Source organism: Muscardinus avellanarius (assembly GCF_963383645.1).
Source record: "Muscardinus avellanarius genome assembly, chromosome: 16".
Taxonomy (NCBI): Eukaryota; Metazoa; Chordata; class Mammalia; order Rodentia; family Gliridae; genus Muscardinus; species Muscardinus avellanarius.
In genome coordinates, this window is record NC_137802.1 from 3,165,847 (window position 1) to 3,237,205 (window position 71,359).

Here is a 71,359-nt window from a genome sequence, read left to right on the forward strand (position 1 = left end):
GAGCTAAAGTGAAAGATGAAAACATCCATTGGTTTGTTTCTCTTGGAGGAAGAAGTAGGTTTGTGTTTTTGGCTCCGGTAGGAGAACACAGGATGCTGAATTGCACGCGGGTGTTGTGCACGGTGGAGCACAGGGGCCGGGGCCAGACCTGCCGGAAGAGTCCTAGGGCTGAGACCTGGTTCTGGCCACATCCCTCTGTCTTTTCTTTCTTTCTTTCTTTCTTTCCTTCTTTCTATCCTTTCTTTCCTTCTTTCCTTCCTTTCTTTCTTGGTACCAGAGATGGAACCCAGGGGCCTTCTATCTCCGAGATACACCCGCAGCCCTACTTTTTATTCTTTATTTTGAAACCGGGTCTCACTGAGTTGCCGAGGGCCTCACTAAGTAGCTGAGGCTGTCCGCGAACCCAGATCCTCCGGTCTCAGCCTCCCGAATGATGGGATGACGAGCGCGCCCACCACGCCCGGCTGACTCTATTCTCTTAGTTGTTGGGTCTGGGCTGGACACCGGGGATTATGCTGGTTTATGCCCTCAGAGCCGCACGCCCCGCCTGTGCCGAGCCTCAGCCCCACGGACGCCCACACTGGAGATGGGCTGATGGGCGTGGCTGGGAGACGCTCCGCCCACTGGGCGGGGCCTCCGGGTGAGAAACAGCCCGAGGGCTCCCCTGGCACAGGGACCTGCCGGAGGTGGAGCCGGAGCCCCAGCCATCAAACCGGCTCCTTTTTTAGACTTTCATGCTACCTCCACCCCCGGAGGTGTTTTCCAGCAGGAAATAATGACAACTACGCGCAAAAATGTTGGCGAATCCCGCGAATTCCAAACATAGTTCTCATAGTTGGGAAGCTGCGGGCTGGAGGAACCCACACCCGAGCCTCGCCGGGGAGGAAGGGCAGGAACCCGGCCGGGTCGAAAACCCGCTTTCTTCTGGAACCCAGGGGCATTCGACCTCCGAGCTACACCCCCAGCCTTATTTTTTATTCTTTATTTTGAAACAGGGTCTCACTGAGTTGCAGAGGGCCTCACTAAGGCGCTGAGGCTGGCCGCGAACCCAGATCCTCCGGTCTCAGCCTCCCGAATCCTGGGATTACAGGCAGTGCGCCACCAAACCCAGCCTTATTTTTAATTTTGAAACCGGATCTTGGTAAGTTGCTAAAGGCCTCGCAACGTTGCTAAAGGCTGGCTGGGAACCTGCAATCCTCCTGTGGCTGAGATTACAGACTTGGGCCACCGTGCCCTTTTTTTATTTTTTTAATTTTGAAACAGGGTGTTGAGCCAGGCGTGGTGGCACGTGGTTGTAATCCCAGCATTCAGGAGGCTGAGACAGGAGGATCGCAGACAGCCTCAGCTACTTAGTGAGGCCCTCTGCAACTCAAAGAGACCCTGTTTAAGCCGGGCGTGGTGGCACACGCTTGTAATTCCCGAGTTTGGGAGGCGGAGACAGGAGGATGGCGCGGGGTTTGAAACCAGCCTCACTGGCTTAAGAGACCCTGTTTCCAAATAAAAAGTATAAAATAGGTCTGGGAGAGTAGCCAGAGGTAGAAGGGCTTCCAGGAACCCCAGTACCACCAAAACAAAACAAAACAACAACAACAAAAAAAAAACAAAGTAAAGACTAAAAAGGAAAGAAGGAAAGAAAGAAAGAAAGAGAGAAAGAGGGAGAGAAAAAGAAAAAAGGAAAGCGTATCTAGCTAGGTTGCCGAAGTCTTGCTGAGTGGCAGAGGCTGGCCTCGAACCTGGGATCGTCCTGCCCCGGCCTCCCAGTGGCAGTTGCTTGGCTCCACATTTCCAGGTGTGTGTTTGGGGTAGCGGGCCCTGCAGGGTGCTGGGCACCGTCCGGGGTCTCCACCCACTCCACAGACAGGAGGAACCACCACTAATGTCCCAGACGTGGCCCGGGGTTCCCTGGGGACGGGATCACCCGGGTTAGTCAGCTCTCCATCGGGAGCCTGCCCGCGGTGCCACGCTTTCTGCTGAGTCTTGCTTGTTAGGGAAACGGCAGAGCGAGGGTTTCTCCTGTGGTCGGCTCTCACGCTGAGTCAGGGGCGGCTCCTCCCCAGCTGTCTGCAGCAGCCGGGCGGGCGCAGGGCACCTCTCCACCTCTCCCCAGCCCGGGGAGCGTCCTGGCAGCCTACAGAGCACCCATCACCCGGCTCCGTGACCCTCAGCCTTGCAAGCCCCCAGCTGGGGCATCGCAGCGGCCACACCGCAGAGGCCACACGGCAGGGCGTGTTGGGTAGATGTCAGGGTCACCGCCATGACCTTGCATAACCCCCTGCAGGGTGGCACTGGGAGAAGTCACATGGCAGGGGCCCTGTAAGAAAGGGGGACTGAGCCGGCGTGGTGGCACACGCTTGTACCCCCCAGCATTTTGGAGGCTGAGACTGGAGGATCGCTGTTCACAGCCAGCCTTGGCTACTTAGGCCCTTTGCAACTCAGTGATACCCCGTTTCAAAATAAAGAATAAAAAAACGGGCTAGGGGTGTAGCTCAAATGTAGAATGTCCCTGGGTTCCATCCCCTACCCCCCCCCCCACACACACAGAATAAACCCAGGCATGGTGGCACACGCTTGTAATCCCAGCATTTGGGAGGCTGAGACTGGAGGATCTGCGTTTGGAGCTAGCCTCCGCTACTTAGTGAGGCCCTTTGCAATTCAGTGAGACCCTGTTTCAAAATAAAGAATAAAAAAGACAGCCGAGTGTGGTGGCGCACGCTTGTAGTCCCAGCACTCCGGAGGCTGAGACCGGAGGATCGCGGTTCGCGGACAGCCTCAGCTACTTAGTGAGGCCCTCGGCAACTCAGTGAGACCCTGTTTCCAAATAAAGAATAAAAAAATAGGGCTGGGGGTGTAGCTCTGAGGTCGAATGGCCCTGGGTCCCATCCCCAGTCCCCCAAAAAAGCATTTCCCGGTGATTTCTGAATCTGTGGCTGGTGCTTCCGGCTTCAGGGAGACCCCGGCTCAGCACCCTGCAGGGATCGCGCCGGGCAGAGCCAGTTCCAGGCGGCCAGCGTGCAAGGGAGTCAGCCTCACCCAAGGGGGCCATGGCCTGCGCCTCCACGTCCCGGAGAGAACCAAGAGCACCCAAGGCGCCCTCTTCTCCCCAGAAGGCCTCCGGGACCCCGAGCTTTGCAGCCGGACCGCCTGGGAGCTCCCGCAGCCCCACAAGGTGGCGGGATCGTGTCCCCGAAGACTTGATGGAGAAGCGGGGCGGGGTGGTGGCGCGCATGCGCGCGGGTCATCCCTGGCCTCGCAGGTTCGCGGCCAGCCTCAGCCGGGAGCGAGCCTCTCGGCAACTTAGCGCGACCCTGTTTTCAAGATAAAGAATCAAAAACAGGGCTTGGGGGTGTGTGGTTCAGAGATAGAATGAATGGATGAATGAATAAATAAATAAGTGCGATGAAGAAAAAAAAAATCCCTAACAACCAAAACCTCTAGCCAGATCCTGCAGGGGGCCGGCGGGGCGCCAGCGCTCTCTCCCGGCCCAGGCCGGCTGCCCAGAGCACACAGTGTTCAGAAACAAGAGAGACCGGCGCAGTGTTTACAGAAGACAAGATTCAGACCCAAACAAAGCCTCGCGGCAGCTTGGAAGAATTGCTGGAGGCAGTTTCAGCTCCTTTGGCCTGGCCGGCCTCCTGGGGGACCCTGGCCCAGACCCCCGCGTAGGGGTGGGGCTTCCTAGCCCGGGCAATTTGGGGTCGCAGCGTTATGTGGCAGGTGCCTGTGTAGGATTTTTGCTTTGTTTTGGTGCTGGGATTGAATCCAGAGGCATTCTACCTCTGAGCTACTCCCCCAGCCCTATTTAATTTATTATTTATTTATTTATTTATTTATTTTTGTGGTGCTGGAGGTGGAACCCAGGTGATTCTACCTCCGAGCTACACTCCCAGCCCTGTTTTTATTCTGTATTTTGAAGCAGGGTCTCACTGAGTTGCAGAGGCTGGACTCAAACCTGCCCTCCTCCTGTCTCAGCCTCCCAAGCACTGAGATCACCAGCATGCGCCTTTACACCTAGCAAAAAAAAAAAAAAAAAGCGTTTCTGCTTCTTCCCCACAATTCCCTTCGGTGAGCCTTAGGTGGGCGGATCTCTGCCCGGGGTTGACTCTGCACCAGGGGATACTGGCTGATACCTGGGGACACCTGCGGCTGTCATAACTGGGGGGAGATCCCGGCTGGCGGGAGCAGGTGGAGGCCAGGACACCTGCAGCAGAGAATGTCTGAGCCCCTCCTTGGAATCCCAGCATTCAGGAGGCAGAGACTGGAGGATCATGGTTTGTGGACAGCCTCAGCTACCTATCAAGGCCCTTTGCAGCTCAGTGAGACCCTGGTTGTTTTTTTTTGTTTTGTTTTGTTTTGTTTTGGTGGTACTGGGGTCCTGGAACCCTTCTCGGGCTCACTCCCAGACCTGTATGTATATGTATATATGTGTATGTATGTATATATATATATATATATATATATATATATATATACACATATATATATTTGTGTATGTGTATATGTGTATATATATGTGTATATGTGTATATATTTGTGTATATGTGTATATATATATGTATATATATGTATATTTTAACTTGGAAACAGGGTCTCTTAAGCCAGAGAGGCTGGCTTCGAACCTGCGTCATCCTCCTGTCTCTACCTCCTAAGCACTGGGATTACAAACTTGCGCCACCACGCCCGCCCGGCTCAGTGAGACCCTGTTTTAAAAATAAAAGGATTTAGCCGGGCGTGGTGGCGCACGCTTGTCATCCCCGCGCTTGGGAGGCGGAGACAGGAGGATCGCGCAGGTTCGAAGCCAGCCGCGTGCGCTGGCTTAGGAGACCCTGTTTCCAAAAATGAAAATGTAAAAATAGGTCTGGGAGTGTAGCCGGGAGGTAGAAGGGCTTCCAGGAACCCCAGTATCACCAAAATAAATAAATAAATAAATAAATAAATAAATAAATAAATAAATAAATATAAAATAAAAGGATTTAGCCAGACATGGTGGCGCATGCTTGTAATCTAATCCCAGCCTTCGGGAGGCTGAGACAGGAGGATCGCGGTTCGCGGACAGCCTCAGCGACTTAGTGAGGCCCTCTGCAACTCAGTGAGACGCGGTTTCAAAATAAAGAATAAAAAATAGGGTGGGGGTGTGACTCGGAGGTCGAATGACCCTGGGGTCCATCCCCAGACCCCGAAAAAATAAAATAAAATAAAAAGATAAAAAACAGTGCTGGGGTGTAGCTCGGAGGTAGAATGCCCCTGGGGTCCATCTTCAGGGGACTCAGGCAGCGGGCCCCCACCCCGTGTCCGGGCCGGGTGGGGTCCTCTGCCTGCGGCTCCCCAGGGCCCCAGCTCCGGGCTGGGGTGGGGGGCGTGCAGGGGACTTGGTGGAGGGCAGGGCGTCATCACACTTGTACTGGACACCCTTTCCAAAGGAAGACTGTGTCCGCAGCTACAAAACAGAGTCCCGTGACTCCGGGCAGCGAGGTCCCTTTGTTTGCAGGCTAAATATTCCCCGGGCGTCTATAATTAGAAGTGAAGGGAGAGAGAGGGATGAATGAACTTCCCACGAGAGGGCGGAAAATTGGCCCTCGAGGCAGGGCCCGCCAAGGCCTCGGGTTCTGAGCCCGGAGCCCCGAGGATGAGCCAGCGATGACCGAGGGTGACGCGGGGGGCAGCTGATGGGCTCGTTGCCATGGTGACGGGAGCGGCGGACAGGGCCGCCGTCTGTCCGGGGACCGGCGGGGGCGGCCTTCGCCCCCACTTGGCTGGGCAGGCCCGGGGGCGTGACCGCCATCATGTGAGCGCTGGTAAGCGCCGGCACAGGGGTCCTGGTCACCATGCAGAGTCCCGTGGCTCACTCCTGTTTTGAGTTTCCCAGCACTAAGGAAATGCTGTCACCCTGGCTGGGTGCCAGGGACGGGTGCCAGGGACCTGGGCGCGGCTGCCGAGCCCAGGGCGCAGGGCTGGGAGGGAGCAGACCTCGGCATGGGCGAACTTCTATGCATGCGACAAAGCCCCTTGAGTCTCGTGCCCTCTGAGCAGCTCCTGATTACAGCCACAAGGCAAAAGAGGCTGCATTGAGGTTGGAGGATGGCCTCAGCTACTTAGGAAGACTCTTTTTCAAAATATTTTTTTTCTTTTTTTCTTTTTCTTTTTTTTTTTTTTTTTTTGCAGTACTGGGGATCGGACTTTCTACCTCCAAGCTACACCCCCAGCCCTATTTTTTTTTTTTTTTTTGTATGTGTGTGGTACTGGGCATGAAACCCAGGGGCATTCTACCTCTGGGCTACACCCAGCCCTATTTTTTATTTTTTGGTGGTACCGGGGGATGGAACCTAGGGGCTTTCTACCTCCGGGCTCTACTCCCAGACCTTTTTATATTTTATTTGGAAACAGGGTCTCACTAAGTTGCTGAGAGCCTCACTAAGTAGCTGAGGCTGGCTTCGAACCTGTGCGATCCTCCTGTCTCAGCCTCCCAAGAAAAGGCTACTGATTAGCCAGGTGTGGTGGTGCACGCTTTGAAACAGGGTCTCACTGAGTTTGCAAAGGGCCTCACTAAGTAGGGTTCTTAGCCTCTAGGTTCCACCCCTAGTACTGTAAAAAAGAAAAAGAAAGAAAGAAAGGAAGGAAGGAAAGAAAGAAAAAAAGAGAGAGAGAAAGAAAGAATAAATCAGGGTCTCACTAGGTTGCCGAGAGTTTGCTGCCGAGACTGGCCTCGAACCTGCGATCCTCCTGTCTCAGCCTCCTGGGTGCTGGGCTGACAGGCGTGTGCTGAGCCCAGCCGCTTTTGAAACAGGGCCTCCTTAGCCCAACCTCTTGCCAGTGCCCTCGCTGCTGGGCGGGAGAGCGGCCCTGGGAGATGCTGTTGGCCGGCGCGTGTCCCGAGGCCCCGCGGCAGGTGCAGCGGGGAGATCTAATCCCCAGGCAGGTGGCCACGCGGCCCGCGGCTCTGGCCGCACGGGGCTGACGCCGGAGCCTGGCTGTGATGGCTCCTCTCGGCCCCAGAGGGCCTGCGGGGGCAGCTCCGGACCCCGCGCCTGCTGCACGCCCTCCGCCCGCAACTGGACACTGGACACTGGCCTCCTGGTCAGGAAAATAGGGGGTAGAAGAGGGAGGGGCAAAGCCATTCTGCTTAGAAACCGCAAAAGGAACGGTCGGCAGGTGTTGTGAGGTTGAACACAGAGGCATTCTAGCTCCAAGCTTCGTCCCCACCCCTTTTTATATTTTATTTTCAAACAGGGTCTCACTAGGAGTCTCGCTAAGTAGCTAAGACTGGCCTCGAACCTGGGCTTCTCCTGTCTCAGCCTCCCAAGAACTGGTATTAAGGTGACCTTTTTTTTTTTTTTTAACTCAGGGGCATTCTACCTCTGAGCTATACTCCAGTCCTATTTATTTTATTTATTTATATTTTTTTGTGGTACTGGGGATTAAACCCAGGGGCATTCTACCTCCGAGCTCCACCCCCAGCCCTATTTTTATTCTTTATTTGGAAACAGGGTCTCACTGAGTTGCGGACGGCCTCACTAAGCAGCTGAGGCTGTCTGCGGACTGCGATCCTCCTGCCTCAGCCTCCTGAATGCTGGGATGACAAGCGTCACCACGCCTGCTTTTTTTTTTTTTTAATTCTTTATATTGAAACAAGGTCTTACTAAGAGGCGGAGGGCCTCACTGAGCAGCTGAGACTGTCCTCGAATCACGATCCTCCTGTCTCAGCCTCCCAAGTACTGGGATGAACGGCTCGGCTTCAAAGTGACTTTTTTTTTGGTGGTACTGGGGTTCCTGGAAGCCCTTCTACCTCCGGGCTACACTCCCAGACCTATTTTTACATTTTATATTTGGAAACAGGGTCTCCTAAGCCAGCGCGCAGGGCTGGCTTTGAACCTGCGCGATCCTCCTGTCTCTGCCTCCCAAGCGCGGGGATGACAAGCGTGCGCCACCACGCCCGGCTTCAAAGTGACTTTTTTAATGGATCCGTGAGGAGGTGGAGGCAGAGGCAGGAGTGAAATAGCCAGAAGCCAAGGATGTCAAGGGTCCCTGGGGCCCCGAGGTCACGGGGAGCGTGGACCTTGCGCCTGCCCCTGCCGGGCCCAGGTGGAGAGGCCCGGAAATGAACAGAGAGTCCTTGATCCAGGGCAAAGCCCCCAAGCCCAAATCAGCCCTCCTGCCACTGCCACCGCAGCAGGGACGCACACCAGTCCCCAAACCATCAAGGGGTCACGAGGACCTTAAGCAACGCTTTCAGACAAGCCGGGGCGAAGAAGTCGCTGCAGGAAGTAAAATACTAAGAAAAGGAAACCAGAACCCAACTGACAGGATGCAGAGCCAACCAGAAGGCCTTCATCCCCAGCCGACGAGGACCCCCGACCTCCCGGGGACCAGAGAGAGACGGTATAGGGAGCCGGGAGCCGGCAGACCTAGGGAGATTAAGAGCGCCCATCATCCCAGGGCTTGGGAGACCGGGACGGGAGGATCGGAGGTTTGAGGCCAGCCTCGGCAACTTGGTAAGACCCTCAACAATTGAGCAGGACCCGGTTTCCAAATCAAAATGAAAAATAAAACCAGAGCCCAGGCAGGGTGGCGCACACTTGTCATCCCAGGACTTGGGAGGCTGAGACAGGAGGATCGCAGTTCGCGGACAGCCTCAGCTACTTAGCGAGGCCCCTTGCAACTCAGTGAGACCCTGTTTCAAAATAAAGACAAAACGCCAGGGTGTGGTGGCGCACGCTTGTCATCCCAGCATTCAGGAGGCTGAGACAGGAGGATCGCGGTTCGCGGACAGCCTCAGCTACTTAGCGAGGCCCTCTGCAACTCAGTGAGACCCGGTTTCAAAATAAAGAATAAAAAACAGGGCAGGGGGTGTAGCTCGGAGGTCAAATGCCCCCGGGTTCCATCCCCGGACCCGCAAAGTAAATAAATAAATAAATAAAGATGAATAAGTAGGGTTGGGGATGGAGTTCGGAGATAGAATGACCCTGGGTTCCATCCCCAGTACCACGAAAAAAAAAATAACAGGACTGGGGTGTAGAGGAGGAGGAGGAGGAGGAGGAGTCATTTTGCCAATAACTAAAGTCAGAAAGCAAACGGGGGCCAGAGAGTGCCAGGAACTGTGGCCCCCCACAAATTAGCCAATGAGTACGAAGTCGACACATCCCTAGAAGCACACGGATTGCCCAGTCAGATGTGGTTTAGATTCGACTCGCTCTGACCTCCGTCCGGCCCGCGCTGGGCACGTGGACGTTTCACAGCCAGCGAGCGTCCCGGGCGCCCGGCGTGGCCCTGCCGGGTGGAGGAATCGTCCTGCGGCGGGAGATGCCAGGCCCAGCTGGCACAGGCCGGCCTGGGACCCCGACCCGGCCCCCGGCTCCCGGCCCAGGGAACTTCGCAGGATGAGTCCATCTCCCGGGGTCACTGTGGCTTGGGGGGTGCTGGTCAGTGGTTAGCGCTCGCCTAGCATGGCCGAAGCTCTGGGGTACCTGCCCCCCCCAAAAAAAAACGAGTAAAAGAGAGCCCGAATTCATGCTCAAAGATGAAACGCAACTCACCTTTAGCTGCTCTGTATTTTGTTTCTGTTTTGTTTTGTTGGTGGTACTGGGATTGGAACCTAGAGGCATTCTACCTCCGAGCTACACTCCCAGCCTGATTTTTTATCCTTCCTTCCTCCTTCCTTCCTTCCTTCCTTCCTTTCTTTTTGCATTACTGAAGAAACCAGTAACTGCAACGCAGGTGATTCTAGGGGAACCCAGGTGCATTCTACGTCCGAGCTCCAGGTAGAATGCCCTGGGTTCCATCCCCAATACCGCAAGAAAGAAAGAGAGAAAGAAAGAAAGAAAGAAAGAGAGAAAGAAAGAAAGAAAGAAAGAGAAAGGAAAAGATTAAAAAAAAAAAAAGGTTGCCGGGCGTGGTGGCGCACGCTTGTAATCCCCGCGCTTGGGAGGCGGAGACAGGAGGATCACGCAGGTTCGAAGCCAGCCTCGCTGGCGTAAGAGACCCTGTTTCCAAATAAAAAAATATAAAATAGGTCTGGTAGTGTAGCCCGGAGGTAGAAGGGCTTCCAGGAACCCCAGTACCACCAAAAAAAAAAAAAAAAAAAAAAAGACCGGGGTGTAGCTTGGAGGTAGAATGACCCTGGGTTCCATCCCCAGTACCACACACACACACACACACACACACATAATAAATATATACATACATATATAAACAGAAAAGCAACTGGTTTTCTTTGGCAGAGGGGCGAGAAAAAGGGCACGGTTTCTGTCTTAGAACTTGTATTATTCCATCTGGGAGCCCAGGGCTCCCGACCCCTGCTCGGAGCCTGCAACATCAGACGCACCCGTAGAAGCAAAACTAAATTCTCAGGAACTGAGGGCGCACGTGTGATTTCTAGGTGGTTTTCCACATCTCTGCCTCTGCTCTTATGAGAGCCACGTGCAGGGGCAAGAGGAGAGGTGGAAAATGTAAGCCAGGAGCAAACCCATTAACCTCAGGTGGAGGTCTGGGAGGTCCGCGGCCGGCCCCGAGGTCAACAGGAAAGAGTGGAGAAGCCGGAGACCCGCCTACGCCGCTGCTGGTCTCCTGAGGTCGAAATCTTTGTTTCTTTCCTTTTTTTGGTACTGGGGATGGAACCCAGGGGCATCCTACTTCCATGCTACAGCCCCAGCCCTATTTTTTATTCTTTATTTTGAAACAGGGTCTCACTGAGTTGCTGAGGGGCTCACTAAGTAGCTGAGGCTGGCCGCGAACCGCCATCCTCCGGTCTCAGCCTCCCAAGCGCTGGGATGATAAGCATGCGTGCGCCACCACGCCCGGCTCAGCCCAGTTTTAAAGCTTCCTTTCATCTGCCAGCGGCTGCGAGGCTGGTGGCCCTGTGAGGTCCCCCGAGGCCCCTGCTCCGGCCCGGTCCAGCCCGGCTTCCTGCCCCGCTCCAGGCCGGCCAAGCTCACGTGGCCCAGGCTGCTGCCCTCTGGCCCCGAGGTCCCCTGTGGTCTCTGCGCCCGGCCCAGCCTCTCTTCCTTCAAAACATTTGCTACTCCACAAACCAACAGGGTTTTTTTCCATCTACACCAAGGGCGGCCGCGTGGCCGCTGTCCTGGGCAGGAAGGAGCGTCCTCCGCAGCCGCTCAGATCCCGGCTGCCCTCCGAGATGCCAGCGGCCCGCCCCGGCTTCCTGGGAGGCTGCAGTGTAGGAGGGGCTGAGATTTCAACATACATTTTTTTATTTTTTTCAGTACCAGGGATGGGACCCAGGGGCATTCTCCCTCCAAGATCCACCCCCAGACCTATTTTTTTATTCTTTATTTGGAAACAGGGTCTCACTGAGTTGCAAAGGGCCTCTCTAAGTAGCTGAGACTGTCCACGAACCCTGATCCTCCGGTCTCAGCCTCCCAAATGCTGGGATTACAAGCGTGCGCCATCACGCCGGGCTCCCCAACCCTATTTCTTTCTTTTTGTGTGTGGTGCTGGAGATGAAAACCAGGGGCATTCTACCTCCAAGCTACACTCCCAGCCTTTTTTTTTTTTTTTTTTTTGGTGGTACTGGGGTTCCTGGAAGCCCTTCTACCTCCAGGCTACACTCCCACACCTATTTTATATATATTTTTTTAATTTGGAAACAGGGTCTCTTAAACCAGTGCAGCTGGCTCCGAACCAGTGGGATCCTCCTGTCTCCACCTCCCAAACCCAGGGATTACAAGCCTGCGCCACCACGCCCGGCCCCAGCCCTATTTTTTTACAAGCATGCGCCATCACACCCAGCTCTCTATTTTTAATATTTATTTATTTATTTGTTTGTTTGTTTTTGGTACTGGGGATGAAACCCAAGGGCATTCTACCTCTGAGCTACACCCCAACCTTATACTTCTTTTTTTTTCTTTTCTTTTCTTTTTGGTGGTACTGGGGGTGGAACCCAGGGGCTTTTCTACCTCCAGGCCATACTCCCAGACCAATTTTATACTTTTTTTGTGGAAACAGGGTCTCACTAAGTTGCTGAGAACCTCACTCAGTAGCTGAGGATGGCCACGAACCTGTGCGATCCTCCTGTCTCAGCCTCCCAAGCGCAGGGATTACAAGTGTGCACCACCACGCCGGGCTTCCAACCTTCTATTTCTAAAAAAAAAAAAAAAAAAGCCGGGCATGGTAATGCACGCTTGTAATTCTGGCATTCTACCTCTGAGCTACACCCTCAGCCTGATTTTCAATTCTTTATTTTGAAACCGGGTCTCACTGAGTTGCAAAGGGGCCTCGCCAAGTAGCTGAGGCTGTCCCAGATCCGTGATCCTCCTGTCTCAGCCTCCTGAATGCTGGGATGACAAGCATGCGCCACCACGCCCGGCTTATTTTTTATTTTAATTCTTATTTTTTTGGCTATCGTTCTGGAGCCATCCGGAAAGCTTTTGCTGGGAAATGAGCGAAGCCGGAGAGGAGCCGCGGCCTCTGGCCGTGCACGCACATTTGCTGGCTAACGTGCTGCTGGGGACCTGGGTGCCGACGTGCCGGCCCGCACCCTGGGTGCTGATCGCCAGGGATCCCGGCCCAGCCTCCGGCAAGGCTGCACGAGCTGCCGGGAAATCCACGGGGGAGGGGGCACAGCAGCTGCAGATCCTCACACATCTGGAAGCCCGAGCGGGGGACCTGGATTCGGTCGTAAATTCACTCCGCACCAGCCAGTGGCTTCAGAGTCACCCGGGTGGGGGGACCAGGTTCTCCCAGGCTGGGTGGATAGGCCCTTGGACACCCGGTCCTCCTTTTTTTTTTTTTTTTTGGTACTGGGGATGGAACCCAGGGGCATTCTCCCCCTGAGCTACACCCCCACCTCTTTATTATTTTTATTTATTATTATTATTTTTTCTTTTTGTTTTGGTGGTACTGGGGTTCCTGGAAGCCCTTCTACCTCCGGGCGATCCTCCTGTCTCTGCCTCCCAAGCGCGGGGATGACAAGCGTGCGCCACCATGCCCGGCTCTTTATTATCTTTATTTTTATTTTGCAACAAGGTCTTGCTAGTTTGCTGAAAGTCTATTTATCTTTTTTTTAATTTTTAAAATTTAAAATTATTTATTTATTTATTTATTTATTTTGGTGGTACTGGGGTGCCTGGAAACCCTTCTATCTCCGGGCTACACTCCCAGACACCTATTTTTTATATTTTTATTTGGAAACAGGGTCTCTTAAGCCAGCGCGGCTGGCTTCGAACCTGCGCGATCCTCCTGCCTCCGCCTCCCAAGCGCGGGGATGACAAGCGTGCGCCACCGCGCCCGGCTGCCCTTTTTCTTTCTTTTCTTTTAAATTTTGCCACAGAGTTCTGCCAAGTTGCTGAGACTGGCCTGCAACCTGCGATCCTCTGGTTTCAGCCTCCCAGCACTGTGATGACAGCGGTGGGGTCACCACCTCCTGCTTGGAAAAGCACCTCCCTGCTGTGCTCGTGAGCGCTGTGGACATTTGGGGCATCTTGGGTGCTGCAGCTTGCAGACCCGCATCTCTGGCCTCTACCAGCTCCTGCCTGGATCTCCCCAGGCCGAGCACGGAGGGGTCCCCTGAGTCTAGGAGTGGACATCCTACATTAGAAGATTCCGAGCCGGACGTGGGGGCGTGCGCTCATCATCCCAGCATTCGGGAGGCTGAGACCAGAGGATCGGGGTTCCCGGACAGCCTCAGCTACTTAGGCCCTCGGCAACTCAGTGAGACCCGGTTTCAAAGTAAAGAATAGCCGGGCGAGGTGGGGCACGCTTGTCATCCCCGCGCTTGGGAGGCTGAGACAGGAGGATCGCGCAGGTTCGAAGCCAGCCTCAGCTACTGAGTGAGGCTCTCAGCAACTCAGTGAGACCCTGTTTCCAAATAAAATAGAAAATAGGTCTGGGAGTATAGCCCGGATGTAGAAAGCCTCTGGGTTCTACCCCCAGTACCACCACCCCCCAAAAAAAAACCAAAGTAAAGAATAAAAATAGGGAAGGGGGTATAGCTCGGAGGTAGAATGCCCCTGGGTTCCATCCCTGCTCCATCCCTAGTAACACACACACACACACACACACACACACACACACACACACACACTTCCAACGCACAGGCTGGGAAGAGACAGAGCAGGGCCGGGACCCTGGTCTCCTGCTCCCCTGAGGATCTAGACCTCAGCCCGACCCCTACATGGACGAGCGCTGGCCTGGCCCCAAGCGGCTGCCTGTGGCTGGTTCGAGCCCCGCACCTGCAGCCTGCAGCGCCGGCTCCCGCGGTCACCGCGTCCCGAGCTCGGGCCGACCCGGCGGCCTCGGCTGCAGCAGGGCGAGGTCACCGCGGGGCCGCAGGGGGCGCCCGCCAGCCCGGGCTCCGGCCTCCGAGCGAGCCTTGGGTGAGCCAGGGGAATTGCGGGGACAGATGGACAGATGGACAGATGGCGCCCAGGGCCGCAGCTCCGCCTGCAGGCTGCTCTCCCCGGGACACCGAGGGCCAAGTGCGGAGGAGCCTGCAGAGAATCAATTGTGTGTGTGTGTGTGTGTGTGTGTGTGTGTGTGTCTGTCTGTCTGTCTGTCTGTCCTGGGGCCCCTGCGACCAGGCACCACTAACAGGGCGGGGGTGGGGAGGCCGTGGAAATCAGATTCCCTCTGTCCCAGACTTAGAGGCTGGAACTGGAGGCTGGAATCTGGAGGCTGGAACTGGAGGCTGGAATCTGGAGGTGTGTGGACCAACGACCAAGGCTCCAGAGAGGCTCCCACTATCTCTCCCAGCTCCTGGGGGTTCCCAGGGATCCCCTGGTTTGTGTCCTTTTCCGGCACCCAAGTGGACTCTGCTGGGACTTTATTTTTATTATTTTTATTATTTTTGGTACCTATTTTCTAATATTTATTTATTTATTTATTTATTTATTATTGTGGTCAGGGATGGAACCCAGGGGCATTTATTTGACTTCCAAGCTACACCCCAGCCCTATTTTCTTTTTCTTTCTTTCTTTCTTTCTTTCTTTCTTTCTTTCTTTCTTTCTTTCATTTATTTATTAATTTTTGGTGGTACTGGGGTTCCTGGAAGCCCTTCTACCTCCGGGCTACACTCCCAGACCTATTTTTACATTTTTTTGAAACAGGGTCTCTTACGCCAGCGCGGCTGGCTTCGAACCTGCGCCATCCTCCTGTCTCCGCCTCCCAAGCGCGGGGATGACAAGTGTGCGCCACCGCGCCCGGCTTCCTAGCCCTATTTTTTATTCTTTACTTTGAAACAGGGTCTCACTGAGTTGCAAAGAGCCTCACTAAGTAGCTGAGGCTGTCCGTAAACCGCAATCCTCCTGTCTCAGCCTCCCAAATACTAGGATTACAAGTGTGCGCTTAATCCTAAAGACTTAATTTTTATTTTTTATTATTTTTCTCATTAATTACTTAATTAATTTTGTGGTCAAGGATTGAACCCAGAGGCATTCTAGCTCTGAGCTACACCCCCAGCCTTATATTTTAGTCTTTATTTTGAAACAGAGTCACACTAAGTCCCAGAGGGCTTCACTAAGTGGCTGAGGCTTAGCCTGGCATGGGGGCGCACGCTTGTAATCCCCGCGCTTGGGAGGCTGAGACAGGAGGATCGCACGGGTTCGAAGCCAGCCTCAGCTACTTAGTGAGGCTCTCAGCAACTCAGGGAGACCCTGTTTCCAAATAAAATATAAAATAGGTCTGGGAGTATAGCCCGGAGGTAGAAAGCCCCTGGGTTTCCTCCCCAGTATTGTTAAAAAAAAAAAAAAAGTATCTGAGGCTGGCCAGGAGCCTGCGGTCCTCCAGTCTCAGCCTCCCAAGTACTGGGATTACAAGCGTGCGCCGCCACGCCAGGCTGACTTCTGAGTTTTGATAAATGTTCTGTGCTTCAGGGACGCCGGGCTGCAGGTCTGAGAGGACTCTCTGTACTTGTTTTTGCACGTCGGTAAGTCATAAATTATCTCAAAATCTTAAAAATGAACTGTTAAAAGTGGACATAAACCACAGAAAGGATTATAAATGACCATCGTGAAAAATTTCACACTCTCTAGTAATAATTTAAAAAACAGTAAAGAGAAAAAAAAAACACCTTGTCGTACTGGTGCTCGCTTACTATCCCAGGACTCGGGAGGCTGAGACAGGAGGCTCGCAGGTTTGCAGCCAGCCTCAGCTACTTAGTGAGACCTGTTTCGTTTTGGTTTATTTTTTTTATTTCATTGGTACTGGGGATAGAACCCAGGGGCATTCTACCTTCAACCTATACCCCTAGCCCTATTTTGATTTATATTTGGGTTTCACTAAGTTGCAGAGGGCCTCGCTCAGGTGCTAAGGCTGGTCCTGAAATTGCGACCCTCCTGTCTCAGCCTCCCAAATGCTGGGATGACAAGCGTGCGCCACCACATCCAGCTCTATTTTTATTCTAAAACAGGGTCTCGCTGGGCGTGGTGGCGCACGCTTGTCATCCCCGCGCTTGGGAGGCAGAGACAGGAGGATCGCGCGGGTTCGAAGCCAGCCGCGTGCGCTGGCTTAGGAGACCCTGTTTCTAAATAAAAATATAAAATAGGCCTGGGAGTGTAGTCCGGAGGTAGAAGGGCTTCCAGGAACCCCAGTACCACCAAAAAACAAACAAACAAAAAAAAAAAAAAAACAGGGTCTCACGGAATTGCAAAGGGACTCATTAAGTAACTGAGGCCCTCTGTGAACCACACGCGATCCTCCTGTCTCAGCCTCCCAAACACCGGGATAACAGGCATGTGCCACCCCGCCCAACTCGGCTTGTTTTTAATTTCTGCCGAAAGAAAGGAAGAAAGAAAGAAAGAAAGGAAGAAAGAAAGAAAACAACTTTGTGTTTTGAAATAATTATAGGTGCATAGGAACTTTCAAAAACAAAACAGAACAAAACAGAATCCATACAGGAAGCCCTGGAGCGCGCTTCAGGTAACAGGTTGCATAATTATGGTTAATATCATAACCACTGTGTTCGTCGGCTGGCGCTGCCATTGCAAAATAACACGGATGGCGGCGCGTAAACAGGGGCACGCACTGCTCACGATTCCGGAGGCTGCGTCTCCCCGAGTTGCAGAGGGCCTCACTAAGTAGCTGAGGCTGTCTGCCAACGCCGTCCTCCTGTCTCAGCCTCCCGACTGCCGAGATTACAAGCGTGCGCAGCCACGCCCAGCTCTGATTTTTTTTTTTTTTTGGAAACAAAGTCGTGCCAGATTTGCCGAGGCTGCTAAACTTGGCCTGTGGACAAGGCCACCTTCTCCTGCTGTCTTGACATGGTCTCTGGACTCTGTCTCTGTCTCTGTCTCTTCTCTTTTTTGGTACTGAACCTGGAGGCCTTCTACCTCTGAGCTATACCCGCAGCCCTATTTTATTTTTATTTTGAAACAGAGTCTCGCTAGGTTAATGACAGTCTTGCTGAGGCGGTCCTCGAACCTGCGATCCTCCTGTCTCAGGCTCCCAAGTACTGGGACTCCAGGGATGCGCCCCCCCCCCACGCCCGGTCTTTCTTTCTTTCTTTCTTTCTTTCTTTCTTTCTTTCTTGGTGGTACTGGGGGTGGAACCCAGGGGCTTTTCTTTTTTACCTCCCTGCTATGTACTCCCAGACCTATTTTATACTTTATTTGGAAACAGGGTCTCACTAGGTTGCTGAGAGCCTCACTAAGTAGCTGGGGCTGGCTTCGAACCTGTGAGACCCTCCCGTCTCAGCCTCCCAAGCGCAGAGATTACAAGCCTGTGCCACCATTCCGGCTCCAGCTTATATTTCAAAACAGGATCAAAGTGGCTGAGGCTGGCCACTGATCCTCAGGTCTCAGCCTCCCAAATACTGGGCTTCCAGGTATGCCCCGCCCCCCGACCGGCCCCGCCTCTTTATATGCAAATATGGCTTCGTGCTGGGCGGGGCCTGAGGTTTCCTTGGGTTTCTGGACCTGGCGGCCCCTGCACAGGTGCGGGGCACCCGCCTGCCCTGAAGGGTCCTGGGAGAGCGGCCTTGTGTGTTATCAGGGAGAGAGCGGAGTCCTCCTGCTCCTGGGGGACGAGCTCAGCATCTGATTAGAAAATCCCAACAGAGATAAGCGGCTTCTGCAGAGGATCAGGTAGTAAACAGGCCGCCTGAAGCACGTCAGAGCTCTGTTTTTCCTTTAAGTCAACAGTAGAAGATTGCAGACAGCCCCGAGGGGCGGCCAAAGGTCAGGTCCCTGGGCTGGGAACAGCCGGACCTGGAGCTCCCGCAGCCACTCTCTGGGCCACTTTCCCAAGTCTGGGGCCGTATTTCTTCCCTCTGGTCCTCTGACCTGCCCTGCAGCTGCCTCCTGTTGCGTCTCTGCTCCGTCCCGGCCGGCGGGGGCTGCCCTGCTTGCAGAACTCAGGGTCCCCAGACCCGAGACCCTCGGGCACCCCAGGGACCACCGGGTTGCTGAGGACACCGGCTTCTTTCTTCCCGGTTGGGTCCCTGCCGTCTCCGGGCTGCCCAAGTCGGGGGTCCCCTGTGGACACCGGGACCTCCGGCACATTATGTCCATGGTCATTTTTTAATTTTTTTGGTGGTACTGGGGTTCCTGGAAACCCTTCTACCTCCGGGCTATACCCTCAGACCTATTTTTATATTTTTTTAAATTGGGAAACAGGGTCTCTTAAGCCAGTGAGGCTGGGTTCGAACCTGCTTGATCCTCCTGTCTCCGCCTCTCAAGCGCGGGGATGACAAACTTACAAGCTTGCCCACGCCCGGCCTCCACGGTCATTTTTATCTTTGCAATACTGAGGATGGAACCCACAGACCTTTCTTTCTTTCTTTCTTTTTTGCATTACTGGGGATGGAACCCAGGGGCATTCTACCTCTGAGCTACATCCCCAACCCTATTTTTTATTCTTTACTTTGAAACAGGGTCTCACTGAGTTGCAAAGGGCCTCACTAAGTAGCTGAGGCTGGCGGGGAACCCCTAGGTTCAATCCCCAGTCACTCACACACACACACACACACACACACACACACACACACACACACACACCAGCTATTATAAGATCAAACCAACCTCTCCCCCCCAAAAAAAAAACCCCTAGAAAACCACAAGTATTGGTGAAGATGTGGAGAAATGGAAACCCAATGGGTACTACTGGTGAGAAGGTTGGATGGCTCGGCCTCTATGGAAAATAATTGAAAGCTTCCTCAAAAAAACCAGACCCGGATTTTTTTGTTTTGTTTCGTTTTTACTTGACGATCCAGAAATCCCACTTCTGGGTTCACACCCAAAGGAACTGAAAGGAAGAGTCTGACGAGACGCTTACACACCCTCGTGCCCGGGAGCGTGGTTACAACGACCCAGAGGCAGAAACAGCATGGGCCGGCACTGATGGGTGGGCAGAGACGCATTATGTTTCATCCCAGGATGGAATATTACTCAGCCTAGAAGAAGAAAGAAAATCCTAACACCAGCTGTCATGTGGATGGAGGCCGAGGTCATGATGCTTGGTGACATAACCCACATGTAGCAGGATTCCCCTTCCAGGATGTCTCTAGAGTCCTCAGATCACAGAGTCAGGGAGCCGCATGATGGGCGCCAGGGGCCGGGGAGGGGATGGAGTCGGTGTTGAATGGGGACAGAGTTTCAGTTCGGGGAGATGAGAAAGTTCTGGAGGTGGACAGTGGGGATGGCAGCACAGTCACGTGAACGTGCTTCGTGCCTCTGGGCTGGGCACGATTAAACGGTTGGTTTTAGGTGACATATTTTACCACAATAAAAAACAATTTGATGAGCCAGGCGTGGCAGTGTATGCTTGCAATCCCAGTACTTGGGAGGCTGAGACAGGAGGATGGAGGGTGGAGGCCAGCCTCAGCAACTTAGTGAGACCCGCATTAACTTGGTGAGACTCTGTTTCAAAATAAAAGGTAAAATAGAGCTGGGGGTGTAGCTCGGAGGTAGAATATCCCTGGGTTTCATCTCTGGTATGGCAAAAAAAGTTATATGTCTTTTTTTAAAAAAGACTGGGACCGCCAGTCTTTCTTGTTGAAAAGAAAACACGACACCCCACTGTGGGGAGACCCACAAGACACCTCGGGCTGGGTGCGTGTACACGGCAAGGGAGGAGTGTGACCTGGAACGTCCTCCTGGTCTCACCAAAGTGCCACGGGACCAGAGTTAAGAAATCCGGTACCAGCAACGTAACGCGTGGCCACAGGACTGGCCGCCAGAAACCACCCCGGCCGTCCAGGATTCCCCCGGCGAAAGTCCAGCTTCCTAATTCCTGCCGGACACTCACTTAACATCAAAGATTTAGCCAGCGTGGTGGCGCCCACCTGTAATCCCAGCACTTGGGAGGCTGAGACAGGAGGGCTGCAGGTTAGAGGGCAGCCTCAGCGAGTAGAGAGACTCTCGTCAACCTTTAAAAAAAAATTTCTTTTTTTTTTGGAAACAGGGTCTCACTAGGTTGCCGAGGGTCTCTCTAAGTTGCAGAGGCTGGCCCAGATCCTGCGATCCTCTCGTCTCAGCCTCCCAAGTACTGTGATGACAGACGTGTGCCTCAGCGCCTGGCTGCCAGCCCGGCCGTCTTACTTCTGTAACAATTTTTTTTCCTTAACGGAAAGAAATTGAAACTGATCTAACTCCCTGCGCACGTCAAGCTGGAAAGTGTCTAGAATCTCTCCTAAAATGGAAAGTTCCGTTCCTAGCACACACTTCCACCGCGGGCCAGGGAGCAGGCGCTGGCGCAGCAGGGTCCCCGAGGAGGGCGGCGGTGGGTCGGCTGCAGACGGCGAATGGAGGGGCTGGGCACTGCCTGGGGGGGCACGGCCGGGCGGCCTCCGGGGCCCTGGCTGGCCACGCTCCTGCAGCCCCCGCGGCCAGCTGCCCACCCTGACTGACCTCGGCGCTCTGGCTTCCTGAACACGCTCTGGAAGATGGGCCCGGGGCTCAGAGCACACCCGCCATGGCCACCCCCACGGCTTGGCCAGCGAGTGAGGGGTGCCCGAGGAAGACCGCCGGACACCGACTGGGCCACGCCACTGAGGAGCCCGGTGCCCACACCCAGGCCTGGCGGTGGCGCCCGGGTGGGGAACCGTGGGCAGCCGACGGCAGTGATGGCCCAGGCTGGACAGGCGGCTCCTGCCCCGGAGCCCAGGGGACGGCCGGACCCTGGGGGCGAGGGGGTGACTGGGGTCCCCGGCTTTACCTGGGCCAGCTGTTCCCTGCCGCAGGCATCCAGGGCACTGCAGCTGCTGAGCGTCCCCGGCCGCCACTGCTCCCCTGATTGTGAAGCCACACAAGTCCCCAGACCTCGGCCGGGATCCTGGGGCCAGAATCAACCCCACGGAGGACCCCGAGTCAGAGGAGCTCATGGACCCCAAGACCCTGCATCCATCCCCTGGTGGTCTGCTTCTGAGGTCCCAGGACATGGCCCACATTGCGGCCCACAGGCGGAGCCAGGAGGGGGCCCAGCCCGGCATCTCCGTACTCAGGAGGCCGAGACAGGAGGATCGCAGTTGGAGGCCAGCCTCAGCAGCGTAGTGAGACCCTCAGAAATCTAGAGAAAACCTGTTTTAAAGTAAGAACCAGCCCAGTGTGGTAACACGCGCTTTGTAATCCCAGTACTTGGGAGGCTGAGACAGGACGATCACAGGTTCTAGGCCAACCTCAGCTACTTTGTAGGAAGCTGTTTCAAAATAAGAGAATAAAGCCCAGTGTGGGTGGCGCGCGCTCGTCATCCCAGCATTCGGGAGGCTGAGACCGGAGGATCGCGGTTCGCGGACGGCCTCCGCTACTTAGTGAGGCCCCCCCGCAACTCAGTGAGACCCGGTTTCAAAATAAAAGAATAAAAATTAGGGTGGGGGTGTAGCTCAGAGGTCGAATGCCCCTGGGTTCCATCCCCAGACTGGGGGTATAGCTCAGAGGATAATGCCCTTGGGTTCCATCCCCAGTACCACAAAAGTAAAATAAAATAAAATAGGGCTGGGGGTGTATCTTGGAGATAGAACACCCCTAGGTTCAGCCCCCAGGACCACAGAAACAAAACCTCCGCCTCTATTTCGTGTGGGCCTCCCTTGCCCTGGCCCCCTTAACTCCAGAAACACCTGGTCTGACCGAAAACATCTTGTGATGACTTGAAACCCACCTGAGGCCGCAGAAACCTTCTTATCGCCAACAAGGCCCTGGCTGCCCCGTTCTGAGATGACAATCAACCGGACCACAGTCCCGGGACTGACTGCTCCTGCAGTCAATCCTGGAAAGGCAGTTCAGGGCCCCCCAAGTCTCGGCTGGAAACCCTGACCTCACCCCTCTCCTGCTTTCACTGTCAGGGCGCTGTGTCCTGGGAGGGGTCGAGCGGGTATCGCCCGTGTGAGCATTCAGCGCCGTAAACCCAGCCATCAGGAGCCCGCTGACGAAACCCCAGAAAGGCTCTCTACGTGAGGGGAGCAGGCAACCCGACATTCTGCGATTCTTTATTTTATTTTATTTATTTATTTATTTATTTATTTTTTGGTGCTACTGGGGGTGGAACCCAGAGGCTTTCTACCTCCGGGCTATACTCCCAGACCTATTTTTTTATATTTTATTTGGAAACAGGGTCTCACTGAGTTGCCGAGAGCCTCACTAAGTAGCTGAGGCTGGCTTCGAACCCGCGCGATCCTCCTGTCTCCGCCTCCCAAGCGCGGGGAGGACAAGCGTGCGCCACCACGCCCGGCAACATTCTGCGATTCTGTTCACAGGGTGAGCTCCCGGAGCGAGGCGGGAGGTGCGACTTACGGGTCCCTCTTCTCGGTTTTTTGTTTTTTGTTTTTAGTACTGGGGATGGGACCCAGGGGCATTCTATCCCCAAGCCATTACCCCTCATACATTATTATTATTATTATTATTATTATTATTATTATTATTAATTTTCAGTACTGGGAATGGAACACCAAAAAGTAGGCAACGAATCAGTTGAGTAAAGATCTGAAATTGTGTGCTGATTCTCCAACATTTTGGTCTCAGTACACTCTAAAAAAAATTACTGAGGGCCAGGCGTGGTGGTGCACGCTTGTCATCCCAGCATTCGGGAGGCTGAGACAGGAGGGTCGCGGTTCGCGGACAGCCTCAGCTACTTAGTGAGGCCTCTGCAACTCAGTGAGACCCTGTTTCAAAATAAAGAATAAACTCAGCTACTTAGTGAGGCTCTCAACAACTTAGTGAGACCCTGTTTCCAAATAAAAAATATAAAATAGGTCTGGGAGTAGAGCCCGGAGGTAGAAAGCCCCTGGGTTCCACCCCCAGTACCACGGAAAAAAATAAAATAAAATAAAGAAAGATTAAAAAATAGGGCTGGGGTGTAGTTCGGAGGTCGAATGCCCTATGGCTTCCGGAGCCCACTGAGGGAGGCTGAGAGCCTGGTTTTTCTCTCCGTCTCACGGAAGAGAAAATGAGCTCAGAGCAGCGGAGTGACCTGCCTGAGTTCACACAGCCTAAAAGTAAGAGCCGGCCCTAAAATCAAAACTAGAACCAAGAGCCGGACGTGGTGGCGCACGCTTGTGATCCCAGTACTTAGGAGGCTGAGACAGGAAGGATTGCAGGTTTGAGGCCAGCTTCGGCTATTTAATGAGGACTTTTGCAACTTAGTGAGACCTTGTTTCAAAATAAAGAATAAAAATAGGGCTTGGGGTGTCTCTGGGTTCCATCCCCAGAACCAAACCAAACCAAACCAAACACTAAAACCAAGGTGGTTTGGTCTGACCCTCCTTACTGCTGTATCCAGATGGCCCAGGATACACCGGGACACCCACTGTCCCCAAAGACCTTGGGCGTCAATAGTTAAACCCCAGTGACCCGCTTCTCAGCGCCATCCCACCGCGCGCTGGCCGCCCTCTGGGTACCAGGCTTCGCGTTTCCATGGCGACGCGGCTGCAGGCTCGCCCCCACGGCGCATGCGCAGTGCATACACGTGCGTGCGTGCTTACAGGATGATGTCCTTGGCTGCCTCGGCCGCAGGGCAGGGAGGCGCCTCTAGCAAAGGGTGTCTTGGAGCTGCGGGCCACCTCCTTCCCAGGCACTTAGTTTCTCCTTGCAAACAAGCAGTACTTTGGAGTCATCCCAGCGACAGCACTCCTGAACGCTTCTCGTGTGTGTGTGGGGGGGCAGAGATGCTGGGGACTGAGCCCAGGGACATTCTACCTCTGAGCTACACCCTCAGCCTTATTTTTTAATTTTTTTTTTTCAGGTCTGGGTATGGAACCCAGGGACATTGGACCTCCGAGCTACACTCCCTGGCTGCTTCTTCTTCTTCTTCTTCTTCTTCTTCTTCTTATTATTATTATTATTATTATTATTATTATTAATTATTGGCGGGTCTGGGATGGAACCCAGGGGCATTTGACCTCCGAGATACACCCCCTGCCCTATTTTTTATTCTTTATTTTGAAACAGGGTCTCACTGAGTTGCAGAGGGCCTCACTAAGTAGCTGAGGCTGGCCACGAACCGCGATCCTCGGGTCTCAGCCTCCCGAATGCTGGGATTACAAGCATGCGCCATCATGCCCGGCTTCCTGCCTTATTTTTTATTCTCTATTTTTGAAACAGGGTCTCACTAAGTTACAGAGGGCCTCACTAAGTAGCTGAGGCTGGCCGCGAACCGCGATCCTCGGGTCTCAGCCTCCCGAATGCTGGGATGACAAGCATGCACCACCACGCCCGGCTATTATTTTTTTTAAATCTTTATTTGGAAACAGCGATCTCACTAAGTTGCCGAAGGTCTCACTAAATTGTAGAGGCTGGCTGCGAACCTGCGATCCTCCTGCCTCGGCCTCCCAAGTACAGGGATGACACGCACATGCCACCACGCCAGGCTTCCAGCACGCATTTGGCAGGACGCTTCCTTCCTCTCTGCCTGCAGAGAGGACCCGGGGCTTGTGCTGGAGCCCGGGCTCCCCAGCCCCTCCCAAGTCGGTGGAGTAAATCAGCGTGGATCTGCCTCAGGGGACAGGAGGGCGGGGACACCTGGGCTGCGGGGTGACAGCCTGTGCTGCCTCCCGGAGTGTTCTGGGAACCGTCCACCCCGCACGCCAGACTGCTAACCAGAAGCAGAGGCTGTCTGGGCTGGCGCTGCACTCTCCTTTTTCTCAGATCAGAATTGCCTTCTATAGCCAGGTTGCTACTCCACCGTTAGAAAGGCTGACGGATGGGAGAAGTCAGTACCGGAAATGGCTGTAGTGAGGTGCGGGGGGCCATTGGATAAGGGGGATCAGAGACACTGGGGTGCAGGACCGGTGGACCACAGGTCTGAGGTCCCATGGCTGTGCCGGGGGAAAAGGGTAGCGTCTCTGCGGCAGGGCATCTCTGAACAGGGCATGTGGGCATCATTGCTCTGCCAGAGAGGATACCCGCTTTAGCAGTACTGGACATAGACCTCAGAGGCATTCCACCTCGAAGCTACACCCCAGCCCTATTTTTAATTCTTTATTTTGAAACAGTGTCTCCTGAAGTTGCAGAGGACCTTACTGCGGAACTGAGGCTGGCCACAAACCCGGATCCTCCTGTCTCAGCCTCCCAAGTACTGGGATTACAAACATATGCCACCAGCCAGGCACCTTTTCTTATTTTTAATTAATTAATTACTTAATTAATGGTACTGGGGATGGAACCCAAGAGCATTCTACCTCCAAGCTACACCCCAAGCCCTTTTTTATTTTTTATTTTTTTATTTTGCGGGTCTGGGGATGGAACCCAAGGTCATTCGACCTCCGAGCTACAGCCCCTGCCCTATTTTTTTTTATTCTTTATTTTGAAACAGGGTCTCACTAAGTTGCGGAGGGCCTCACTAAGTAGCTGAGGCTGTCCGTGAAACGCGATCCTCCAGTCTCAGCCTCCCAAATGCTGGGATGACAAGCGTGCGCCACCACGCCCGACTTATTTTTTATTTTGAAACAGGGTCTCACTAAGTAGTTGAGGCTGCCCACAAACTACGATCCTCCTGTCTCAAGATGCCAAATGCTGGGACTAAAAGCTTGCGCCACCATACCCGGCTTACCTTTTCTTATTTTCAAAGAGAGGTTATGCTGGGCTTGATGGCCCACGCTTGTGATCCCAGTACTTGGGAGGCTAAGACAGGAAGATCAAGGTTGGAGGCCAATCTCAGGAAATAGTTCACAGACAGCCTCAGCTACTTAGTGAGGCCCTCTGCAACTCAGTGAGACCTGGTTTCAAAATAAAGAATAAAAAATAGGGCAGGGAGTGTAGCTCAGAGGTTGAATGCCCCTGGCTTCCATCCCCAGACCCGCAAAAAAAAAAAAAAAAAAAAAGAAAGAAAGAAAAAAGAAAAAAGAAAAAAAGAGAAAGTACTCTAACTTGCAGACAGCCTCAGCTACTTAGTGAGGCCCTTTGCAACTTAGTGAGATCCTGTTTCAAAATAAAGAAAAAAAAGTAAGGTTGGGGTGTTGCTTGGAGGTAGAATGCCCCTGGGTTCCATATCTAGTACCACCAAAAAAGAAAGAAAGAAAGGAATAAAGAAAGAAAGAAAAAAAGAAAGAAAAGACAAAGAAGGAAAAAGAAAATAGTCTAGTGCCTCTAAAACCTCTCTCTTTCCCATGCACGGGATGCCCACCCCGCAGGGGACCCCGGGAGCCCCACAGGCTTGGGCCGGCAGCAGGGCTCACAGCTGGATGCACCAGGCAGTGGAATGGAACCGACCCAGGGAATTGCAAAGTCAGGGTTCTGCGAACACTGAGACCGGACTTAGAGACTGGCCAGAAAATATGCCAGGCTCTCTCTCCAGCCGGGAGGGCGGTGGCTAAATTTAGGAAACTCAAGTATCCAGAGCAGGCAAGTATGCAAAAAGCTGTCAGGAATGTTTGAATGCTTTGGTCCTGCGGGGAGGACTGGCTCCATCAGTTAGTAAGTAATCACTGATTCAAAGGTCTGGGTTGTTCTGGTAGGATGTTGGGTGTGTGTGTGTGTGTGTGTGTGTGTGTGTGTGTGTGTGTGTGTGTGATATGGGTTGGGGGATGGAACCCAAGGTTACACTCCCAGACCTATTTTATATTTTATTTGGAAACAGGGTCTCCAAGCTGGGCGTGGTGGCGCACGCTTGTAACACCAGCATTTGGGAGGCTGAGACAGGAGGATCGTGGTTCGCGGCCAGCCTCCGCTACTTAACGAGGCCCTTTGCAACTCAGTGGGACCCTGTTTCAAAATAAAGAATAAAAAAAATTAATAAGGCTGTAGGTGTAGCTCAGAGGTAGAATGCCCCTGGGTTCCATGCCCAGTACCGCAAAAAAAAAAAAAAAAAGAAAAGAAAAAAATCAAGGTCTCACTAAATAGCTTAGGCTGGCCTCGAACCTGCATGAACCACGCCCGCCTGCAGGGGGAGCCCTCGGACGCACACGTGCAGGGTTCCCGCCGTGTCACGTGATGCGGACCCTTGTCACCTGGGGAGGTGGAGAGTTCCCCCTTGACCCAGGCGGGCTGCCTGAGCAGCAGGCGTGGCGGCCCCCATGGTCGCTGCCCTCTCCCCAAAAAGCCCCTCTGTCCTTTGGGGGTTCCCCTGGTCCACCCCGAGTCCTCGGGTCCCTTCCCGTGGCACCTGGGGGCTGCACCTCCACGTCAGACAGGGAAGAGGTGGGGAGTCCTGGGGGAGGCTGCAGGAGGAGGCTGAGCCTGCGGGGGGAGGATTCCCATTCTGAATCCAAGTGGCCCTGTTGCACATCCTGGTATTTTTCCTTTCTTCCTTCCTTCCTTCCTTCCTTCCTTCCTTCCTTCCTTCCTTCCTTCCTTCAATACTTGGGATAGAACCCAGGGGCATTGTACCTCTGAGCTACACCTCCAGCCTTGTTTTTATTACTATTATTATTATTATTATTATTATTATTATTATTATTATTATACTGGAGATGGAAAGGAGAGGCATTCTACCTCCGAGTTACACTCCCAGTCCTATCTTTTACTCTTTGTATTTTTGAAACAGTTTCTCACTGAGTTGCAGAGGGCCTCACTAAGTAGCTGAGGCTGTCTGCAAATGAATTGCGATCCTCCCAAATGCTGGGATTACAAGCCTGCGCCACCATGCTCCAGCTCTGGATAAGTTTATTTTTATTTATTTATTTATTTATTTATTTATTTATTTATTTATTTATTGGGGGGGCGTCCGGGGATAGAACCCAGGGGCATTCGACCTCCGGGCTACACCCCTAACCTGTTTTTTATTCTTTATTTTGAAACCGGGTCTCACTGAGTTGCAGAGGGCCTCACTGAGTAGCCGAGGCTGGCCGCGAACCGCGATCCTCCGATCTCAGCCTCCCGAATGCTGGGATGACAAGTGTGCGCCACCATACTCAGGCTCTGGATAAATTTTAAAACAGTCCTAGGGGCGGCAGGAAGGCAAGGAGACCCCTGGCTTCTCCCCAAGTTAGCAGAGCTCCCCTTGGAGCACGCCTTGTCTGCCATCACCCTCAGAACTTCAAGGAAGCACTCCAGCAGTTTATTAGAACATTATCTGCCTGGCAGGTGGCACCAGCATGTGCTTCCCGTGCCCCACCTGGGCCAGAGCCAGCGCAGCCAGGGAAGCCAAACCCGCGTCCTGCGCTGACCCCTCCCTGCTCCTGTACAGACACTGTTTTTTGTTTTGTTTTGTTTTGTTTTTTGGCACTGGAGATGGAACCCAGGGGCTTTCTACCTCTGGGCTACACCCCCAGCACTATTTTATATTTTATTGGGAAACAGGGTGTCACTAAGTTGCCGAGTGTCTCATTAAGTTACTGAGGCTGGCCTCGAACCTGCGATATTCCTGTCTTTGCCTCCCAAGTACTGGGAGTACAGGCCTGCACCCCCACCCCTGGCTAATATTTTCTATTTGGAAACAAGGTCTGGCTGGGATGCTGCGGCCCTGGAACCCGGGATGCTCTATTTTGGTCTCTCAAATCTGGGATGACAGAGTGTAGCACGGCTCCTGCCAGGCTAAAGCCCATCTTTAATGGCTGCAAAAGGCTGATGCAGGACAAAGGAGAAGGGGGGGATACATTGCTCTTGGCCTGGGTTCGGTTTCAGCCCTGTTGGGGTGTAGACACCTGCCTCCCGAGCTCGCTGAACCTGACATCCTCTCGGTTCCCATCAGGCAGCCCAGGATGGAAACTCGCAGCTGGGGGCCCACGTGCGCAGCTGAGCTGGGGGAAGGACTTGAACGTTCTCAGAAATGCTTGTCATCCCAGTACTTGGGGGGCTGAGACAGGAGGATGGCAGGTTTGGGGCTAGCCGCAGCTATTTAGTGAGGCCCTCAGCAACTTAGTGAGACCGTGTTTCAAAATGAATGACTAAAGAGCCAGGCGTGGTGGTGCAGTTTGTAATCCCCGCGCTGGGGAGGCTGAGACAGGAGGATCGCGCAGGTTCGAAGCCAGCCTCAGCTACTGAGTGAGGCTCTCGGCAACTTAGTGAGACCCTGTTTCCTAATAGAACATAAAATAGGTCTGGGTGTAGCCCCGGGGTAGAAAGCCCCTGGGTTCCATCCCCAGTACCACCAATAAATAAATAAACAAACAAATACATACATACATACATACATACATACATACATACATCACACATATATACATAAAAACTAGGCCTGGGGTATAGCTCAGGGGTACAATGCCCCTGGGTTCCATCCCCAGAAGCCCCCCCCCAAAAAAAAAAGTAGGGCTGGGGGTGTAGTTTAGAGGTAGAAAGCCCCTGGGTTCAATCCCCAGTGCCACTAAGATAATAATAGTAATAATAATAATAATTAATAATAATAATAAATTTTACACGATCAGGCCAGAGATGCCCCCACCCGACCTTTACCAAGCCCTTCGGTCTAGGGATCCCAGGCGCTGGCCAGACAGTCTCCCCGGCGCAGGGTGGGCGCGGGCTGAGGTCTGGGCGCGCTGACTTCAGGGGAGAGGAATCCGGCCCGCCAGCGTCTAGACTGCGGGGTTTCTGGGTCGCTGCGAGCCGCCGCCAGGATCGGTGCCTGCAGGCGGCCTGTGCTGCCCCCTGGTGGCGGCGGCGCCGCAGTGCGCGCTGCAGGGACCGCGGGGGAACCCGAGGTCACCCGGCCAGGCAGGGATGGAGGCAGCGTCGGGCCCCCGGGGGATGTGCAAGGGGATGTGCAAAAGCTGCGTCTGCATCTCCCTCGGAGCGACACCCCTAGCCTTGTTTTTTATTCTTTATTTTGAAACCGGGTCTCACTGAGTTGCGGAGGGCCTCACTAAGTAGCTGAGGCTGTCCGCGAACCGCGATCCTCTGGTCTCAGCCTCCCGAATGCCGGGACCGCAAGCGTGCGCCACCGCGCCCAGCTGGTTAAGTTCTTTTTATTAGCCGGGCACGGTGGCGCACGCTTGTCATGCAAGCATTCGGGAGGCTGAGACCCGGAGGATCGCGGTTCGCGGACAGCCTCAGCTACTTAGCGAGGCCCTCTGCAACTCAGTGAGACCCGGTTTCAAAATAAAGAATAAAAAATAGGGCAGGGGGTGTAGCTCAGAGGTCGAATGCGCCTGGGTTCCATCCCCAGACCCGCAAAAAAAAAAAAAAAGTTCTTTTTATTTACTCTCTGCAATTGCTTAGAAGGCCGAGTTGGTCATCCAGGTGTCCTCAACGCCCGCCCAACCCCGCTGGCCAGACCCGGCTCTCTGTCCGTCCCCGTAGCCTCTGGATCCCCAGGCTCACGTGGGTCAGAGGGTGACGTCTCTGGGACCTGCCTGTCACCATGAGCAAAGCTCTGAATCAGCGCGACATTAGTCAGGGCCCCGGGGACCAGCGCGTCCAGAGCGTCACATTCCGGGTACTCCCGCTCGGCCTGCAAGGGGCACGCGACTGTTGCTCCTCCTGGGGCTGAACATCCTGTTCCTATGTTTCTGATCTGTCTCTAATGTGTCACCCGTCCTGGGCACAGGCTCACCTCTGTGCAACAGCCCAGGTGAGGATTCGTCCCAGACGCTGCAATCTGTTTCTTTGACTCACTCCCTAGACATCTGGCCAGGGGTTGGGACAGATCCCTCGCCTTAGGGAGCTCACGGTCCCACCCAGGTGACAGACTCAGCGGGTCCAGGGCACAGTGCCAACAGCCCTGGGTGAGTTGCTGGCCTCTCTCCGCTACTGTTTTCTCATCTGTGAAATGGAAAGGTGAGATGGAGCTAACTAGCTGCATTTCAACAGAGAAGGTGTATTAGTCAGCTGCAGCTGTGTAACAAGTAGCCAGAGAGAGAGACTGCCCTTGATTACAGTCTCACAGTTTCTGTGTATCACCATCTAGGCTCAGGATATTGTGTGTGTGTGTGTGTGTGTGTGTGTGTGTGTGTGTGTGTGTGTGTGGTACTGGGGGTGGAACCCAGGGGCTTTTCTACCTCTGGGCTCTACTTCCAGACCTATGTTTTATACTTTATTTGGAAACAGGGTCTAACTAAATTGCTGAGAGCCTCACTCAGTAGCTGAGGCTGGCTTCAAACCTGCGCGATCCTCCTGTCTCAGCCTCCCAAGCGTGGGGATGACAAGCGTGCGCCACCACACCTGCCTGGGCTCAGGATTTAGACCTCATAAAGCCATGCTGGAGGGCTGGCTGCCCAAGGGGTGGGTGGCAGATGAGGCCCTAGGTTCTTAGGAGAAGACAGAAGGGCTTGGCCCAGACACCAAGCATGGGGTGCAGCAGTGTGGACCAGGTGGTCACTTCTGCTGCCCAAGTGAAGATTTTTTTTATGGTAGAGTAGGAGGAGCTTACTCTCCTCCTGTGGATACCAGGTGGCCAAACACCCCTGGATTCAGGGACGCCTAGTCTGTCTGGGGCTGGCCCAGGTCAACGTCCAGCTCAGACCATCCATGGTTCAGAAGGTGTCGCTGCTGGGGGAGGGGACATGGGACCACTCTACAGGGTTTTTTTTTTTGTTTTTTTTGTTTTTTTAGTACTGGGGATGGAACCCAGGGGCATTCTCCCTCTAAGCTACACCCCTATTCCTGTTTTTTGTTTTTTTTTTATTCTTTATTTTGAAACAGGGTCTCACTGAGTTGCAAAGGGCCTCACTAAGTAGCTGAGGCTGTCCGCGAACTGTGTTCCTCCCATCTCAGCCTCCTGAATGCTGGGATGACAAGCGCGCGCCACCACGCCCGGTTGCTCTACAGGATTCATGGAACTTCCTCTGAATCTATAATTGTTTGAAAATGAAAGTTATTTCTTGGGGGTTTTGTTTTGTTTTGAGTAATGAGGATTGAACTCATTCTACTTCTAAGCTACACCTCAGCCCTATTTTATTTTTATTTTGAAACAGGGCCTCACTAAGTTGCTGAGGCTGTCCTCAAACCTGCCACCCTCCTGTGTCAGCCTTCCAAGTACTGGGATGATAGCTACTTGCAACCTCATCCAACTTGAAATGAAAGCTTTTTAAAAATTAGGGGAGAGCCGGGCGTGGTGGCGCACGCTTGTAATCCCAGCATTCGGGAGGCTGAGACCTGGAGGATCGCGGTTCGCGGACAGCCTCAGCTACTTAGTGAGGCCCTCAGCAACTCAGTGAGACCCGGTTTCAAAATAAAGAATAAAAAATAGGGCAGGGGGTGTAGCCTGGAGGTCAAATGCCCCTGGGTTCCATCCCCAGACCCGCAAAAAAAAAAAAAAAAAAAAAAAATTAGGGGAAAACCAGACATCGTGGCACACGCTTGTAATCCCAGTACTTGGGAGGCTGAGACAGGAGAATTGCAGGTTCGAGGCCAGCCTTAGCTACTTAGCTTAGTGAGTGAGACTCTGATCAACCTAGTGAGACCCTGTTTCAAAATAAAAAATAAGAGAGCCGGGTGTGGTGGTGCATGCTTGTAATCCCAGCATTTGGGAGGCTGAGACAAGAGGATCATGGTTTGAGGACAGCCTCAGCTACTTAGTGAGGTCCTTTGCAGCTCATTGAGACCCTGTTTCAAAATAAAGAACAAAAAATAGGGCTGAGGGTATCGCTCAGAGGTAGAATGCTACTGGGTTCCATCACCAGCACTGCAAAAAAAATAAATAAATAAAATAAATAATGCCAGGTGTGGCGGCGCACGCTTGTAATCCCCGCACTTGGGAGGCTGAGACAGGAGGATCGCACGGGTTCGAAGCCAGCCTCAGCTACTTAGTGAGGCTCTCAGCAACTTAGTGAGACCCTGTTTCCAAATAAAATATAAAACAGGTCTGGGAGTGTAGCCCGGAGGTAGAAAAGCCTCTGGGTTCTACCCCCAGTACCACTAAAATAAATAAACAAACAAATAAATAAATTTAAAAAATAGGGCTGGGTGTAGCTTGGAGGTAGAATGCCTCTAGGTTCAATCCCCAGTAACACACACACACACACACACACACACACACACACACACACTTTATTTAGACAAAGGGGAATGAGGGCAGAGTTGGCATGAGGGGTACGGTTTCTGATTCTGGCTCTAACAGGTCTTTTCTTTTCTTTTTTTTTGGCAGATCAGGGAATGGAACCCAGGGGCTACACCCCCAGCCCTATTTTTTTATTCTTCTTTTTTTTTTTATTTTGGTGGTACTAGGGTTCCTGGAAACCCTTCTACCTCCAGACTACACTCCAACACACCTATTGTTTATATTTTTATTTGGAAACAGGGTCTCTTAAGCCAGCATGGCTGGCTTTGAACCTGCGCGATCCTCGTGTCTCCGCCTCCCAAGCGGAGGGATTACAAGCGTGCGCCACCACGCCCGGCTTATTCTTTATTTTTTGCAACAGGGTCTCACTGAGTTGCGGAGGGCCTCACTTTGTAGCTGAGGCTGTCCGCGAACCCCGATCCTCCGGTCTCAGCCTCCGAATGCTGGGATGACCAGCGTGGGCCGCCACGCTCAGAGGTCCTTCCTTATTTTACCAGCTTCATGGGTGAAGCCGACTGACCCTAGAAATACCATTTCCAAAAGAGAAAGAGAGAAAGGGAAGGGGGCGAGGCAGAAGACCCAGCCAAAGTGGGCTGTAGCCTTCTGGGGCATTCCATCCAAGCCTGCCAAATAGAGAGCCGGGACACCGGAATGTGGTGCACGCCTGTTGTCCTGGTACTTGGGGAGGCCAAGACAGGAGGCTCGTGGGTTCAAGGCCAGCCTTGGCAACTTGGCAAGACCCTGTTTATTATTATTTTTTAATTTTTATTGTTGACTAACTCTGTGTGTGTGTGTGTGTGTGTGTGTGTGTGTGTGTGTGTTACTGGGGATGAAATCCAGGGGCCTTCTACCTCCAAGCTACACTCCCAAACCGATGTTATATCTTATTTGGAAACAGGGTCTCACTAAATTGCTGAGAGCCTCACTAAGTAGCTGAGGCTGGCTTCGAACCTGTGTGATCCTCCTTTCTCAGCCTCCCAAGTGCGGGGAATACAAGCGTGCGCCACCATGCCTGGCTTGACTCTGTTTAAAATTAAAAAAAAATTAATAGGGCTGGGGTATAGCTTGGAGGTAGAATGCCCTGGATCCAATTTCAGTACTAAATAAATAAATAAGAGAAGCCAGGTGTACTGGTGCACACTTGTAATCCCAATACTTGGGAGGCTGAGACCGGAGTATCGCAGTTCTCAGGCAATCTCAGCTACTTAGACCCTGTTCAAAATAAACAATAAAAAGAAGTTAGGGCTGGGTATGTAGCTCAGAAGTAGAAATGCCCACAGGTTCCATTCCCAGTACAAAAAAAAAAAAAAAAAGATAATGCATAGGGAATTTTTTTTCCTTTGGTACTGGAGATTGACCCTGGTGTTTGGTAAGAGAGTTTCTGGGCCCTGGTGGGTTTCACAACTAGAGCTACGTGGGTCTCAAGCACGTCTGCGCCATGATAACGCAGGGCAGGATGACCCAGTCTAAGGAACAGCTCACAAAAATAAGAAAACAGTCACAAGGGGGTAATATTCCAACCCTGACCCCAAGGCCGGCCCCCACCACCGTGAGACTGAGTCCGGCTGTTCCCGGGACCAGGCACTACCCCATCCCTTGCTCTCTATGATATAAAAAAGTTTCTGGCTTCCCCGTAGCGTGGCTGCTCTTCTGCAAGAGACAGCCCAGCAGCTAACCTCATCTGCAATAAACTTCCTAGCCGGGCGTGGTGGCACATGCTTGTAATCTCAGCATTTGGGAGGCTGAGACGGGAAGATCGTGGTTCGAGGACAGCCTCAGCTACTACTTAGTGAAGCTCTTTGGAATTCAGTGAGACCCTGTTTCAAAATAAAGAATAAAAAAATAGGAGTGAAGGTGTAGCTCGGAGATAGAATGCCCTTGGGCTCCATCCTCAGTACTGCAAATAAATAATAAATAATAAAGTTTTATTGGCGCACAGCCATGCCTATCATTCCCATGGTGACTGCCAGCTCTTTGTTCAGAGGTGGGAGGGTCCAGTAATTCTCTTCCTGGCCCTTTCCAGGAGAGATGCTCTCCCCCCATTTATTTATTTACTTACTTATTTACTTACAAGAGTGTGCCACAATGCCCGGTTTAAAACTTTATTTATAAGCCAGGTATGGTGGCTCATACCTGTTATCCCAGTAATTGGGAGGCTGAGATAGGTGGATAGCAGGTTCGAGGGTAGCCTCAGCAACTTAGCTAGATCTTGCTTCAAAATAAAAAATTTGAGAGTCAGGCATGGTGGCGTATGCTTGTAATCCCAGTATTTGGGAGGATCGCAAGTTTGCGGCCAGCCTCAGCTACTTAGGCCCTCCACAACTTAATGATCCTCCAGTCTCTGGGATGATTGTGTACCCCTGTGTAGGATTCTAACATTTTTTTTGAGGCTGTCCCAACACACCTGGGCCGTGCGTGGCACACTTGCTTGGGCCTCCACTGGCCCACGTGGGCTTCTGCAGGCAGACCAGAGCTGTGGCCTGGCAGGAACCCCGCACCTGGGTGTGCACTGGCCGTGAGCACGCAGCGGTAGGGAGGAGAGGGAGCCCAGGGCCCACGTCGTCGCGTCCATCAGAGCTGAGCGTGAGCGTGGTGATACACCAGGGTCTCGCCTGCCCACTCGGAATGAGTCCTCGTCCAGCCTCCACGGGGCTCCCCCATGTCCTCGCAGCCCCCTGACTTCTTATCGTACGTGACTGTCTCCCCCGCGTGTGATTTGAGTCAAAGGAGGCCGAGGTTCCACGAAACCTATGCATCACCGCCGCGGAGCCAGGGCGGCGGCGTGGGATGCTGGCTGCTCGAGCCGTTGCTTAGCAACAGGAGAGCGCGCGCGGCTGCAGCCGGGCTCGGTTTCTGCAGATGGATCCCGGCTCCTCCGCCGCCGCGGTTTCCAATTCAGCAAAATTGGGTGCTGGCGATAACCGATCCGGCACCTGAGCCTGCAGCTCCGGGTGGGAACCACAGCAGCGCTTGAGGCTTCGGAATGCCTTAGGACCACGAGGTTTCGTGGGCATCCCCCGCCGGACCCCGCTTGGCTGCCGGATGTCCTGTGCGTGGAAGGATGCTACCTGTAGCATCCATCAACCCTGACAGCCAAAAATGTCCCCTGTGGGCAAAACCGTCTCCGAGGTGAGACCCCTGATTCCAGGACTCCCAAGAGACCCGGCACCCCAAGATCCTCTGCCTTCCGGAGGTCCTAGGACGCCACTCCCAGAGGCTGGGGTCCCCTGCTGCTCCCCAGCAGAAGTCTGTTCTGGTGTCTCTGCGAGCAGGAATTGGATTTGATTTTTGTTAACTTTCTTGTGTATGCTGCTGGGAAGTGAGCCCAGGGACACTCTACCTCTGAACTATACCCCCAGCCCTTTTTTATTCATATTTGGGGGGCACTGGGGATGGAACCCAGGGGCATTCGACCTCTGAGCTACACCCTCAGCCCTATTTTTATTCTTTATTTTGAAACAGGGTCTCACTGAGTTGTGGAGCACCTCACTAAGTAGCCGAGGTTGGCTTCAAACCTGTACGATCCTCCTGTCTTAGCCTCCCAAGCGCTGGGATTACAAGTGTGCACCACCATGCCCGGCTATTTTTATTTTTTTAAAGGGTCTTGCTAAGTTGCTGAGGCTGACCTCTGGCCCCTGAATCTCCTACCTCAGCCTCCCAAGTACTGGGATTACAAGGTGCATCACCACACCCTCCTCCTCCTCCTCCTCCTCCTCCTCCTCCTCCTCCCCTTTTCCTCTTCCCCTCCTCCTCCTCTTCACTTTGAAAACAGGGTCTTGCTAAATTGCTGAGGCTGGTCTCAAACCTAGAATTACAAGCGTACCCCACCACACCCGGCAGGCTCCACCAATTGTCATAATATGTATGCCGGGTCTCCCCCAGGCACTGTGGATTATGGGGCTCAGACGTCTTCTGGGGCAGGGTAGCCCAGGAGCTGCAGGTGTGTCTATAGGCTCCACCCACTCTGTCCAAGAAGTTCTCCTAGTCGTGATAATCAGTCACAGATGTCCCCAGACCTCGCCCAGGGGCCCCTGAGGCCGGACCACCCATGGAATGAGTGGGGTGCCTGAGCTCTCCGCCATCTCTGGAGGCACCGCACGTCCCGAGCAGCAGACAGCGCGGCTGCAGGGCGCGGGCGAGGCCGTCCCCGCACAGGGGCTTGTGACGAGGCGTCCCCTTGGCAGGCTCGCGCTGACAGGCGCTGCACTCCTTTTCTGTGTAGCAGGCGGCCACGGCAGCCCGTGACCTTCCCCCAGCAGAACATCTGAAGGCTCTGACTGTACATCTTGGCAGTTTTTGCAGAGAACAGCTTGTCCGTGGAGAGAACTGATAATACGGTGAGTTTCGACATGCCCCGGGCGATGTGTCAGGTGGTGGCCAGGGGGCGGGGACCGCTCTGCCTGGAGGCTGGCCTCGGAGGCTGCCATCTAGATAACACTCTCGGCAGAAACGTCCAGAAAGTCCCAGGGAGGACACAGAACCCTCAAAAACAGTCAGCTGCGCGCGCGCGCATGTGTGTGTGTGTGTGTGTGTGTGTGTTGGTACCAGGGGCTGCTGTCTTTAGGAGGAACAGCAAGTAAGCTACACTTCCTGGGAGGGATGCCCTCTGCTCTGTGGACCCTGGGCTGGGCTGTCCCTCCAGGGACCACCACAGATGTCCCCGGGCACCGACAGGGGTCCCTAGCAGGAGAGGATTCCAGTGTTGAGCTCACAAACCCTGCATTAATTTCCGGAAGAAAGAACACTGGAGCTGGCTCCCAGCTCACCCAGACACCAGAGCGCACTCCAGACTGGAAAGTCGGCGTGGACCAGGGGACCCACTCCCTCCTCTCGGCGCGTGGGTTTCAGATCTCGGCGCGCACACACGGGTCACCTCCCCCGGTGGATGCACCCACGCCTCCCTCCTACAGAGCAGGGTCTGTGGCCGGCGAGCTGGGAAGCAGGAGCCCCAAGTGCAGCTCTTTCCTGGATCCTACGGGGGTGTGGGATGCGGACATCTGAGGGATGGTCCACCTGCATCCGCCTGCATCCACCTGCAGACCCCCATCTGTCTCCATCCACCTGCCCACGACCAGCCATCCACCTTCCCTCGTCTCTGCTCCAGGCCACTCACAGACCTCTTCTGCCCTCTGCTGGCCGCTGGTGGTAACAGCCGGCCCTCCAAATGTCCTTGTCCTGGGCATCCCAGGAGCCGGGGGCTGATTGGTTCCTTAAATCTGCGCACATCACAACACCGCTCAAGTCACCGCAAAGGTAGCTTGGTCCTTATTACACAACACGCCGGCTCTCCTGGAGACACTGCCGCTCAGCGTCGGGGACCCAGGCTCCGTCTGGCAGCCCTGGACACCTGGATCTTGTCCCCTGTAGAGCAAAGAGGGGTCTCAGGCTGCCCGCCTGGCCTGGCGCTGCTGGGAACCCAAGGCCAGGCTGCCCACGGGATTCTAACCCGGCCCCCTAACCCGGCTCCGGGTAGATAAGAGGTCGTTTGTATATATATTTTTTGGGACTGGAGATGGAACTCAGGGACCTTCTACCTCTGAGCTATAGCCTCAGCCTTAGTTTTTATTCTTTATTTTATTTTATTTTATTTTTGGTGGTACTGGGATTACTGGAAACCCTTCTACCTCAGGGCTACACTCCCAGAGCTATTTTTATTTGGAAACAGGGTCTCTTAAGCCAGCCAGGCTGGCTTCGAACCTGCACGATCCTCCTGTCTCCGCCTCCCAAGCGCGGAGATCACAAGCGTGTGCCACCACGCCCGGCTTTATTCTTTATTTGGAAACAGGGTCTCAGTCAGTTGCAAAGGGCCTCACTTAATAGCTGAGGTTGGCCTCGAACTGAGATCCTCCGGTCTCAACCTCCCAAAAGCTGGGATCCCTCTTAGCCGGGCGTGGTGGCGCACGCCTCTAATCCCAGCACTTGGGAGACTGAGACAGGAGGATTGCAGGGACAGCCTCAACAAGTAGTGAAACTCATCAACTTAGCGAAACCCTTTTCTCTAATAACTAAATCAATTTCTCTCTCTCTCTCTCTCTCTCTCCCCCCATCCCATGATCCCCCAAATTGGTCCAGGTGGGGGCCTGGGGAGGCAGCCAGAGCCATGAAGAGGCGTAGCTATTATATGTCATTTTTGCTCAGCTTCTCCAAATAAGGGAAAATGACAATTTTAAGCTGTCACTCAGGTCAGGAAGCGCCCTGGATCCCTAGCCAATCAGTGCCGCGGGGCGGGGCGGGGCGGTGCTAAGTGTCCAATCAGGTGTGTCCTCCGGAGCAGGGGGCGGGCTCCAAGCTGGCATCCAGTTCTCCAGGGTATTTTCTTTCCTGCTGCAAGGCTCCGGGTGTCTCGGCCTTTGTAGCGCTGTGGAGACCCCGAGAGCCGGGAATGGCGAGTGTCCCGGCGTCCTGAAGAGGGCCGACCCGTGAAGATGGACTGTGGGGCCCAACGCGGACACCGCCCGGGGAGCACGGACTGCTGAGCACCCACCCGAGAGGACGGACGCTGGGGACCCACCCTGGAGGGCGGACCGGCGGAGACGGTGCGGTGGGGACGCACCCGGAGTACCTATCTGGGTGGACCAGCCTGTGGGGACCGACGTAAGAGGTCGCGCTTCCTGTCACTCAGGACTCAGGAGTTGGGGTTTGACCTGTAAGCCAATCAGAGATGCCGGGGGGCGGGGCTGCCTAGCTGTCCAATCAAGTGTGTCTCCGGGGGCAGGGGGCGGGCTGGATGCCGGGCTCCTCTGTTCCCGGATGTAATCTCAGCTGTCCAAAGGAGATGATGGTGCTTCTGCTCTGGGCGCGCTGTGTCCTCGGGGCGGGCGGCGCCCGCGGGGACCCCGAGCCGGGATGGTGAGTGTGGACCGGGTCGGGACGCGGAGGCGGCCAGTGTGGACGGGCCTGGGCTCGACGATTTGGGGGGTTATTTTTCAGCTGTGTTCTCTTGACCTCTTTGTTTCTTCTTTCCCGAGTAGCAGACTCACTTGACTGTTTTGCTTTTAAAGCCAGGTAGTGTCAGTCCTGTGTACTGGTTAAATCTTCAGTATTGCGTTGACTTTTCTCTATTTTTTTTTTTTTACCATGCTAGATAATATTTACAATGCGTGATTCGTTCTTCATAGCATAATTTTTCCCCTCCCTCCCTTCTTTCCGTTCTTTGTGTCTTTCTGTTGTCATCCGCCTTTTTCTTTTTTGGTGGTACTAGGGATTGAACTCAGGGGCTTTCTACTTTCGACCTAGACTCCCAAACCTTTTAATATTTTATTTTATTTTATTTTATTGTGGTACTGAGGATGGAACCCAGGGTTATTCTACCTCCGAGCTACACCCACAGCCCTATTTTTTTCTTCTTTTTTTTGGGGGGGGTTGGGTGGTACTGGGGTTCCTGGAAGCCATTCTACCTCCGGGCTACATTCCCAGACCTATTTTTTTTATATTTTTATTTGGAAACAGGGTCTCTTAAACGAGCGCGGCTGGCTTCGAACCTGCGCGATCCTCCTGTCTCCGCCTCCCAAGCGGGGATTACAAACGTGTGCCACCACGCACGGCTGTATTATTATTATTATTATTATTATTATTATTATTAATTTTGGTGGTACATGGATGGAACCCAGGGACTTTCTACCTCTGGGCTACACTCCCAGACCTATTTTATACTTTATTTGGAAACAGGGTCTCACTAAGTTGCTGAGAGCCTCACTAAGTAGCTGAGGCTGGCTTCGAACCTGTGTGATCCTCCTGTCTCTGCCTTCAAAATGCTAGGATTACATGTGTGCACCACTGTGCTGATTCTATTTTATTTTATTTTATTTTATTTTGTGGTACTGGAGATGGAACCTAGGGACATTCTACCTCTGAGCTATACCCCTAGCCTTGTCTTATTTTTTATTTTGCAACAGTTTCTTACTGAGTTGCAGAGGGCCTCACTAAGTAGCTGAGGCTGTTTGAGAACCACAATCCTCCTGTCTCAGCCTCCTAAATGCAGGGATTACAAGCATGTACCACCATGCCTGGCTTACTATTATTGTTTGTTTGTTTGTTTGGTGGTGGTACTGGGGATGGAACCCACGGGCCTTCTACCTCCGGACTACACTCCCAGACCTATTTTATATTTTTATTTGGAAACAGGGTCTCTTAAGCTAGCAAAGGCTGGCTTCGAACCTGCACGATCCTCCTGTCTCAGCCTCCCAAGCGCGGGGATGACAAGCGTGCGCCACCACGTCCAGCTACTATTATTATTTTTTGAGACAGGGTCATACTAGGTTGCTGAGGGGTCTCACTGCTTGCGGAGACCGTTCTCTAATCTGTGATCCTCTTTCTCAGCCTCCCAAGTACTGGGATTACAGGCCTGTGGCACCAACACCTGGCGTCTTTCTTTCTCTCCTTCTTTCTGTCTTTGTTTCTTCCTGTCTCTCTCTCTCTCTCTCTCTCTCTCTCTCTCTCTTTCTCATTCTTTTTGTCTTTCTGTCTTTCCTGGAGATTGATCCTAGGTGCCTTCTGCCTCTGATGGAGATTGTGTTGCATCTGTAGTTCAGACTGAAAAAAACTGATTTTTCTTGTGTGTGTGTGTGTGTGTGTGTGTGTGTGTGTGTGTGTGTGTGTGTGTGATATTGGGGTGTGATCCCAAGGGCATTCTACCTCCAAGCTACACCCCTAGCACCTTTTATTTTTTCTTTTGAAACAGGATCAGCCTTTGTTGCTGAGAGTGACCTCCAACCCGCGATTCTCCTAGCTCAGCCTTCCAAGTTCTGCGGTAATAGGAGTGGACTACCATGCCCAGCTGGAATGCAGTTCTACAAGTAAATACCCATTTTCTTTGCAGCGTGTCTTTTTACCCATTTATTCATTTGTGTTGGTTCTGAGGACATTCTACCTCTTATCTACAAACGCACATCTGTTTATTTTCTTATCTTGACACAGAGTCTCAGTGAGTTGCGGAGGCTGGCCTCAATCCTATGATCCTTCTGTCTCAGCCTCCCGGGTACTGGGAACACAGGTTTCTGCTCCTGTGCCCAGCTTCCTACTCCATGTTTTAAGAGAGATCGAGATTTCTCCTACTTCTCTACTGTGACTTCTCTAGCATTCATGAGCCTTCTGCGCAAATACCAGCACATTGAGGAATTCTTTGTCTCAGTTGATTACTTCACTAATACTAAGCTGTCCTGAGTATTATAGCTGAAAATTCACGATGCACATTAGGTATTCCATCACTGTACTGTTCAGAACACTTTGACGGCCAGGCATGGTGGCGCACACCTGGAATCCTAGTCCTTGGGAGGCTGAGGAGGAGGACTGCAGATTTGTAGCCAGCCTCAGCAATGTAGGCCCTCTGCGACTTAGTGAGACCCTGTTTCAAAATAAATCCAAAAATAAGCCAGGTGTGGTGGCGCACGCTTATAATCCCAGTATTCGGGAGGCCGAGACCGGAGGATCATAGTTTACGGACAGCCTCAGCTACTTTAGTGAGGCCCCTCTGCAACTCAGGGAGACCCTGTTTCCAAATAAATAAAAACTAGGGCTGGGGGTGTATCTCAGAGGTAGAATGCCCCTGCGTTCCATCCTCAGGACCACGTACACACACACAAAGAAAAATGCAAAGCCAGGCCTGATGACACATGCTTGTAATCCCTGCGCTTCTGAGTCTGAGACAGGAGGATCACACGGGTTCGAAGCCAGCCTCAGCTACTTAGTGAGGCTCTCAGCAACCTAGTGAGACCCTGTTTCCAAATAAAGTATAAAAATAGTTCTGGGCGTATAGCCCGGAGGTAGAAAAGCCCCTGGGTTCTACCCCCAATACCACCAAAAAAAAAAAAAAAAAAAAAAAGCAAAAATAGAGCTTGGGGATAGCTCAGAAATAGAACACCCCCGGTTCAGTCCCCAGTATCCCCTATCCCTACGCACTTTGACAGTTGTTAGACATTTGCTATTCCTATTAGTTTTGGAAAAAGTAGTTTTTGTTCACAGCTGAAACAGCTGTTTTGGAGATTCATGGGGTTTTATAAATCTGTCATTTGGCTGTCGTACCATCTTTGTGATTGCCGTCTTTTTAAAGCCTGTTATCTTTACGCTTAGCTTATTCTGCTTTTGACTTTGCTCAACAGAAATGTTCAAATTGCTGTGTTAAGTAAGATTTCATGTGAAGCCGGGCGTGGTGGCACATACCTGTAATCCCCGCGCTTGGGAGGCTGAGACGGGACGATCGCACAGGTTCGAAGCCAGCCTCAGCTACTTAGTGAGGCTCTCAGCAACTCAGTGAGACCCTGTTTCCAAATAAAATATAAAAAAATAGGTCTGGGAGTATAGCCCGGAGGTAGAAAAGCCCCTGGGTTTCAGCTGGGCGTGGTGGCACACACTTGTAATCCCAGCGCTTGGGAGGCTGAGACAGGAGGATCGCATGGGTTCGAAGGCAGCCTCAGCTACTTAGTGAGGCTCTCAGCAACTCAGTGAGACCCTGTTTCCAAATAATATATAAAATAGGTCTGGGAGTGTAGCCCGGAGGTAGAAAGGCTCTGGGTTCCACCCCAGTACCACCAAAAAAAAAAAAAAAAGAAAAGAAAAGCCCCTGGGTTTCACCCCCAGTACCACAAAACAAAACAAAACAAAACAAAAAAATTTATTATGAGCCAGGCATGGTGTCGCACACTAGTAATCTCAGCACTTGGAAGACTGAGACAGGAGGATCGCGGTTCGAGGACAGCCTCAGCTACTTAGTGATGCTCTCTGCAACTTAGTGAGACCCTGTTTCAAAATAAAGTATAAAAAATAGGGCTAGGGGTATAGCTCGGAGGTAGAATGCCCCTGGGTTCCATCCTCAGTACCCCCAAAACAGATTTAATATTAATTTAAAATATAGATCATTGGCTGTATGTACCGCTTGATTATATTTAGCCTGGAGTGCACCCCTCGTAAGCTTCTAAATGTTCTCTCCTGCCATAATCCCTAGGATGTGCTCCATTCCCCACTTAACAAGCAGTTATAGCATATGTGAAATGTTGTTTACAGCCAGACATGGTGGCACACGCTTGTAATCCCAGTACTTAAGAGGCTGAGACAGGAGGATTGAGGGTTCGAAGCCAGCCTCAGCCAGCAGTGAGGCTCTCATCAACCTAGTGAGACCCTGTTTCAAAACAAAAATAATAGCCGGGCGTGGTGGCGCATGCTTATAATCCCTGGGCTTGGGAGGCTGAAATAGGAGGATCGCACAGGTTCGACACCAGCCTCAGCTACTTAGTGAGGCGCTTAGCAACTTAGTGAGACCTTGTTTCTATATAAAATATAAAATAGGGCTGGGAGTGTAGCCTGGACATAGAAAGCCTCTGGGTTCCACCCCAGTACCACAAAACAAAAACAAAAAACACAAAAAATAATAAAAGGGCTGGATAGCCGGGTGCGGTGGCACACCCTTGTAATCTCCACATTCGGGAGGCTGAGACGGGAGGATCGCAGTTTGCAGACAGCCTCAGCTACTTAGTGAGGCCCTCTGCAACTTAGTGAGACCCTGTTTCAAAATAAAGAATAAAAAATAGGGCAGGGGGTGTAGCTCAAAGGTCGACTGCCCCTGGGTTCCATCCCCAGACCCAAAAAAAAAAAAGAGGCTGGACATATGGCTTGAAGGTAGAAATCCCCTGATTCAGTACCCAGTACCAAAAAAAGAATATGCAATAATTAAAATATACTCTAAAAAGAGAAATTAGCTGGCTATAGCAGTATAATGCCTATAATCCTAGTATGTGGCAGGCTGAGACAGGAAGATTGCAGGTATAAGGCCTTGGCAACTTAGTGGGGTACTTAGCAGCTTGGTGAGACTCTCTGTCAAAAGAATAAAGGGCTGAGGGGATAGCTTGAGGTTAGAATGTCCCTGGGTTTAATCCCCAGTATCAAAATGAATTAAAGTAAAACAACACTGGACACGGTGGCTCACGCTTGTAATCCAGTACTTGGGAGGCTGAGACAGGAAGTTGCAGGTTCAAGGCCAGCCTCAGCAACATAGTGAGACTCTGTTTCAAAATAAGAAATAAAAAGAAAGCCGGGCGTGGTGGCGCACGCTTGTAATCCCCGCGCTTGGGAGGCTGAGACAGGAGGATCGCACGGGTTCGAAGCCAGCCTCAGCTACTTAGTGAGGCTCTCAGCAACTTAGGGAGACCCTGTTTCCAAATAAAATATAAAAAAAGGTCTGGGAGTATAGCCCGGAGGTAGAAAGCCTCTGGGTTCCACCCCCAGTACCACAAAAAAAAAAAAAAAAAAAAAAGGAATATAGGGCTGGGGATATTGAGCTCAGAGGCAAAAGGCCCGTGGGTTCAACCTCCAGTTCCCCTCCACACCCCCACCATCATATAAACACACAAGGTAAAACAAAGAGAAATCAGGGCTGACACAGAAGCACAGCTCCTCGCTGGGCCCTCTAACGAAAGGGGGATTCCCACTCTGCTTTCCCCTTCCGGATAGCTCAAGTCTAGGATTCAAGATGCTGTGGGGCGGAAGGAGTGTGGTCCGCCATTAAAGAGTTCTGCGGACCAACCCATGGAGCCAGTTTTTGCAATCTTCAGTCTCATCTGAGCATCCTATGAATTGGTTGTATGTACTCAGTCCTGTCCGTCTTACCCACTCTCCTGTACACATGTGTGGGTGGGTGTTTCAGGACTCGGTGTCCTTTGAGGACGTGGCTGTGAAGTTCACCCAGGAGGAGTGGGCTTTGCTCGATGCTTCCCAGAAGAATCTCTACAGAGACGTGATGCTGGAAACCTTCAGGAATGTGGCCTCTCTAGGTATGATGCCTCCCTCCCTCCACTGAGTCCAGAAAGAACACGTGTTCATTGGTCATCAGCACTGATCTGTGATTTACTTATTTAATTTTGAAACAAGGTCTCATTGAATTGCCGAGGGCCTTACTTAAATTGCTGAGGCTTAAAGAACTCCTTAAAGATGAGTTCTTTAGCCGGGCGTGGTGGTGCACGCTTGTAATCCTGGTGCTTGGGAGGCGGAGACAGGAGGATCACGCAGGTTCGAAGCCAGCCTCGCTGGCCTAAGAGACCCTGTTTCCAAACAAAAATATAAAAATGGGTCTGGGAGTATAGCCTGGAGGTAGAAGGGCTTCCAGGAACCCCAGTACCACACACACACACACACACACACACACACACAAATATATGAGTTCTTCCTGTCTCAGCCTCCCAACCACTGGCATGACAGGTGTGTGCCGTTGTGCCCAGCTCTGTTCTATGATTTAGAAATTGGAAAAGGAGCCAGATGTGGTGGCGCACACTTGTAATCCCAGGACTTGGGAGGCTGAGACAGGATCCCAGGTTCACAGCCAGCCTCAGCTACTTGATGAGGCCCTCCCCAACTTAGCGAAACCTTGTTTCAAATTAAAGAATAAAAACCAGAGTTGAGGGTATAGCTCAGAGGTAGAATGCCTCTGGGTTCAATTCCCAGTACCACACACACACACACACACACATACACACACACACACACACACACAATTAGGAAAGGAAGAATTTGGTGAATAAATCAGGCAAGGATACAGTGTGTACTGAACATAGAAAATATTCTTTTGGTATGATTTTTAATAATTTATAATACTTTTTTCTGATCTCAATTTTAGGAAAAAGTTGCACAGACCAGAATATTGAAGATCATTACAAAATTTCAGGGGGAAACCACAGGTAATCTGCAAGCACAAGACAAGAAAGTTACCTTGAGGGAGTTTTTGCACCTTTACATTTCATGACATTTTTAAAACAAGCAAACAAGCCAGGGCATGGTGGCACACACTTGTCATCCCAGTACTTGGGTGGCTTGAGGGTTCATGGACAATCTCAGCTACTTAGTGAGGCCCTCTGCAACTTAGTGAGACCTCGTTTCAAAAATGAAGAATAGAATCGGGCGTGGTGGCGCTCACTTATAATCCCAGTACTTGGGAGGCTGAGACAGGAAGATCGCAGGTTCAAAGCCAGCCTCAGCAGCTTAGTGAGGCTCTCAGCAACTTAGTGAGATTGTGTTTCCAAATAAAATATAAAACAGGTCTGGAGGTGTAGCATGGAAGGAGAAGACCCCTGGGTTCCATCCCCAGTACCAAAAAACCACACACAAAAAAATAGGACTAGGGGTATAGCTCAGAGGTAGAATGTCCCTAGGTTCAATCCCTAGTACTGCAAAAAAAAAAAAAAAAAAATATATATATATATATATATATATATATACACACACACACACACACATATATTTTTAATAAATAAATAAATAATAAATAAATAAGCAAGTAAAACAAGCACTTTAAAATTGTCATTAGTAGGCTGGGCGTGGTGGCGCACACTTGTAATCCCCATGCTTAAGAGGCAGAGATAGGAGGATCGTGCTGGTTCGAAGCCAGCTGGCTTAAGAGACCCTGTTTCCAAATAAAAATATAAAAAGGTCTGGGAGTGCAGCCCGGAGGTAGAAGGGTTTCCAGGAACCCCAGTAGCACAAAAATAAATAAATAAATAAAAATAAAATTGTCATTAGTGAAATATTTACCAAAAATACACTTTGCTCTAATAAAAATCTTCAGTGTTTGCAGAGTAATTGACTTTTACTCAGTTCTCCAAAAAGACGTCTACAAATAGCACCGTGTGACAAAGCTCAGCGGGAGCCGTTCTCCAGGCTGATCAGCCCATTTCCTTAGAAGCCACACAGATGTGGCAGAAAACCTCCACTTTCTCTGACCTGGGGAGCGGCGCGAGTCCAGGACCTACAGTTTTTGGTGGGCTGGCCTGGACTCCCGCTCGTCATTTCTCAAGGAGTCACCGATGAGAGTCTTTGAATGTGCAGGAGATGGTCAGAGTGCAGGCAGCGTCTCCCAGAGCCTTAGGATTACTCTATGCCCAGAATAAACCACGTGAATGCCGTGTGCGGAGGTTTCCTTGGGCCCTTTATCCCTGTACGGGCACATCAGCTCTCACCGTGGGCACTAAGCTATGAGTGGGGAGCATGGAGAGAAGTCATAAACACTGGGGCCGACCTTGGTTTTTCTCACAAGGGTTCAAAAGCACATGGGACCCCTCGTCATAAATGGGCCTTACACGCAGAAAGCATGTTTGAAATCTCGGCCTCTTTCCCAGTTCATTTAGAAACCCCAGCAGAGTCACAGTGGAGACAAACCCAGTGACCGTTCCAGTCACTGCAAAGCCTTCGGTGGTCACGGCTACCTACCGGAGCGGGAGAAAACTCGGTGAAATAAAGTCTTAGGAAGCAGGCGCGGTGGCGCACGCTTGTCATCCCAGCATTCGGGAGGCTGAGACCAGAGGATCACGGTTCGCGGCCAGCCTCAGCTGCTTAGTGAGGCCCTCTGCAACTCAGTGAGACCCTGTTTCAAAAACAAAAAGATTGCCGGGCGTGGTGGCGCACGCTTGTAATCCGGAGGTGGAGACAGCCAAGCTGGCTTAAGGGACCCTGTTTCCAAATAAAAAGTATAAAATAGGTCTGGGAGTGTAGCCCGGACGTAGAAGGGCTTTTAGGAACCCCAGTACCACCAAAAAAAAAAAAGATTAAAAACTCGGGCTGGGGGTGTAGCTCGGAGGTAGAACGCCCCTGGGTTCCATCCCCAGTACTGCAAAAAAAAAAAAAAAAGTTTTATGAACGCTAATAATGTGCTAAGTCGGTCAGCTTTTCCAATTCCCTTCGCAGGCATCAGGACACTCAGGCTGGGGAAAAGCGCTACGAGTGTAAACAGTGCGGAAAGGCCTTCAGGGTCGGTTACTACCTTCAGGCCCATGAGAGGACTCACGCGGCAGAGAAGCCTTTCGGGTGCGCCCAGTGTGGGAAACGCTTGTGTTCCGCCAGTTCCCTCCGAGACCATGAAAGGACGCACTCGGGAGAGAAGCCCTACGCGTGCCGCCACTGCGGCAAGGCCTTCAGCTACCGGAGTACTTTTCAGGTGCACGAGAGAACTCACACGGGACTTAAGCCCTATGCGTGTCAGTACTGTGGGAAACACTTCAGTAGCTCCAGCTGTCTGCGATGTCACGAGAGAACTCACACCGGACAGAAGCCCTTCCAGTGCCAGCAGTGTGGCAAGCGCTTTCGGTTTGACAGTAACCTCCGGCGGCATAAAGTGATGCACGCCCAGGAGAAGCCCTATAAGTGCAGGCAGTGCGGCAAGGCCTTCAGCGGGCACAGTTACCGGCAGGCCCACGAGCGAACTCACGACGAGGAACGGCCCTATCAGTGCAGAGAGTGTGGCAAGTGCGTGAGCTCGGCCAATTCCCTCCGACGGCATGAAAGAATCCACACCGGAGAAAAGCCCTACCAGTGCAGAGAGTGTGGCAAGTGCTTCAGTTTTAACAGCGGCTTTCGAAGGCACGGAAAAACTCACGCGGAGCAAAGCGCCATGTGTGTAGACAGCGGGGTCAGGCCTTCCCTCCCCGGAGCAGCTAGCTGCAAGACAACGTGACTGTGGAAACTGGCGGAGCCTTCAGGTTTTCCTCCTCTTCTTAAAAACACAGAAGGACTCACACTCGAGAAAAGCACTATGAGCCCGGTGTGGCGGCGCACGCTTGTCATCCCAGCACTTGGGAGGCTGAGACCAGAGGATCTTGGTTCGGGGACAGCCTCAGCTACTTAGTGAGGCTCTCAGCAATTCAGTGAGACCCTGTTTCAAAATAAAGAATAAAAATAGGGCTGGGGGTATAGCTCGGAGGTAGAATGCCCCTGGGTTCCAGCCCCAGTACCGTAAAAAAAAAAAAAAGCAAAGCAAAGGTCTTTGGATGTAAGAAGAATGCGTTAAGCCTTCAGTTCTATATTTATTTAAAGACTGGGGACTGCGAGCCGGGCGTGGTGGCGCACGCTTGTCATCCCCGCGCTTGGGAGGCAGAGACAGGAGGATCATGCAGGTTCAAAGCCAGCCGCACTGGCTTAAGAGACCCTGTTTCCAAATAAAAATATATAAAAAAGGTCTGGTAGTGTAACCCGGAGAAGGGTTCCATCCATCCCCAGTACCACCGAAAACAAAACAAAACAAAAACAAGACTGGAGACTGGAGAAACCCTCATTTGGTCATGAATTGTGCGTGGCGGTGCACACCTGCGTTATCTGTGTTTGGGAGGATGAGACAGGAGGGCTGCCTGCTCAGGCCAGCTCCAGCAACGCAGCAGCACCCTCCGCAGCCTGGTAAAACCCTGTTTCCAAATAAAACAGCAGGGCGGAGCTCAGAGGTGGAATGTCCCCGAGGTCAATCCCTAGTACAGAAAAAGACCCAACCACTTTGAGCATAGGTATTATCCATAAACTATAGAATTAGGTTACACTACATTTCTTGAAGTGTCTTTGCACAGGAATATGTTATCCTTGGCTCACTGTCGCATGTCTCTTCAGTGAACTTTTTGTTTATCTCTTTGACCCGTGTGATATAATATGTGTCTAAGTATGAACACATTGTCTAGCTGTATAAAATATTTTATGTTTTCTGAAATTCGTTTCTGCTTTTTTTTTAATTGCTTTTTAAAGTACTTTGGCTAAGATGTCAGCACACATACCAGTCAGGGTCGTCGATGTTACACTCTGTACCTCCCGCAGGAACGTGCTCAGTGGTCCTAAGTCCTGGGAAGCTGTGGCCTCTGAGAACAGCGGCTCCTCGTGGGAACCCTCCCGAGTCCTGCCTGCGACTCTTTAAGGAGGCGCCGCTCTCTTCAGAATTGTCTGAATGATGGTTTCCTCGGATCGAGTATGGAATTCCTTGTTTTCAAAGGAGTCTACGAAACTCTGAAAGCTTCTCGTTCCATCACTGAATTTTCTTGGTATTTCCCCTCCAAATTCTGTTTCTTTAGCTATGCATTTATGAGCTGACAGAAACATTTTTGTTATGGTTTTGGACTGTTAACGGTTTGGGAGAATTGTCCCTGGGGACCTTTGTTAGGCTCCCAGAAACTATTTCCATAAAACACAAAAACCGCGGGTTCTTGTCCTGAGCTAAGGATAGATATGCAATAGCCTGGACTCTGGCTGAAGATTTAAAGAAGTTTATTAAAAAGATAAAAATACAGAAGACAGTCACAGCCCCAGGCCATTCAGGAGTAGCATGGGAGGGGGGGGTTCAAACAAATTCACCAAAGATTTCTGGACACAGAGTATTCTTATAGCCGGTCTCCTAACCCACAAAGATCCGCCCCCCTCTAGGGCCAGTCTTTTGGTGGTACTGGGGGTGGAACCCAGAGGCTTTCTACCTCCCAGACCTTTTTTTTTATATTTTATTTGGAAACAGGGTCGCGTTAAGTTGCTGAGAGCCTCACTAAGTAGCTGAGGCTGGCTTCGAACCTGTGTGATCCTCCTGTCTCAGCCTCCCAAGCGCGGGATTGCAAGCGTGTGCCACCACGCCCAGCTCATAGGGCCAGTCTTTTGATGTGGGGGATTCCTTCCTGCAGGTCTGTCCTGTTTCCCTAGGCCCCAAAATGTGTTAATTAATCATCACTTATGGCATCCTCTCATGATTATCAAAGTCTGGGATCTCCTCAAGGCTTATGGCATCCTTGCACTTCCTAGGGAAATCTTATCTTTACATTGAAAAAGGCCCTGAAACTACCTCTGTTGTCTTACTAATCACCCTTGGTGCCTGGAACCCTGCAGCCCTTTCTCTGAAGCTCCCAGCTTCTTTTACTACAAAAGATATATTTGAAAAATTGAAAATCTTTCCCAATACTGGTACATTAATACATTTTGAAGCCTCTTCCCAATATTGGTACGATTTCGTTTCCACTTGTTATGTGGTCTCCATTCTGCATATTTCCCACTGTTCACTGATCTTCCCGTGTGGTTTAAACTGTACTCCTTGAGCAAAAATCATGGCTAATTATTATTATTATTTTGTTTTTTGTGGTACTGGGGTAGAACCCAGGTGCTTTCTACCTCTGGGCTACACTCCCAGACCTATTTTATATTTTATTTGGAAACAGAGTCTCACTAAGTTACTGAGAGCCTCACTAAGTAGCTGAGGCTGGCTTCGAACTTTCAATCCTCCTGTCTCGGCCTCCCGTCTCAGCCTCCCAAGAACTGGGATTACAGGCATGTGCCACCATGCCCAGAAACTGCTAATTATGATTATTTGCAATACTGGGATTGAACCCAGGGAAATTCTAGGGAAAATAGGGCTGAGCAAAGGATTATCTCTGCTTTCTCTTCTGAATAGCTCAGGTCTAGGATTTGATCCGCTCTGCTGGGGAGGGAGCGTGGTACAAGATTTAGAGTTTGATGACCAAGTAATGGAGTCGATTTTTGGAATCCTCAGTCTCATATGAGCATCTTAAGAATCAGTTGTCTGTGCTCAGTACTGTCTGTCTCACCCACTCTCTTGGACTCATATTTGGGGTGTTTTAGGACTCCATTTTCTTTGAGGACGTGGCTGTGAAATTCACTGAGGAGGAGTGGGCTCTGCTAGATGCTTCCCAGAAGAATCTCTACAGAGACGTGATGCTGGAAACATTCGGGAATGTGGCCTCTCTAGGTAAGAATTACTTCATTCTTTCCCTGAGTCTTTAAAGGACACTTAGAACACTTTTTTTGTGTGTGTGGTACTGGGGAGGGAACCCAGAAGTATTCTACATCCGGGCTACACCCCCTGCCCCTTTTTTTTTTTTTTTTTGGTGGTACTGGGGGTGGAACCCAGGGGCTTTTCTACCTCTGGGCTATACTCCCAGACCTATTTTATAGTTTATTTGGAAACAGGGTCTCACTAAGTTGCTGAGAGCCTCACTAAGTAGATGAGGCTGCCTTTGAACCTGTGCGATCCTCCTGTCTCAGCCTCCCAAGCGCTGGGATTACAGGCGTGTGCCACCACGCCCAGCTTTTATTCTTTATTTTGAAATAGGGTCTCACTGAGTTGCAAAGGGCCTCACCAGGTAGCTGAGGCTGGCCGTGAACAGCAATTCTCCTGCCTCAGCCTGGGATTACAAGCGCTGGGATTACAAGCGTGCGCCAACACGCTGGGCAAGAACACTTATTTCTTGGTCATCAGTGCAGTTCTGTGATTTAGAATGTGGAAAAGGAAGAATTTGGTGACTAAATCAGGCATGAAGACAGTGTACATTGAGCATAGAAAATGATCTTGGTATAATTTATTTTTCCCCCCAGTACTAGGGATTGTGAACCCAGAGACATTCTACCTCTGAGCCACAACCTTACCCCTATTCTTTCTTTCTTTCTTTCTTTCTTTCTTTCTTTCTTTCTTTCTTTCTTTCTTTCTTTCCTTCCTTCCTTCCTTCCTTCCTTCCTTCCTTCTTTTTCTTTCTTTCTATTTCTCTTCTTCTTCTTCTTCTTCTTCTTCTTCTTCTTCTTCTTCTTCTTCTTCTTCTTCTTCTTTCTTCCTCCTCCTCCTCCTCCTCCTCCTTCTTCTTCCAGTACTGAGGATTGAACCAAGGGACATTCTATCTTTGAGCTACACCCCCAGCTGTATATTGTATATTTTATTCTTTATTTTAAAACAGAGTTTCACTGAGATACAAAGGGCCTCCCTAAGTAGTAGCTGAGAGGTGGGTGTGGTGGCGCACACTTGTAATCCCAGCATTTGGGAGGCTGAGACTGGAGGATCGCGGTTCGTGGACAGCTTCAGCTACTTAGTGAGGCCCTCTGCAACTCAGTGAGACCCTGTTTCAAAATAAAGGACAAAAAAATTGGGCAGGGGGTGTAGCTCAGAGGTCAAATGCCTCTGGGTTCCATCCCCAGACCTGCAAAAAAAGAAAAAAAGTAGTAGCTGAGGCTGGCAGCAAACCACGATTCTCCCATCTTAGCTTCCCAAATGCTGGGATTACAAGTGTGCACTACCACACCCGGCTTTTATTCTTTTTTTTTTTTTAAAGAGTCTCACTAAGTTGAAGAGGCCTCACTAGGTAGCTGAGCCTGGCTGTGAATCTGCGATCCTCCTGTCTCCACCTCCCAAGTTCTAGGATTACTAATAGTTTTTCTTTATCTCAATTTTAGGAAGCAATCAGAAAGACCAGAATATCGAAGATCACTACAAACTTCCAGGGAGAATTCACAGGTAATTTGCAAGCACAAGAGAAGTAATAATCTTGAGGGGATCTTTCCATATCATAAAATTCATAAAACAGGGAAAAAACCAAATAAGCACAACATTAAATTTGTTATTAGTGGGAGCCGGGTGTGGCGGCGCACGTTTGTCATCCCAGCATTCGGGAGGCTGAGACAGGAGGATCGCTGTCCGCAGACAGCCTCAGCTACTTAGTGAGGCCCTCGGCAACTCAGTGAGACCCTGTTTCAAAACAAAGAATACCAAATAGGGCTATGGTTGTAGCTCGGAGGTAGAATGCCCCTGGGTTTCATCCCCAGTCCTGCAAAAAAACAAAAAAATTAATTAATTAATTTGTCATTAGTGAAACGTTTATCAAAAGTACCTTTGATGTATCAAAAATCACCAGTGTTAGCCAGGTGTGGTGGCGCATGCTTGTAATCCCAGCATTTGGGAGGCTGAGACTGGAGGATCACGGTTTCAAAAAAAAAAAGAAAAGAAAAAGAAAGAAAGAGAGGATCACGGTTTCAAAAAAAGAAAAGAAAAAGAAAGAAAGAAAGAAAGAAAGAAAGAAAGAAAGAAAGAAAGAAAGAAAGAAAGAAAGCCGGGCGTGGTGGCGCACACTTGTAATCCCCGCACTTGGGAGGCGGAGACAGGAGGGTCACACGGGTTCGAAGCCAGCCTCAGCTACTTAGTGAGGCTCTCAGCAACTTAGTGAGACCCTGTTTCCAAATAAAATAGAAAATAGGTCTGGGAGTATAGACTGGAGGTAGGAGGCCTCTGGGTTCCACCCCAGTACCACCAAAAAAAAAAAAAAAAAAAAAAAAAAGAAAAGAAAGAAAGAAGGAAAGAAAAACAAGACTAAAAAATAGGGCTGGAAGTATAGCTTGGAGTTAAAATGCCCCTGGGTTCCATCCCCAATAATGGGGGGGGGGAAACCTTGTGAACATAAACAGTGTGCTAAGTCATTAATTCCCTTCACAGGCATAAAGAAAGTCCTGCTAGAGCAAAGCGCCATGACTGTAAACACTGCGGGAAAGCCTTCCGAGGTCACAAATACTTTCAGGCCTATGACAGGAGCCACGCGGCACCAAACCCTTACCAGTGCACGCAGTGTGGGAAGTGCCTGCATTCCTCCTGCTCCCTCCGGTATCACGAAAGGACGCACTCGGGAGCGAAGCCCTATGGCTGTACCCACTGCGGCAAGCGCTTCCGTAGTTCCAGTTGTGTTCGAAATCACGAGAGGGCCCACGCCGGACAGAAACCCTTTCAGTGCAAACAGTGCGGCAAGTGCTTTGCACTGAGCAGCAGCCTTCGAAGGCACGAGGTAGCGCACGTCGAGGAGAAGCCCTATCAGTGCACACAGTGCGGGAAGCGCTTGAGCTCTTCCGGTTCCCTCCGAGTTCATGAACGGATCCATACTGGAGAAAAGCCCTTTGAATGTGGAGAATGTGGGAAAGCCTTCAGCTATTCCAGTAGCTTGGAACATCATGAAAGAACGCATTCGGGTGTAAAACCCTACGCATGTCAGCACTGTGGGAAGCGCTTCGGTAGTAAAAGGTATATTCGATCTCACGAAAGACTTCACACAGGACAAAAGCCCTGGCAGTGCGAGCAGTGTGGTAAGCGTTTCTTATTTCCGAGTTCCCTTAGGAAGCATAGAAAAACCCACACGAAATTCAACTCTGCGAGCGTAAACGATGTGCCGAAGCCTTCCTGTCAAAAGCCAGGAGCTACCCACTGTAAATAAACATTGTGAAGAGCCGGGCGTGGTGGCGCGCGCTTGGAATCCCAGCATCTGGGAGGCTGGCACCGGAGGATCGCGGTTCCCCGACAGCCTCAGCTACTTAGTGAGGCCCTCTGCAACTCGGTGAGACCCTGTTTCAAAATAAAGACTAGAGGAGCCGGGCATGATGGCCCATGCTTGTAATCCCTGAGCTTGGGAGGCTGAGACAGGAGGATCGCACAGGTTCGAAGCCAGCCTCAGCTACTTAGTGAGGCTCTCAGCAACTCAGTGAGACCCTGTTTTCAAATAAAGGATAAAATAGGTCCGGAGTATAGCCCGGAGGTGAAAAAGCCACTGGGTTCCACCCCAGTACCACAAAAAATAAATTAATAAATAAAATAGGTCTGGGAGGGTACCCTGGAGATAGAAGGCCCCTGGATTTCATCCCCAGCACCACACACCAAAATAAAATTTACTTCTTTTTTTTTTTTTTGGAAAGCTTTTTCATTTATTTTGCAGTACTGGGGATTGAACCTAGGCACATTCAACCTCTGGACTACACACTCAGCCTGGTTTATTTTGTTTTGTTTTGTTTTCTTTCTTTTTTGAACCTGTGCGATCCTCCTGTCTCAGGCTCCCAAGCGCTGGGATTACAAGTGTGCACCACCACTCCCGGCCTCCCATCCCTGTTTTATATTCTTCTTCTTTTTTTTAATTTGCGGGTTATATTCTTTATTTTGAAACAGGGTCTCACTGAGTTGCGGAGGGCCTCACTGAGTAGCTGAGGCTGTCCACAAACCATGATCCTCTGGTCTCAGCCTCCTGAATGCTGGGATGACAAGCGTGCACCACCACGCCCAGCTTTTATTCATTTTGAAATAGAGTCTCATTATGTTCCCGAGGGCCTCACTAAGTAGCTGAGGCTGGCCACGAACATAGAACCTCCTGTCTCAGCTTCCTAAGTACTGGAATTATCAGCATGTACCACCATGCCCGGCAAGATTTTTCTATTTGCATTTTTACTTTTTAAAAGTACTTCGTGTAAGATGTAAGCGCACGCATCATCCTGGGTGGACAGTGTCAGGATCGTCAATGTCACTCTCCCATTTCCCGTGGTCGTAAGTCGTGAGAAGCTGTCACCTCTGAGAAGTGGCTCCGTGTGGAAACCCTCCTGAGTCCTGTCTGCCTCTTTGAGGAGGCCCTGCTCTCTTCAGAACTGTCTGAATGATGGTTTGCTTGGGTCAAGTGTTTATCATAGAACCCCGTTCTATATGATGTCCATTATAAACTGTAATCACGATTTAGTTTATGATTGTACTCTTTAAGCAGTACTGCTTAATTTTAATTCATGGCTTTTAATTTTTCAAACCATTAATAAAGTTTTCTCTCTCTACTCTTTTTTTGGGTGTTAGTGGGAGGCTTTATCTCTGAGCTATACCCCCTAACCTTTTTTATGGTATTGAGGTTTGGAACCCAGGGGCATTCTACCTCTAACCTCTACCCCCAGCCCTATTTTTTTTTCTTTATTTTAAAACAGGGTTTCACTAAGTTTCGAAGGGCCTCACTAAATAGGCTGTCCATGGGATGTTTCAGCCTCCCAAATGCTGGGATTACAAGCGTGCACCACCACACCCGGCTCCCAGACCTTTTTTTTTTTTTTTTTTCAGGTCTGGGGATGGAACCCGGGGGCATTCAACCTCCGAGTTACACCCCCTGCCCTAATTTTTATTCTTTACTTTGAAACCAGGTCTCACTGAGTTGCAAAAGGCCTCACTAAGTAGCTGAGGCTGTCCGCGAACCATGATCCTACCTTCTCGCCTCGCAAATGCTGGGATTACAAGTGTGCGCCACCACGCCTGGCTTCTATATTTTATTTGAAATAAGGTCTCACTAAATTGTGGAGAGCCTCATTAAATTGCTGAGGATGGCCATGAACCTGTGATCTTCCTGTCTCAGCCTCCCAAGTACTGGGATTACAAGCTTGTGTCACCACACCTGGCATGGAATGTAATTTTTTTCTTTTTCTTTTTTTGTGGCACTGGGGGTAGAATCGAGGGACTTTTCTACCTCTGGGCTATAATCTCAGACCTATTTTATATTTATTTGGAAACAGGGTCTCACTAAGTTGCTGAGAGCCTCACTAAGTAGCGGAGGCTGGCTTCGAACCTGTAAGATCATCCTGTGTCAGCCTCCCAAGCATTGGGATTACAAGCGTGCACCACCACACGGGGCTAGGGGATGTAATTTTTTTTTTTTTTTTTTTTTAGTGGTACTGGGGTTCCTGGAAACCCTTCTACCTCCGGGCTACACTCCCAGACCTATTTTTTAAAAAATATTTTTATTTGGAGCCGGGCGTGGTGGCGCACGCTTGTAATCCCCGTGCTTGGGAGGCTGAGACAGGAGGATCACGTAGGTTTGAAGCCAGCCTCAGCTACTTAGTGAGGCTCTCAGCAACTTAGTGAGGCCCTCTGCAACTCAGTGAGACCTGGTTTCAAAATAAAGAATAAAAATTAGGGCAGGGGGTGTAGCTCGGAGGTCGAATGCCCCTGGGTTCCATTTTCAAACCTGCAAAAATAAATAAATAAATAAATAAATAAATAAATAAATAAATAAATAAAATAAAAAAGGTCTAGGAGTATAGCCTGGAGGTAGAAAGCCTCTGGGTTCCACCCCAAGTACCACCAAAAAAAAAAAAAATTTTTTTTTATTTGGAAACAGGGTCTCTTAAGCCTGCGAGGCTGGCTTCAAACATGCGTAATCCTCCTGTCTCCGCCTCCCAAGTGCAGGGATTATAAGTGTGCGCCACCACACCCGGCTAGGGGATGTAATTTTAAAACTATGTTTTAAACCAGGCGTGGTGGCACACACTTGTAATCCCAACATTTGGGAGGCTGAGCTAGGAGGATCGCAGTTCTAGGACAGCCTCAGCTACTACTTAGTGAGGCCCTCTGCAACTTAGTGAGACTCTTTCAAAATAAAAAAATAATAAAAAATAGTCTGGACCTGTAGCTTGGAGGTAGAATGCCCTTGTGTTCTATCCCCAGTACCACACACACACACACACACTAAATAAATAAATAAATAAAACTGTTTTCACATTCATTTAGCTGCCACGTGTGGTAGGGCAGGCCTGTAATCTCTACTTGGGAGGCCGATACAGGAGGGTCGCTGGTTGGAGACCAGCCTCAGCAAGTTAGGAAGACCTTGTTTTAAAATAAAGGGCTGGTGCGTAACTCCCAGAATGCCCCTGGGTTCAGTTGCAAGCAACACACAAACACATGCACACACACGTTGGCGACTTTATTTCAGATTTCATGGCTCTCGTTTTATAGTTTTCTTTGTGTTTGAGTATGAGATTCTGGTGCTGGGTATTGGAACTCGGGTCTTCCTAGCACTGTGATACACACCCAGCCTTTTTTTGGGGGAGGGTCTGGGCTGGAATCCAGGGGCATTCAACCTCTTGCCCTATTTTTTGTTCTTTATTTTATTTTTATTTTTTTTGCAGGTCTGGGGATGGAACCCAGGGGTATTCGAGCTCTGGGCTGCACCCCCTGCCCTATTTTTTATTCTTTATTTTGAAACCGGGTCTCGCTGAGTTGCAGAGGGCCTCACTAAGTAGCTGAGGCTGTCTGCGAACCGCGATCCTCCGGTCTCAGCCTCCAGAATGCTGGGATTACAGGTGTGCACTACCACGCCTGGCTCCTATTTTATTATTAATTTTAAAATTTATATATTTATTTGCGTGTGTGTGTGTGTGTGTGTGTGTGTGTGTGTGCGCGCGTGCGCGTGGGTTAGTGGAGACTGAGTCCTGGACACGCTACCTCCAACGCTTACAGCCCTACTTGCTTTTTATTTTGAAAACAGGGTCTTTCTAGGTTGATGAGAGATGCAGTCATGCCGAGACTGTCCCCGAACCTGTGGTCCTCCTGTATCAGCCTCCCACGTACCGGGATTACAGGCGTGTGCCATTACAACTGACTTCCCCAAGTGGTTTTGTTTGTGTTTTGGTACCGGGATTGAAGCCAAGGTTATTCTACCTTGAATGTAGATTCCCGAAGCTTTTAAGTTTTTACCTTGAAGCAGGGTCTGGCTAGGTTACTGAGGACTCACTAAGTTGCTGAGGCTGGCCTCTAAGGTGCGATTCTAAAGTCTCCCCCTTCCAGGAACTGGGATTACAGGCTGCGCCACTGTGCTGAGCTTCTGTACTTTAATTTTTAAATTTAGCAATTTGTTTCTTCTTTTTGGTCAATATGCTAAAGGTTTATAAAGTATATTTATATGTTCAGCATAATTCTCTCTCTCTCTCTCTCTCTCTCTCTCTCTCTCTCTCTCTCTCTCTTTCTCCTTTTTCTTTCCAAATTGCTAAAAGTCTCTCTTTGTTGCTGAGACTGACCTCAGAGCTGCAGTCCTCTAGTGACAGGCCCTGAGTGCGCCACCAAGCCCAGCTCAAAATGTCTTCTTTAGGCCGCTGGCCGTGGTGGTGCACGCTTGTGATCCCAGTACTTGGGAGGCTGAGACAGAAGGATCACAGGTTCTAGGACAGCCTCAGCTACTTAGTGAGGCCCTCTGCAACTTAGTGAGACCCTCTTTTCAAATAAATAATAAAAAATAGGGCTGGGGGTGTATCTTGGAGGTAAAATGGCCCTGAGTTCAAATCTCAGTACCCCCCCAAAATCAAATGGAAAGTAAAAGCTGGTGGTGTGATGTCTGCCTGTCATAATCCCTGTACTTGGGAGTTAAGACAAGAGGATCGCAGACCAGCCTTAGCGATTTAGTGAGACCCTGGCGATGCAGTAAGACCATCTTAAAAAAAAAAAAAAGTGGTTGCACTTGTAGCTCAGAGGTAGAACCCTTAGTTCAATCCTCAGGACCACAAGAAGAAAAAACCAAGGTGTATGAAACAACTCTTTCCTATTATATTTATTGCTGCTCTAATCCGTATGATTTCTTTCTACCACTTAACTCCAGCGTTCCCATTTGATTATTTACCGTTTTGGCACGTTTACCATATTTTTGTCTTAAGATGCGCAGACCAGGGGAGAAGGAGTGAGGCACCCTTGGCGAGCCTCAGCCCGCCTTGCTGATGCTGAAGGACGTCCGCCCATTCCTTCTGTTTGCTTTGGGCCTGGTGTGGGATCTCAGTATTTGCCTTGTAAGCCAAGGGTATAGCTCCATGGGCTACCGAGTCTGGGACTGAACGAGCCCCTTTGTGACTCCGTGTCCAAGAGGAAAAGAGAAAATGCCCACTGAGGAGCGCAGGGCTGGCTCTGGAAAGCCAGGCGCAAGTTCAGCTTCAATCCAAAGCCTGGGCCTCAGAAATCGCGAAAGTGAGGGGTCGCTCTTCCTGTCACTCAGGCCTCAGGAGGTGGGACCTGGAGCTCTAGCCAATCAGCGCTTAGGGGCCGGGCCATGCTGGCTTTATCTCCTGGGGGAGCAGGTGGGCTCTATGCCAGGGCTCCTGTTTCTGGGCCTTTGTGGCCCAGGCTCCGCCTTTGGGGTGCGGTGTCTTCAGGTGGCGGGAGCCCCCGGTGAACCCTGGAAGTCGGAAATGGTGAGTGTGGGGGCCTGGCGTCCTGCGGAGGTGAGGGCAGGTCGGTGGGGAGCTGGGGACCCCCGTGCAAGACGGGGCGGTGGAGACTACCGTGTGCATGGATCCCGGCCGGGCGGGCTGGCCAGGGGACACTGACACAGGCGGGCGGACCGACGGAAGAGGGCGCTGCGGAGCCGGGCGAGGGCGCGCGCGTCATCCACCCAACAGGTCGCTGTTGCTGTCACTCAGGACTCGGGAGGTGGGTTCTGAGCCGTCAGCCAATCAGAATTCGGGGCGGGGCTGCGCTCGCTGCCCAGTCAGGTGTGCTTCCGGAAGAGGGGCGGGCCTTGCACCGGAAGCTGTTTCCAGGGCCGTTTCTTTCTTGCTGAGGACATCGTTGGGCTTCGGCCATTGTTGGCGCTGTGTCCTCGGGGCGGGCAGCGCTCGCGGGGACCCGGAGCCGGGATGGTGAGTGTGGACCGGGGTCGGGACGCGGCGGCGGCCAGTGTGGACGGGCCTGGGCTCGACTCCGGAGCCGGGATGGTGAGTGTGGACCGGGGTCGGGACGCAGCGGCGGCCAGTGTGGACGGGCCTGGGCTCGACTCCGGCCGGGGCTCCGCGGGCTTCCGCGCTCCCGGGCCCGGCCCCTCCGCTGCGCTGCGTCCACGGCGCCTCTGCTGGGCCCGGCGGGGGGACCGTCCAGGGACTCGGCTTGTGGCCTTATTTTTTATTTTTTCTGGGTACTGGAGATTGAACCCAGGGACATTCTATCCCCGAGCTACACCCCCAGCCCTATTTGTTATTCTTTGTTTTTTGAAACAGGGCCTCACAAAGTAGCGAGGTTGTCCGCGAACCGCAATCCTTTGGTCTCTGCCTCCTGAAAGATGGGATTAGCCGGGCTGTTTTTCATTTATATTAAACAGGGTCTCACTGAGTTGGGCCTCACTAAATAGCTGAGGCTGGTTTCAAAACCAGATCCTCTTGTCTCAGCCTCCCTATGCTGGGATTAAAAGCGTGTGCCACCATGCCCAGCATTATTATTATTAATTATTATTATTATTATTATTATTATTATTATTATCATCGTCGTTGTTGTTGTTGTTATTAGTAGTAGTGGTGCTTGGATTTGAGCCCAGGGGCATTCTACTTCCGAGCTACACGCCCAGCCCTATTTTTTTATTCTTTAATTTGGAACAGGGCACTGAGTATCTGAGGCTGGCTGCGAACTGGAATCTTGTGGCCACGGCCTCCCAAATGCTGGATTACAGGTGTGCACCATCACTCCCGGCTTTTATTCTTTATTTTGAAACAGAGTCTCAGTAAATTGCAGAGGCCTCACTAAATCGCTGAGGCAAAACACGAACCTGCAATCTTCCTGTTTTAGCCTCCCAAGTCCTGGGATTACACGCGCTTGCCAACTGGCTTGACGTGGGTGAGGGGCGCTGCACCAGCTCAGGAAAAGGACCGGTCACAGGGAAACAAAGGAATTGGGTGGAGAGTCCTGAGGAGTGCCCAGGTCTGAGGAAGGGAAACTCACCTCCGGACCTGGGGGTTCTTGGCTTCCAGGCCTAACAGAATCTTAGCACCTGCCAGTCAGAGATGAAGACAGAGGTTTATTAAGGAAATGCGCAGATACATGTTCAAGGGAGAGTCCCAACCACGTGGAGAGTGTGAGAGGCCCTTGGGAGCTTCCCATCCTGTTCCCTGGGGCCTGGAGCAGGAGTGGGGTGCCTGGGGCTGGAGGATGGGATGGAGGTGTGGTCTTCCTGCTAATCCTCAGGTTCTGGGGATCAGTGGGTGGTGGTTGGTGGTGTCTCATCTTGTCCCTCCTACTGGAGCCTTTGTTTGCTAAGTGTCTCTTGAGTCTCAGGTTGGAGGGGGCTTTGTGATTAAGGGTGTTGGCGTATTGAGGCTTCTTCTAGGGTCGAAGTAGAAATTATGAATTTTCTTTTTTTGGGGGGGCATTGGGGTTCCTGGAAACGCTTCTAGTTCTGGGCTGCACTCTCCTAGACACCTATTTTTTATAATTTTATTTGGAAACAGGGTCGTATAAGCCAGCAAGGCTGGCTTCGAACCTGCATGATCCTCCTGTCTCTGCCTCCCAAGCTCGGGGATTATAAGCATGTGCCACTAGGCCCAGCAATTTTCTAGGTTTTTTTTTTGGGGGTGGGGTGGGGGCTGGTATCTGGGAATGGAACCCAGGGGCACTCAACTTCTGAGCTACACCCCTTGCCCAACTTTTTTATTCTTTATTTTGAAATCGGATCTTCTTACTGAGTTGCAGAGCGCCTCATTAAGTAGCTGAGGCTGTCCTCGAACTGGATCCTCTGGTCTCAGCCTCCCGAATGCTGGGATTACAAACATGTGCCACCAGGCCCTGCTTTCAATTTTCTAGTTTTTAAGACTACATTTTCCCTCCCTATTTGCTTCCTGCTTTTTTTTTTTTTTTTCCAGTACTGGGGATGGAATCAAGGGGACATTCTATCGTCAAGGTACACCTTTAGCCCTGTTGTTCTTCATTTTGAAACAGGGCCTGAGTTGCAAAGGGCCTCACTGAAAGTAGCTGAGGTTGTCCGTGAACTGTGATCCTCCTGTCTCAGCCTCCCAAATACTGAGATTATAAGCGTGTGGCACCTCGCCTGGCGTCATTGATTCATTTTTGGTGTTGGGATTTGAACCCAGGGCCTCTCTGATGCCGCTTGAAAGCCCTACCACTGAGTGGAATCACACGCCCTGTATTGGATTTATCTTTAATCAATTTAGTTTTCTTTTTTCTTCTTTGCGGATCTGGGGATAGAACCCAGGGGCATTCGACCTCAAAGCTACAACCCTTTCCTATTCTTTATTCTTATTTTGAAACAGGATTTCACTGAGTTACAAAAAACCTCACTAAGTAGCTGAGGCTGTCCAGGCACCGCCATCCTCTAGTCTCAGCCTCCCAAATGCTGTGTGCCACCACCCCTGGCCCAAGGAATGACTTTTAAGTGAAACAAGGTAGCCAATTGACCTCTTAAAATAGACAACTTGGAACTAAACACCACCCTAAAGAGAAATGCAGGAGGCAATACCTTCAAAATGTGAGATTGTGTGGGAGAGTTCCATTAATGTATTTGCATATTTCAGGTATTAGTGAGGGTGAGGTCCTAAGAAATGGAAATTACATTCATAATGAGTTTTGTTTTGTTTTTGATACTAAGGTGTGAATCAAGGAGCATTCTACATCTGAGCCCCATCCCCAGCCCTATTTTTTTTTTAATTTGTGTGTCTGTCTGTTTGTCTGTCTGTCTGTATGAGCTACACCCCCAGCCCTATTATTAGTTTGAAACAGGGCCTCGTTGAATTGCAAAGGACCTCACTAAGTAGCTGAAGCTCTCTGAGATCCAGATTCAGCCTCCCGTCTCAGCTTCCCAAATGCTGGGATTACAAGCATGCACCACCACACCCAGTTTTTCAAAATATGTTCTTTAGGTATCATTGATACTATGTTTTCTAAACTAGGAGAGAAAGCTAGATGTGGTGCCCCATGCTTGTAATCTCAGTAGATGGGACACTGAGCCAGAAAGACCACGGGTTCAGATAGCTTGAGCTACTTAGACCCTCCACAACTTACTGAGACCCTATTTTTTTTTTTTTTTGGTGGTACTGGGGTTCCTGGAAGCCCTTCTACCTCCGGGCTACACTCCCAGACCTATTTTTACATTTTCATTTTGGAAACAGGGTCTCCTAAGCCAGCGCGCGGCTGGCTTCGAACCTGCGCGATCCTCCTGTCTCCGCCTCCCAAGCGCGGGGATTACAAGCGTGCGACACCACGCCCGGCGCCCGAGACCCTATTTCAAAGTAATTAAAAAAATAGGGCTGAAGCCGGGTATGGTGGTGCACACTAGTAATCCCAGCATTTGGGCGGCTGAGAAAGGAGGATTGCAGTTCGAGGACAGTCTAAGCTACTACTTAGTGAGGCCCTTTGCAACTCAGTGAGACCCTGTCTCAAAATAAAGAATTAAAAAATAAGCCAGGCGTGGTGGCGCACGCTTGTGATCCCCGCGCTTGGGAGGCTGAGACAGGAGGGTCGCACAGGTTTGAAGTCAGCCTCAGCTACTTAGTGAGGCTCTCAGCAACTTAGGGAGACCCTGTTTCTAAATAAAATATAAAAATAGGTCTGGGAGTATAGCCCGGAGGTAGAAAGCCTCTGGGTTCCATCCTCATTACCACACACACACACACACACACACACACACACACACACACAAGAATTAAAAAATAGGGCTGGGTGTGTCGTTTGGAGGTAGAATGCCTTTGGGTTCCATTCCCAGTACTGTAAAACAAAACAAAACAAAACAACATGGGATGAGGGTGTTAACTGAGGGAAAATGCCCCCGGATTCCATTTTTCCTAATTTTTTTCCCCCTCAGTTATTAGTGGTGTTATAATCCTTTTATTTTCTTCTTGATGGGCTGGGTTATATTAATTGTTTTGATTCCTTTTACTTTTTGGGTGCTGAGGATAGTTGACTCCAAATTACACTTACAGAAAAGTAGAGCCAGGCACGTTGGGCCAGACAGTAACCCTGTCCTTGGGAGGCTGAGACAGGAGGATAATGTTTGTCCTGATACCTGGAGGACACTTCATCCATTCCTTTGGGTGTGGCCTGTGTGGTCAGTGAACCCTTCCAGTCTGAGGCTCCATTGGACATCGAGTCTAGAATAAACTGTGCCCATTTGAAACCCTGAGTCCAGAGGGTAAACAGGAAGTGCCCACCGAGTAGAAAGAGATAGCAGGGCTCCCCCTGGAATGTCAGGAACAAGTTCTGCTTGAATACAAGGACCCCAGTGTGGTCCAGGCTTGTTCCTGTGGAGGCGGGCTGAGCGGGAAGGGGCGTGGCCACTGGCTGTCATTCCTGCTCTACCATTGTACACGTGCTCAGACGTCAGTAGGAGGTTCGTCAGCCCAGCCAACCAGAGCATGGGGCGGGGTCTTCGCTGATTGTCTAATTGTGTGGCTCCCTGAGCAGGGCTGCTGTTCTGACCCGAGCTCAGAACACGCGAGTCCTTTACTGCGTGGTTCTCTGGGTCTCAGCAGGGAGGCGAGCGTGAGCTCTGTCTTCCCTAGGTAGGCAGCGCGGCGCCGCCTTGCCTTGCAGGACTCTGGAGACGCCCTGTGTTCATGGAGGGGCCTGTGGGGAATTCTTTCTTCTCCCTGTCCTAGCTTCTACTCAAGAGCAGTGTCGAGGCCCAGCCGGCCCCGCACCTCCAGGTGTGGCTGTGGCGGAGGGCGCGCGCTCTACCCGGGACCCCGTTTTCCGGGCGTCGTCTTAGTGCCAGGCTCGGCCTTTGTCTTGCTGTGGCCTCGGGTGCAGGGAGCTCACTTGGCCACCCCGAAGGCGGGGGTGGTGGGCGTGGAGGCCTGGCGGTCCAAGGAGATGCGGGTGTCTGTGGAGCACCCTCCTTGGCTGGACTGTGGGGACAGACGCTGGAGGATGGGCCGTGGGGACCTCAGGGTCAGTGAGGACAGAGGAGAGGACAGCGAGGGACAGGAGCCAGTGGGGAGCGAAGCAGGTTGATTGGCCAGTGGATCTGTTTGGAGAGCTTAAGAAGTTGCATTTCCTGTCAATCAGGTAGGGTGGGCCCTGATAGCCAATCGGGGCGCCAGGGCGGGGTGTGCTCTGTGCTTGCTGTCCAATCAGGGCTGTCTGGGGAGGGGACGGGCTCTTTGCATTTCCCACCTCCTGCCCTGAAGCTTTCTAGCTGTTGAGGCGCCCTGAGCTTTGGCTTTGGTAGTGAGGTGACCGCGGGTGGGGATCAGTGGAGACCGAAAGGCCGACATGGTGAGTGTGGAGGCCTGACGCCCCCAGATGGAGGGACCCCTAGAGGGAGGGAGGACAGTGTGGACGGGCTGGTATGGACCTAATTGGAGAGGCCTTGTGGGCCCCTGCGGAGGCCCAGCGGTGGCCCGGAGCTGGAGGACGGCCTGGTGGGCACCGACCCGGAAGGCAGGTCCTAGGGACCAGCATGGAGGGCGGCCGCCACCTGCTGCGAGACTAGAGAACTCAGGCCGTGGGCCCCAGCGGGCAGGCAGGCCTGGGCGGGCGCTGGCCAGTGTGCAGTGCTGCCTCCAGCCTGCAGGCCTCAGCTCTGGAGTCCTGAGCCTCAGAGTCGCTCTGGCCCGGCTCAGGCTTCCTCGACCGGCAGGGGGCGCTGTCGATGTCAGGCTTGTGTGCTGGTTAATTTCTCAGCATTGTGTTCGATGTGCCTTTCCATGTAGTATCTGGAACCAGTGATTTGTTATTTATAGCTAAAAGTGAATTCGTTTAGAAAAAAGAAAAATTAGGGCTGATCTAGAATGACATTCTCTCAGGGCCATCTAATAAAAGGGGTCTATCTTGTAAACCGCTCGCTTGTAATCCCTCAGTTCAGAGACTGACTGGAGGGTGGCGGTTTGCCGGCAGCCTCAGCTACTTGTCGCGGTTCTTGGCAAGTCACTGAGACCCTATTGCAAAATAATATGACTAATAAAATAGCACTGGGGGTGTAGCTCAGAGATACAGTGCCCCTGCGTTCCATACCTTGTATCGACCAAAAAGAAAAAAAGTATACCTTCTCTCTTTGTGAATAGGTCGATTCTGGAATTTCTTTTGCCATGTTAGTACGGGGGTGGGTGTGGTCCGAGAATATTATATGATCAAGAGTTCTGAGGAATGCATTTTAGGAGTACTCTATCTTATGTGGAAATCCTATGAGTTACCTGAACGTCTTCGGTACTGTCTGTCTGACCCACTCTTGTACACATGTGGGTGTTGTAGGACTCGGTGTCCTTTGAGGACGTGGCTGTGAAGTTCACCCAGGAGGAGTGGGCTCTGCTAGATGCTTCCCAGAAGAATCTCTACAGAGACGTGATGCTGGAAAACTTCAGGAATGTGGCCTCTCTAGGTATGCCTCCCTCCCTCCAATGAGGCTGTAAAGAACTTGTGTTCCTTGGTCATCGATGCTGATCTGTGATTTAGATATTTTATTTATTTAGTTATTTGTTTATATTTATTTGTTTATTGTGAGACTGGAGTTGGAACCAAGGGGCATTTGACCTCCGAGCTACATCCCTATACCTATATTCTTTCTTTTGAAACAGGGTCTCACTTGGTTGCAGAGGGCCTCACTAAGTGGTAGTGAGGCTGTCCTCAAACCACGATCCTCCTGTCTCAGCCTCCCAAATGCTGGGATTACAAGCATGCTCCACCACACCTGGCTAGATATTTTATTTTATTTTTTCTTTTTTTAAATTTTTTATTGTCACATTATATTAATATATCATATCGGGGTAAAAAATTGTGTGGACATACATGTACACATTATCCATTTATATTTTATTTTATTTATTTTTTTCTGTTACTGGAGATGGAACCAAGGGGCATTCTACCTTTGAGCTATACCCCCAGCCCTATTTTCATTCTTTATTTTGAAACAGGGTCTCACTGAGTTGCAAAGGGACTCACTAAGTATCTGAGGCTTTCTAGAACCAGGATCCTCCTGTCTCAGCCTCCCAGCATTACAAGCTTATGTTACCACGCCCACCAGCACACCAAATGAAGAATTTGGTGAATAGGTCTGGCAGGATAACTGTATAATGGACAGTATATACTGTAATTAGAAAGTATTCTGTAGGTACGATTCTCAAGAACTAAGAATTTTTTTTTTTTTAATCTTGATTATAGGAAACATTTGGAAGGATCTGAATATTGACAATCACAACCGAATTTCAGGGCAAAACCAAAGGTAATTTACAAGCTAAGAATGAAGAAATTTAGCTTGAGAGAGTCATCAAAATGTCATTTATTTTTATTTTTTATTTTTTGTGGTGCTTGGGATGAAATCCAGGGGACTTTCTACCTCTGGGCTACACTCCCAGACCATTTTTATATTTTATTTGGAAATAGGATCTCACTAAGTTGCTGAGAGCCTCGCTAAGTTACTGAGTCTGTCATCCAAACTGTGTGATCCTGTCTCAGCCTCCCAAGTACTGGGATTACAAACTTGCAAGGCTACCACGCCCTGCTCTCAAAAAATTCTTAAAACCAGCAAACCACATAAGCACAATTTCAAAGCTGAGCGTGGTGGCACACGCTAGTAATACTAGCACTTGTGAGGATGAGACAGGAGGATCACACATTTTCAAACCCAGCCTCAGCTACTTAGTAAGGCTCTCAGCAACTTTGTGAGAACCTGCTTTCAAATAAAGTCTAAAATAGGTCTGGGGGTAGAAAATCTCCTAAATTCTACCCCCCGTACCGCCAAAAAAAAAAAAAATGAAAACTAAAAAAAAACATAATTTCAATTTTGTTAATAGTTTGATGCTTATGAGAAGTATACTTCAGTGTGACAAAAATCTTGAGTGTTTTCAAAATAATTCCGTATATAGTACAAAGAAACTACATGTAAAAATGTCGCTTTTTTTGTGATGAGAACATCTTTGGGAAACAGCCACTCCCTAAACGGCCACCAACCCGAGGTCCTCCTGTGAATGGAAATTGTTAAAGCCGTCAGTGTGTACAGTTACATACCAGAACATGAGAAACTCATATTAAAGTACGTCTTATAAATCTCAATAATGTACTAAATTATTCAGCTTTTTTTATTATCCGTTACAGGCATAAAGAAATGCATGTTGGAGAAGAGCTTTATGAATGTAAACCCTGTGGAAAGGCCTTCAAAAGTCAGAGTTACTTTCAACTCCATGAAATAACCCATAGTGCAGGAAAACCTTATCAGTGCTCACAGTGTGGAAAAGGCTTCAGTTCTTTCTCTGTCCTCCAAAATCATGAAAGGATTCACTCAGGAGAAAAGCCCTATGGATGTCAGCAGTGCGGTAAGGCCTTCAGGCATCTAGGTAACCTGCAAAGACATGAAAGGACTCATAGTGCAGAAAAGCCTTATCAGTGCGCACAGTATGGGAAAGGCTTATGCTCTTCCAATGCCCTTCAATATCATGAAGGAACGCACTCAGCAAACAAGCCCTATGAATGTAAGCAGTGTGGTAAAGCCTTTAAAAAACAATTTAACTGGAAAATACATAAAAGAAATCATACCGCAGAAAAGCCTTATCAGTGCACATGGTGTGGGAAAAGCTTGAGTTCTTCCACGGCTCTACGAGATCATGAAAGAACTCACTCAGGAGAAAAGCCCTATGAGTGTAAGCAGTGCGGTAAGACCTTCATACAACGAGGTCAGTTGAAAAAACATGAAAGGACTCACAGTGCAGAAAAGCCTTATCAGTGCTCACAGTGTGGGAAACGCTTAAGTTCTTCCTATACCCTCCAAGTTCACAAGAGAATTCACTCAGGAGAAAAGCCCTATGAATGTAAGCAGTGCGGCAAAGCCTTCAGACATCAAAATAACGTGAAAACCCATGAAAGAATCCATAGTGCAGAAATGCCTTATCAGTGCACACAGTGCGGGAAACGCCTGCATTCTTCCAATTCGCTGAGATTGCACGAAATAGGTCACTCAGGAGAAAAGCCCTATGGATGTAAGCAGTGCAGTAAAACCTTCACGCATCAGAAGAACTTGAAAACACATGAAAAGACTCATAGTGCAGAAAAGCCTTATGAGTGCACGCAGTGTGGGAAACGCTTACGTTCTTCTGGTTCCCTCCGAGTTCACGAAAGAACTCACTCTGGAGAAAAGCCCTATGAATGTAAGCAGTGCGGCAAAGCCTTCACACAGCGAAATAACTTAACAACACATGAAAAAACTCATAGTACAGAAAACCTGTATCAGTGCACACAGTGCGGGAAACGCTTCAGTTATTCCAGTTACCTCCGATTTCATGAAAGGATTCACTCCGGAGAAAAGCCCTATGGATGTAAGCAGTGCGGTAAAGCCTTCAGACG